The following is a 72,089-nucleotide window of genomic DNA, read 5'->3' as shown; positions in this document are numbered from 1 at the left end:
GTTTTTGTTTTTGTTTTTGTTTTTGTTTTTGTTTTTGGTGGCTCTGCCCGTCAAGGGAGATCCCTGTGGGAGTAGAAAGTATAACGTCATGTTCGTATCCACACACTTCTGTTTACTTCTCAGGAGGCTGCTATGTATGCATTGCTTTCAATTTTGAACACAGTTTCTCATTAAATAGTTTCTGTTTTAATCAGCCAGCCAGGAGGCCATAATAGTTAATATTATAAAAGAGTTAAGTCTTCTTTTGATTCACATTTATTTGAATTTCACAGTTCAAATAAGAGAAAAACATATCCAACTTTTCTCAGGCTGGAGGCACTGATGGGATATGAGATGTTACATAGTCATGAGACAGTTGGTCTGAATAATAAGTGGAAACCAAAAAGCCAACAACATTTCGGCTTGAATTATAGATCATTAGGTTCTTATAAAAGAGAATTTTGAGGATGAAGTTGGGCAGGACTCCTGACAATATGTTTATGGGACATAATCCCCCTGAAAGTGAGAACGCAAAGCTTCCTTTCCTCATACATGTAATCTGAAGAACCGTAGTCTGCTTTGACTTAGACCTAAAATTACAAGAGTAAGCCATGCGTGATGTTGGGAAAGGCAATGTTTCCACTAATGCAGGAAAACCACTCGGCTTGACAGTTTTGCAAACGTGCATTTGGAAGCGGAGGTTATTAGTCTTCTTGATACTAGGATGACAGCATAACTGCTCAGACTAGTGTCCACTGCAGTATATGTGTGTGTGTGTGTGTGTGTGTAAGTCCCCAAACTTCTGAGTGTCCTGCTTGTTGGGTGACAGTGCTGCGCTCTGTGGTGTCAAGGAGCAGTGGTGCCTGTCACAGAGAACAGTGGGCGGCCACGCAGTGGCTGAATGGCCACTTTAACTTTTCACAGCTGTTTGAGTTAGCAGTTGAACTGCAGCACGAAAGGAACACCAGGCTTATGCTCATTAATTTAACAGATCTGAAGGGTATATTGAGGTGAATTACTAGCCCTGTGAAAAATGGCCTAATGGCTTCTGGAATTACCTTTCAAAGGGTAGGAGTTCAGTGGCCTGAGGGAGTGAGTGGAAACCACGTTGGTTTTGGTGGTGAGAGATACTTGCCAAGAGAGCAAGGAGAGTGGAGAAGGATTCATGTTGATGCCTCATCTCGGCCTCAGAGTTCTTATCACTCAGGTGGCAATCGCAGGGGGAGGAAAGAGAACATTTAGATTTTCTGTGGAGGTAACGTAAGGTAAATGGTACTTTAACAAGGGCCATTTGGAATTGGATGAGATTATATAAACCTATGAGAATTTTTGTTGGTTTTACTTTACTTTTGGACAGCTGTCCAATTCCTATTTTAAATGCTTAAGAAATATGTCCTATGCCTCAAAATATCATGGTTTTAATTAATAGCTCAGCACACATTAGAAATAAGGACACTATTTTTTTTGCCTGTTAATTAGTGACTTTTTATTAGGAAATAGGGATTCCATATTATCTTTAATACATATTTAGGTTGGCTAGAATATGTTAGGGAATAAATTAACATCTGAGCCCTGATTACCTGTGAAACAATGTTATACGCTTTAATATATGCACTCATTAAATAACAGGTTTTGTTAATTTAAGTTTTTATTTGATAAAAATACCAATAGAGTTTCCTTAATTTGTAGTCTGCTTCAAACTTCCCTGAACTTTTTCTGTTTTTTTTTTATTTTTTAACATAATGGGCCACTGGTATTTCCTAATTCAGAAGCAGTCAATTTTTTCAATATGGTCTTGAATGCTGTGTCTCCTTCAATTTCTCTTGAGGGTGGAAAGCACTTTTTCTTTTCCTTTGCAAAATGTTTAGAGGTCTGACAATATCTCTGAATCTTGTATCAAAATGCATGATGTCCCATAGGTGGCAGAAAGAAAATTATCTTAGGATTTATGAGTTTATTTCTTTTCTCTGCCAAGTACCTACTCTTTCTTTGAAAATCGCTTGATTGTCACCTGCAAAGTGGGCTATAGTCCCTTCCTGCTGCAATGTTTTTACCATCTGAGTAGAGAGTGTAACAACAGATCAGGAACCAAGAGACTGAATTCTTCCTTAAGTTTTCATCAAAAATCTATGTGGCAGTACTTTGGAAGTTAGTCAGTGTTGCAACAGAAATGGAAGATACTGTTTTATACCCCAAAACACAATTCAAGGCTGGCATTTAATTAAGTGCTGTTAGTGATTCAGACTATAGACACTATGGGACCTCAGAGAACAGAAAGACTGAGAATATACAAGACCAGAATCATTTCCTTGAAATTAGTAGCCATCGTAATTATTTACAACTTTTCCAAATTCCAAATTCCAAACGGAGGTGACGAGATGAAAAGCCCAAATAAGCACCTGGTGTTCACGTGGAAACAGGAGACCAAGTGGTAGGGTTGCTCTGACCCAGCTGTGATACTGAAGATGCCGCTTTTACTTGTTCTGTATTATTGCCTCTGAATTCTTTTATAAGCAAAACCCAAAGGTCACCTGACACACCATCAGGCGATTACTACTTCTCTCTGTGTACAAGTCGGTGGCTGATGAAGTACACATCATTGCAGTTCAGCAATGTGCTATTCTTTTTCCTCTTATACCCAGGGTGCTTCCTTGGTGATATGCAAGGTTTGGCAGAGGTAGAGAAATAACGTTAGTAGGAGTAATCACACAGTTGCCTACTGTGAAGAAGAGTGAGCTTTATTTACAGCACAGCATCTGATGTGGCTTTAAGAGAATTACATCAACTAAAAATTACACATAAGAGGCTTGGCAAAAACATAAGCTGGTCAGGCCTGATTATATTAGATAAGTAATGTTGCTGAAGTATCACTTGCTTAGACTCATAACAGGTGTCCACAGGGCAGTAATCCTCACAGAGCCTCAACTGCTTCTTAAATGCTAAGACTTTGAGCTACAGATACACTCTGGTTCCATGACAAAAGGTGTTATGTTAACTAAGATCTAGCTAAGTCTCCTGATCTAAGATAAGGCGAGCCTAACTGGAAGTCCCGTAGTGAATTGATCCTCTCACTTAAATATTTTCACAGTAAATTTTGGAGGAATATTTAGACTGTAGATATAGGTCAAGCCAGAGAAAAATTGAAAAATGGTATCTTAAGCCAGAAAATCAGACATAAGAAAAAAACTCATTGATAATAAAGAATTAGTGTATAACTTAATTGGTATTATTTGGGTTAAATTGGCCATTGTTTTTCCAAAATAATGTGTTTACAGCTTAATGTAATTGCTTTTAAAGAACTGGTTTGTGTGTGTGGATATGTACATGAGCCTTAGTTCTAGCAGATAAAGTCTAAGAAGAAATCACTTGTTTGCTTGTCTTTTTCTCTGTATATACAAGTTTTACAAAGGCAGGGAATGTCACCTATTCCTATTTCTACTACAAGTACCTAGCATAATTTCTGGCCCATAATATATGCTCAGGAAATGTTGAGTGATGGTGCTAAACAAAAATATTTTCAATTATGGGATTTCTCAACAACAACATTCAGAAAAACAAAACAAAACAAAACAAAAATTAGTGGAGACTAGAAGTTTTTAAGGCATTTGGTTGTCTACATAAAATAAGGCCAGCTAGCCCCATTTTTACTTAAACAAGAAATGAAAGATAAAATAGCCATGTCATAGGGTTAATACGTAATTCTTTTGTTTTCATTATGCAGTAGTAAGCAGTTTTTGAAAACCCATTCAAGTACAATCTAGGCTTCATTTTGGATTAATTATTTGAGCAACTTCTGCCACCTTTACATTTATTTAGACTCTATATTTAGACTCTATAAATATATATGTATTTTTATATATATACTCCAGGAAATCGTTTTGCAATGTGTCAAAACTTTCTAAACTTGAGAGGTCAGGAATAATAAAAATAAATTTGCAACTATTGAGGAGAATTCTCTTATAAGAAAAAATATGGAAGTTGATGTTATTATGTATGAGGAGTGTTCAACATAATTATTGAAATGGATGAAGGGTTTATTAAATTTTTGCTGAATGTTTTGTTTGAAGAGCTCAGTGATATTTTAGTATTATCAGGAAAATGTTCTAACCTATTAGACCACAATTGAACTCAATGACAAAAGTACATATGGATCTCCAAATTGGGACAGTGAATTTTCATTTTCAGATTCCAATAAGCAGTATATATAAACTTCCCAGATATAATATGGAACATCTAAAATGTATTTTGGGGGAGTGGGAATATATCATTTCTACTTAAAAATTCTGTTGTTTAATGAAAGACTTGAATCTTTTAAAGGTATTTGTATACCCACGAAGGCAGCCTTGCCTGTTATGTAGGTGTATTATAAACATTTTAGACGAGAAACATGTAGAAAGAATATATTGCACAAGTTCACACAAGTAGTAAATGACAAGACAAGATTTGAGCCATGGCATCTGGCTTAGAGCCAGAATACATTTTCCTTATTAAAATAGATAAAACATTAATTAAATTAAAAAAATTTAAAAGCCCTCTTACGTTCAGTTTGATGACAAATACCCCAAACCTAGTCTACCTCTCCTGAATTCTCCTCAAAGGTAACAGCTTCTCAATTTGGTATATATTCTCCCAGATCTTTTGCTGCACATTTGCATATATACATATGTACTCTTAGGGAATACAGAGTATCGTGTATTTTATAGTTTTAATATGTAAGTGATGTAACACTGTTTTGTCATTTTAGAACAATTTTTAACTCAACCATATGTCTTAGAGACACTTCCATGTTAACATATTTAGTTCTACCTCTTCCTTCTAAAATGCTACATAGCACCCTGCAGTATGACCATATATCTTTCTTTATTTTAGTTATTTCTTAATGCACAGTAAGATTATTTTCATTTGGGGAAGGAAGGATGCTTATGTAATGACTTGATTTCTATTCTATTTCTCTACAATATTAGAGAGCCACCACAAAAATTTGAGTCACATCTATATTTGAGCTGGAAAGCTGTTCTTGTGGAAAAAACTCTGGGAAAGCCATTAGAACTGGGTTTTTTTGTTGTGAAGTACTATATTTATAACTCTCTGCCTCTCAATATTCTTATCTGTCACTGGGCACTGTTGTCATCACCTGCTCTGCTATATGTCTATATCTACAGTTTTGTTTTCAGAAGTGTGAAATATTTTATAAATAACAGGTGATATTCTTATTACATTAATTCAACTCATCATGCATTTATTGAATATTTGCTATGAGAGAGATCCTGATGTAGTTTGCATAGAAAGTAAAATAAATATTTCATTTAAGAGAATGTGATATAGTACAAATAAAAGGCACAAATACAAAAATTCTGAAAAAAGGAGGGTATGATCTGAGTTGTAGAAAAGATACAAAGTTCAACTGGATGATAGGAGAGGAAGAGGACACCAACTAAAGGGGCTGTCAAATGCTTCTTGAGAGAGATAAAGTACGTAGTAAAAATTTGAGAGACATATCAGTTAGAGTACAAGAGGAAGAGAGGGACAGATTGTTCCAAATTCCCTCTTGTGTAAATGGAACTTGAATGCTTTGTTCAGGCTGGTGTTCTAGAGCTAGTGAGTCTTTCAGGGATGAGACTCTTTCAAGAGCATGATTAAGGTATCTAAAAGCCCTTGTTTAGTGTCAGAATTGTATTGGAAATTCAAACATACAGTCATAAAAAATGTCAGTCTAAGAAATCTACAGATAAGCAAAATCCAACTCTGACGCAGAGCTCCAGCAAATGTGAGGCATGTCAGAATGTACAATACAGGAGTTCTGGAGGATGGCTGAGAGCCAGTGCCTGGGGAGACCAGATTTCAGAATCAAGTGTCTCTTTATAGGGTATTTACCTCCCAATTGAAAAAACAAGAGAAAAATCCCTGAAAAAATAAATAATGAAACAAAGATAATCATTCTACCAGGCAATGAATTTTAAAAGTTGGTAATAAAAATGTTAACTGAATTAAGAAAGAAAATCAATCTAAGCATGGATCATTTTAACAAGGAGCCAGAAATTATAAAGGAGATCCAATAAAAAAATAGACAGTTTAATTTCTGAGATAAAAAGCACTCTAGAAGCAATGAAGAGCAGGCTAGATGACAAAGAAGAATGCATATGTGATCTTGAAGATAGAATAATGAAAATCACCCAATCAGAACAGCAGAAACAAAGACAAATGAAAAAAATTAAAAACAACATATGAGATCTCTAGGATATGTTAAATGTGCCAACATTCACTTTATAGGAATTCCAGAAGGAGAAGAAAGAGAAGAGATCAAAACTGTATTTGAAGAAATTATGACAGAAAACTTCCCAAACTTGAAGAAGGAACAGGTATCTAGGTACAGGAAATACAGTCCCAAACAAGATGAACTCAAACAGACCCACACCAAGACATATCATAATTAAAATGGCAAAAGTAAAGATAAAGAGAGAATTCTAAAGGCAGCAAGAGAAAAAAATAAAAGAAAAGACTCATATACAAGGGAATTCTCATAAGGCTATCAGCTGATTTCTCTGCAGAAAGTTTGCAGGCTAGAAGGAAGTGGCATGATATAGTCAAAGTCCTTAAAGGGAAAAACATGTAGACTAGGATAGTAGGATAGTCTTCCCATAAAGATGATCATTTAGAATAGAAGAGATAATTTCTCAGACAAGCAAAGGCTAAAAAAATTCAAGAATACTAAACCTACCCTAAAAGATATGTTGAAGGGTCTTCTCTAAATGCAAAAGAAGTAAGAATTTATAGGAATGGGAAAACCCTAATAGGAAAGGCAAATATATAAATATTGAAGATCATTTAAATAAGCCAGAATGTAGATTAAAAAATAAAAATTATAAAAGCATCTATAACTACAATAAACAATAAAGGGATAAGTTTGAAGATGCAAAATATGACATCAAAAACACAAAATGTGGGGAGTAGAGTAAAAAGTATAGATCTTTCAGAATGTGTTTGAACTTAAATTATCATTATATCTATAATGATATAAAAACAAGTAGATATAATTATGGATCAACATATATGAGCCTTATGGTAACTACAAGTCAAAAATCTATAATAGACACATGAAAACTGAAAAGAAAGGAACTCAAGCATACTGCAAAAGAAAAGCATCAAGCTGCAATGGGAGAAATAAAAAGAAGGAAAGATGAACAAAGAAGAGCTATAAAAACAACTGGAAAACATGGGATAAAATGGCAATAAGTACATACTTATCAATAATTACTTTAAATGTCAATGGACTGAAGACTCTGATCAAAAATATAAGGTGGCTGACTGAATAAAAAAAATAAGACCTTTCAATATGCTGCCTACAAGAGACTCACTTCAGGGTGAAAAGACACACACAAACTGAAAGAGGATGGAAAAAGATATTTCATGCAAACAGAAACAGCAAGAAAGGGAGGGTAGCAATACTTATACTGGATAAAATAAACTTTATTTTAATTTTAGTTTTTTGAGTAAAGGTAGATTTACTTAGAGAGATGCCTACTGCATAGAGTGTAGGCCACGAGGTGTGAGGGTTGGGTGCTCAGGTTAAAGTAAAAATAGGTACACACCCCATAGACAAGAGTGCGAGCCATCTCCAAAGAGGAGGGAGCGAGAGGGGCCACCATAAGGCACGGTGTTGCCAGTTTGTGTGGGCTTGGTAGCATCATATGCTAACAAATGGGAGGACCATTGCAACTACCCTGGGGAAGGGGCTGGGATTCCCAGGAAATGGGCCACCATTCTGACCATTTGTGATTAGCCTTGGACTGTCATGGTGCCTGTGGGCATGTTATTTATCATGCTAATATGTTACAATGAGCATACAGGACAAAATAGACTTTAAAATAAAGGATATAATGACAGACCAAAAAAAGCATTATATAATGATAAAGGGATCGATATATGAAAAGAATATTATACCATTAACATATACACACCCAAAACAGGAGCACCTAAATACATAAAGCAAATAGCAACAAACATAAAGGGAGACATTGATAATAATACAATAATAGTAGGAGACTTTAACACCCACTGACATCAACGGACAGATGATCCAGACAGAACATCAGTAAGACAACAGAGGTCCTAAGTGATGCAGTGGACCAGTTGGTCTTAATTGATATCTACAGGACGTTACATTCAAGAAAAGCAGAATACACATTCTTTTCAAGTGCACATGGAATGTTCTCCAAGATAGATCACATAGTAGATCACAAAAGAAGCTTCAACAAATTTAAGACAATAGAAATTATATCAAGCATCTCTTTGACCACAGCAGTACAAAACTAGAAATCAACCACAGAAAGGAAAACAGGAAAAGAACAAACACTTGGAAACTAAACAACATGCTACTAAAATGATGAAATCAATGGTGAAATCAAAGAGGAAACCAGAAAATAACTTGAGACAAATGAAAATGAAAACACCACTTTCCAAATCTATGGGATGCAGCAAAAGCAGTTCTAAGAAAGAAGTCAATAGTGATAAAGGGTTTCTTCAAGAAACAAGAAAAATCTCTAATAAACAACCTAACCTACCACCTAAAAGAATTCAAAAAAGAAGAACATGGCCCAAAGTCAGCAGAAAGAAGGAAATAACAATCATAGTTCAACTACTATTTAGTTAGCTATGTGCAAAGCAAAGCACTGAGCCTACACACACACACGTATATTTATAATCTATTCCTCACAAAAAATTATTATATCCATTTTACACATAAGGAAGAAGGAAACTGAGACTCAAAGGAATCATGATCAAAATCCTTGGTCCATGTTCTTAACCATGGTTTAATTTAGACCTTCTGATGCCGTGAGTGATTGTTGAACATCTATCCAGGAAGGCAGTAAACTTTTGTGAAATGTTTTCATGTTTAATTATTTAAATGTATATATTTATTTCAAGACTTTGATATTATAGCTTATTCATGTATGTGCATGCAATATACATGAATGAAACTTATATATCTATGCATATTCTTACATGTCAATGTGTTTTCCAAGTACTATAACCATTGTTTCAGGAATATGATAAAATATAAGTCTCACAATCAATGAAGTACTAAAAGGAGGCTGACTGACAATCTTTCCAATTTATTGTTTCCTTGATGCGTGAAACACTGTGTCAGCTTTTTCAAAGAAAGGAAAAACAAGCCAACACAATAATGTAGTTTCTTAAATTCCCTTCAGTCTTTGAAAATGAAAGTCCAGTTCCAGATAATGAAGTTGAGCGTGGTGAGATTTAAATTCTATCCAAATAAGTTACATTAGCTCACAGTTATTTATTCTAACAAGGGAGAGGAATCCTTGGATAATTGAAATCCATAGATGTTTGAAAAACTGCATTTAGCGTATTTCTCAACCTCAACCCTACCAAATTTTTTATTGGCATTATAATCAAGTTAAAAAACTTTCTCACTTAAATTTCACTTTCTTTCTCTTTTCTTCTCACTTCAGTGGGAAGGTAAATGCCTTAGTTAACAAAGAGCAGAAGGCAAAATTTACCTGTGTTTTATCTAGGGGCAGGCTAGAGACTGGATACCTGAAACATTTCTAGCATGTAAAACAATGATTAAATCAAAAGCTCTTAAATATAATTAGTGGGGTAGTTTTGAGCACTTTATAAAAAAAGAGACATTGACATTTGGCTGATTATGTATTATTATTAGAAGCTAAGCTTTATAATACTTCAAAATGGAAAAATAATTTTTACACAAGTCTTATATATATTTTTAACCAGGCAAAATGGTCCTGTAAATAGAAAAGCATAACCTGCCACTGATTATTCAGTAAGTTTCTTAACATACCAACATCTCAATGTGGGCATTAGAAGGTAATGAAACCTTTGGCAAATTTGGCAAATAGGCAAATGCTTTGTTCAGCTGTTTTAGAGACACAAGGTATGTTATAATACTGAGTTTGTTTGGCATTGTGCTTTAATAACTTCAAGATTTAATTTAATCATACAATAAACATTTATTTAAGAACCTACTCTGATCCCAGGAGTAGAATGATGAACGAGATAGCTCTTGCCCATCCCTTCCCAACCTGAGGTGTGGGTGGTCCTATGTTATGGACAAGCAAAGGGTGCTAAGACTTGAGGTCAAAGGGGACTTCCTGAGGAGATGATCTATAAAGTCAATTAGGAAAAACTTTGTTTAAAATTAATTGGCATTGAGATAAATATGATTATTCAGAATTGCTTATACATGTTTGTTTGCCACAGAGAGTTTCTTTAAACAAAAACTTGGGTAGCTTAACAGTCCAAGATCAGATAGTAGTGATCTCCTTTTATTGAAACATAGTGGGTGGAGAGGGGATCCTGGATCCTTTTTTTTCAGCCTGTCTTGCTTCTTTCTGTACATTTCTCCTTACAGAGAGGTGTGGGTTTAGGGTGGAATGGTCCTAAAGTAACCACCTGCTTGATCATCAGAGGTAGACCCAGATAAGATTCGCCTCAAATTTTCTATTATTTACATCCTGTTTGTTTTGTTACCCATGTCCCTCCCCTAGTGCATGGTGAAATTACATAGATCCATGAATGCTTGGTGTTCTACACTCTGGTGATACCACCATCTGGGAAAGGAACTGATCTCTGCATCCAGTGGGATTTTACATTAATTTATTGACTCATTCATCTAATCATCTTTATTGAACATGTTATGTCCTAGGGATTATGCAAAACATAGGGACTATAGGGACAAATAAGATAATCATATTTTAACAACTCTATTAAAGTGTAATTTTAATACTATATATTAACTCATTTTATGTGTACAATTCAAAGATTTTTAGTAAATTTACAGAGTACTGCAACATCACAAAAATTTAATTTTAGAATATTTTTTTATCAGCTCCAAAAGATCTCTTACACCTATTTGCAATCGCCTTTCCCTCCCCAAACTTGAGGCAACCATCAATCTTCTCTCTGTCTCTAAAGGTTTGCCTTCTCTGAACATTTCATATAAATAGAATCATATAGTATGTAGAATTTTGCACTGACTTCTTTCACTTAGCATAATGTTTTTGAAGTTCAGTCACGTTGAAGCATGAATCAGTAGTTTGTTCCTTTTTATTGCTGAATAGTATTTTATCATATGAAAATGATACATTTTGTTTATCCATTAGAACAATCATATTTTATAGTACAAAATAAGGTAAAGAGTTTAACATGTTGTTTACAGTAAGAATTTTCACATGTTTTCATGTTTTAAGAGATTAGAAAGTTGCTAAAAGTCATGATTTCTGTTTAAGTCAGGTTTTAGAAAGGTTGAGATCCTTGTTCTCCTGGGAAAAGTTTGAGAGAAAAGAGCCCTGAAGCTGTGGACACCAGCACTGAACACTTACAAGACCCTATGACTGACTTGGTTTAAAAAAGCATGAGATTAGAGGATCTTGTTACTCCTGATGATAGCTTAGCACAGTGGGCTCGAAAACTAATGATACGAATAGGCTTCCACTCTAGGAACGGAAGCAGGAGGAGCTCCATGGACTTGCTCCCCAGTGAAAAAAGCATGAGGTAGAAAGATAGATAATAGATGAGCAGATAGATACATAGATAGTTACCTCGATAGACAGACAGACAGAATGACATATCTATATCTGTGAACACATACACATAAGTATTTAAAGTCTCTGGAAGTTTTCTAAAGAGTGTACAGCAAGTAAATGAAGAAACATTTATTCAATAAAATCTACTAAAACTTTTTCAGTACACCAAGTCTGTGGGAGGTGAGCCACATCTCACATGTCCCTCTCCTGCCCTCCTTCACTCCCTCCCCACCACCAGCTCAGCTTGACAGAAGCTCCACTCGGGGTAGATGTGACCTAGAAGACAGCACTTCGACTCTTCTAAGCTCCCAATCAAGGGACCCTGCAAATCCGAGGCAGAGTGGGCCACCAGCATTTCTAATTCCCTCCAGCTCTGAGTTGCAAAGGCTAAATTGTTGATGAGTGCAATGAGACTATTCATGTGGTAGATGCTCTACCGAGGCATGGCAAGCCGAGGGTGGTAGGGCTCCAATCACCCTCACCCTAGCTCGTTCATAGGGCAGGTGTTCAATGCCAGGAGAAGAACGGGTTACTGCCCTTACCCAGTGTCCAGAGCAGTCGCTCGAGGACAGTCTACAAAGACAGAGAACGCCAAAGCTCTCACCAAAGGAATTAACTTCACTTAATACAAACTGTGAGTAATTTCAATAGTCTCAAATAATAATGTCAACAGCCAGCTCAGAAACAATGGAGATTTAGGTGACAAAAAATTCAGAGGAGACTGTTAGCTCTGTGAGATCACCAAGCAAACGATAGGCCAGCTAGTTTACACAGAGACAAGCAGGGAAATAGACAGCTAAGAAAAAAGCAAAACAAAACAAAACAAAAACCCTCTTAGAGTCAGAACAAACCTCCAAGACTGGCCTTAAAACGATCCCTGCCCATAGTTAATTGGATCAGCCTGTGGAATAGTTTAATATTATCAAAAGCAAGAGAGGAATCAGTCTATCATTAGCAGTCTAAGAGCTGGATGTGATAGCAATAGGGGCAGACAGCTTAGCAGAGAGATCAGGGAGAGGGACAAACAAGGAAAGCCCTGTTTAAACAGCTGTGACCTAACAGTGATTGCACATCCCCAGGGCCGGAACTTAGGAGGAGAAATTAGAGGTTTCACACAATGATATTAACACGTTTCACTGCAATATTCTAGCATAGTCACTAAACAAATAAACAAATAATAATGAAAACTAGCCCTGGAGAGAGTTGGAAATCAATAGCCAGACTTGCTACAACGTATTACCTGAAATGTCCAGTTTCCAACAAAAATTGATGACACGTGCAAAGAAAAAATAGACATGACTCATACTTAGGAAAAGAGAGCAAACAGCAGAAATTCCATGCGAGAGGGCTCAGATAGCACATTTAGACAAACAGGAGTCCTTCTGGAAAGAATCAGCTTTAGTCTGGCTGGGATGGAAAGGCTTCCCAAGGCTTCCCAGAAGTTTAGGGCTTCGGGTTCCTGTCCAAAGGCCGCTGGAAAGGACTAGAGTCAGAGTAACGGGAAGACCTGTGGCTGTGGGTGGTGAGAAACTACAGCATGTTCTGCAGACAGTTAATATTTTAAAAACCTATTTTTTAAATTTTTGTCTTTTAGATGTTAACATGTATACATTTATAATATGAAAGTATAAAAAAACCCAATAAAGCATATTTGTGTATGAAAAGTCCATTTCGGCCAATCCTCAAAATAGGCCTACATTTTTCTAAATGTTGCATAAAATACTAAGTAGAAACATTGTGGATTGGATTAAATTTAATGATTCAAGAAAATATATTACTTTAAATGCTTATGTTTTATTATTCTGTGCTGAATCCCAGATAATCTTCTCCAATTATATTCAACAATATAAAACACATTTTGTAAGGTAATTTCTAACTTAAAACTGATTTTTCTGCCTTCCTGTCAAGAGGTTGTTTTAATCAGTTTTTCCCAGAACACCACCTTACATATTTACAGAGATGCCGCAATCATCTTGCACATTTGATAGATTTGTTGTAATTTGTTAATTGAGGGAAGAAATTGTATTTAATAAAAGAAAAATATGATGCCATATATAGTGTCCATTGCTTCACAAAAGCCTCTAGCACCTGGGCTGCCTCTATGTTTGACAGTTTGGGATGGAAATACCAGATGTCAACTAATAAATTGATACAGAAGTTCCAAGAATACAAAAGATAGCATTTAATTGTCCCACAAGTGACCAAATTAAAAATTAAATAGAACTAGGAAGGCCATTCATTTAGTAATGGAATCAGTGAATTCTAAAATGATCCCATTTGTTACTGCAGAAGGGAGTCATATAAGAGACTCTTAATGCTGCTTACACATGTGTAAAATTCCTCCTCTAGGTGCCCAGGTTTGATAAAATAGAACTGTAGAAAATCTGATAAACACGTTTGGAAGTTCTGTAGCAAAATTATAACATGTATAAAATATTGTGTTTTAATTCACAGGATCATGTAGATTCCCTCTGAATTCACATAGGAAAAAAATTCAAGCAAGATACGATTGTGCTTTAACTATCTTTTTATTTTGTTTTGTTTTTTAATCATGGAAATCTATACCACAAAGGTTAAAGATTTTAAATATTTAGCAAAATGTACCTTTTAACCTTCTCTGTCTCTGAAGGCAATCCAAATTCTCAATTCATTAAATTAATCCTTGGTGACCACCGCAGAATAAAAATTTCATTTCTTTAGCATGCAAATGATGCAATTAATGTATGGAAATATACAGCACAAAAGTCATTTACTTGTCCAAGTGAATTTTGTTCTGAAACCTGCAATGCATTTCATATACAAGCAATAAAGATTAAAAGCAATGTACAATTTAATCTCACAGAAAATGCAAAACATTAGTTTTGACTTTATGGATAAAAATGCATTTCAAAATTTGTTTTGGAAATGTTTTGGGGTTGGTCTTTTTGGCACAAAATTGGCTTAGACTGTAGTTTGAGCATCTTGCAAGTTTAATGGGCTTGAAACCTGAGGATAAGACCTTTCAATGATATTTGGGGTGTGACAGTGTTAGGTATTTCAGATCATAAGCATACACTTCGCTCTGGAGAGTGGATGGTTTTTAAACATAGCCTTTAAATTTTAGGGCAGTTCTAGGCTTGCAGAATTATTGCGAAGAGACTTGGGAGGGTTCTTGTACATCCCGCACACAGTGTCTCCTACTACTAACAGCTTGGATTAGTGGGTACACTTGTCACAATTCATGAACTGATATTGGCATATCATTATTTTTATTATTATTACTAGAAATTCATGTACATATTTTATAATTTTTGTAGCTCAAATTTTCCCAGCTTTAACCATCGGGAGCTCTTTTAGTTGGCTCTGGGGTCCCTTTTATATAGTCCTATCATTTCCTTCTCTTTTGAGTAATTATTTTCTGGCACTACAAGATGCTCTGGCTCTTCTTGTATATTTCCTGCCCCATTCCTAAAATCAACCCTTTCTATGGAGCGTTGGTTCTTTTTATTGGAGAACGGCATAAGAAATCAAGATCTGTGCACTAGGTGTGCTTATTACATCTGGGTTCCTGTTTCCAGGCCCTCTAAACTGACTGAGTAATTGTGTGTGTGTATACTAACCCATTACATATGCACATCTACAAATACTTCTCTATATGTACCCACCTGTGTCTACATTAAATTAAACATGGATTCATTAGAGTCCCTAACTCTAATCTACTTGGGGAACCCTGGTTCCCATCATCTGCTATCCATTTACTTTAGTTGTTCAGTTCCAGTGTCCATACCTAGGGCTTTCAGAATAGCTAACCCAGGGCCAGTGGGAGTCAGCGTCACCAAAAAGAGGACAGTGTTACGCACAGTCACTTTCACATTTCGTCTTACAGATGCCATTCACTTCCAAAGTTGCTCAGCTAGCATCTTTGTCTGCAGCCCCCACTGAGGTTGTTTCATACAGTTATAATGCATTTAGATTCTTTTTCCACCTTCTACATTCCATCCTTGGATCCTTCAACTTGAGACAATTTTTAAATTTGCATACATTAATATTCACTCTTTCTGCTGTGAAGTTACAGGGGTTTAACCAAATGCAAAATGTCGTGTATTCCCCATGACAGTATCACAACCATTCACTGCCTGAAAAAGTCCTGTACTTCACTCATTCAACTCTTTCCCACCCCAAAATCCTAGGAGCCATGTATCTTTTTCTTATTTATTTGTTTTTGTCTTCCAAGTGTCATATAACTGTAATCACATACTATGTAACATTTTCAGACTTTCTTCTTTCACTTAACAATATGAATTTCAGGTTCATCCAGGCCTACTTGTGACTTGATGGCTCATTTCCTTTTATCACAGTGTAATAGTCCATGATACGGATTTGTCTCAGCTTGTTTACTCATTCACCTGTTGAAGGACATCTTGGTTTTTTTGGGGTTTTTTTGGTTTTTTTTTTTTTTTTTTTTTTTTTTTTTTTTTTTTTTTTTTTTTTTTTTTTTTTTTTTTTTTCAGATTTTTCTCAACTATGGATAAAATTCCTAAACATTTGTGTGCAGGTTTTGTGTGAATACCATTTTTCAAATCAGTTGAATAAATAAGAAGGAGCATATGTGACAATGAATATATATATGTTCATGTATAACTGAAAAATTGTGCTCTACATTGGAATTTGACACAACATTGTAAAATGATTATAAATAAATAAAAAAAAATTTAAAAAATAAGTAGGAGCATAATTGTTTGCTTGTAGGCTAAGGCAGTATTTAGCTTTATTAGCAATTTCCAAACTGTCTTTCAGTCATGCATTTTCACCAGTAATGAGAGATTTTGAACTTTAGTCATTCTAGTAAGTGTGTAATAATATCTTATTGTTGATTTAATTTGCATTTCCTAATGACAGATGATGTTGACCATCTTTTCATATCCTTATTTGTAATATATCTGTTCTTTGATGAGGTGTTTGTTGAGAACTTTTGCTCATTTTTTTCATTGAGTATTTTGTTTTTTACACTTAAGTTTTAAGATCTGTAAATTCTGGATACAGTTCTTTATCACATATGTAATTTGCAAATATTTTCTCCATTTGTCTTTCACAGAACAATTGTTTTTTAGTAAAAAACCCAATTTCTCAGTTTTTTCCCTTTATGGATCATGTTTTGAATGCTATATCTAAAAACTCATCACCAAACCTAAGGTAATTCAAATTTTCTCCTATGTTTTCTTCTACAAACTTTCAAATCATTGATTCATTTTCAGCCAGTTTTTGTATAAGTGATGAGGTCATGTCTAGGTTCATTTTTTGGGCGGGGGATGGGGAGAAATGTGGATACCCGGTTGTTCCAGCATCATTTGTTGAAAAGGTTCTCCTTTCCTTATTGAATTGCCGTTGCACCTTTGTCAAAATCAGTTGATTATAAATTGAGTCTTCCAATTCCGTTCTTTTTTAGTGTTGTCTTGAATATTCTATGCTTTTTGTCTTTCCATATACACTTTAAAATAAGTACAATCTTCCAATGAAATCTCACTCTTTCAGTTGGCCCATGTTTTGACTGTGACCTTTATGTATGTTTCTTCTTAAGTAGCTTCCTCCTCTCACTCCCCCACCTCAGCTCCTGAGTTCTCTGTGGAATTCTCCCAGGGCCTAGGGTGGTTTTGGAACTGGAACAGAGCATCGTCCAGGCTCCTCTTTCTAGAAAGGAAGAGGTTGGGCTCTGAATCATTTTCTTCTCAGATGGGTTTTCATGCCTTGTCCTAATGTGCTTACACTATACCCAGAAAGATAAATTCTATATATCAAGAAATCTGGGGTGAAGTAATCTCTGTTAAAAACAAAAACAAATAAAACCTGTTAAAAGTTTTCTCCAAAGCAGTGGACACTCACTGTCTTGTATCTGTTATGCAAAAGGCCACATGAACTAGTCTTCCCAAAGCCAAAATGGTAATACCAAGGAGACGTATGTCTCTGTGTTAGATCTAGAGGGTTTAGTAGCTTTAAATGCCAGGCTTTTGCTAATAACACTAACAAACTAATTAATATACTACCATACCAGACGCTCTTTAACATATACATTAACTTCATCGATGAGAAAGGAAAGACAGAATAGATATGTGTGCAAAGATAGATTAATCATTATTGTGTTTGCTGTCAAATTAATCAATTCAAAAAAACTTCCACTCTAATAATTTGTTTCATTTAGCTTTTTCATTATTTAATACATTTTCAGTTTAATTTTCACCCAATGTTTGCTATAAACTTTATATATATATTCTTTTTTTCTTTCCTTAAGCAGAATGTGGGAGAGACAAAGTAAATGATGGTAAGTTTGCAGCTGAAATAAAATGTTAGAACTTTGGCTATAATGATGGATAGGAAGTGAAGTCAGAGTTTAAATAAAGTATTTTCCTTTGAAATACACAGATTGGTTGTCTGCATTTGATAAATATATTTTTATAATTGCTCAAATCATATTTCAAGCTGCCTCTATGAATATGTCCTCCCTGGAATATTTTAAATCTTTCAATGTGTTTATTAGGTGCATATATTATAAAGTGTGAAATGATTATTTAATGAACTTTCTCTTCTGCTTCAGCTCCTAGTATGACGCACCCACCCACAAAACTATATTGAAATGAGAGCAATGTGTCATAAATAGAACATTCCTAAAGACTATGATAGAGTATAATTTAAAAACTTTAAATTGCTAACAGGTGATGAATGAGGGTCTAGATCTAAAAAAAAACCTTCAGTGCTGTTTTGTTGGATGTCCATGTGTAGACTGTCTGCTAGGGAACGCAGCGCCTCAAAAGTCCAGAGCTGCTGCACACAGCAGAGTGTGTGAGACGGAAAGTGTCAGGAGGCGCATGACTTCTGCCTGGGTGGGGGTGGCTTTTTTCCTTAATGTACAAAACGGAAGCTCCTGATAAAAGGACAGGAACTATAAAATCTTCCAGCCACTGAAATGAAACTCAGAAATTGCTGTTTGAAATATGTTAAAACCGGAGACCCACTGAGGAAAGGCAGAAAACTATACCACCCTGCAAAAAGAGAGAGAGGCCATTTACTAACAGTGATTAGTAGCTGGAGCTTTGTAGAATGTACTGGAGGAAGAAAAATCTCCTCAATAATGCAGCCAAAGTTTGCTGATTATTCATTTTTTCCCTAAATTCTCCCCCTTTTTTTTTTTAAATTGAAGTATAGCTGGTTTATAATATTGTATTAATTTCTGTTGTACAGCATAGTGATCCAGTTATATATATATATATATATATATATATATATATATATATATATATATATATATTCCTTTCCATATTCTTTTCATTATAGGCTATTATAAGATATTGAATATAATTCCTTGTGCTATACAGTAGGACCTTGTTTATCTATTTTATATATAGTAGTGTGTATCTGAAAATCCTGAATTCCAAATTTATCCCTCTACTCTCCACCTTCCCCCGCTGGTAACCATAAGTTTGTTTTCTATGTCTGTGAGAGAGGAAAAAAAAAACCCACCATACATTATCACTTATATGTGGAATCTAAAAAAATGACACAAATGAACTTATTTATAAAACAGAAACAGACTTGCAGGCTGATCATTGTCTATACAGCTGCCTTGTGATTTTTTGCAAAAGTGGGGATTTCAAGGAATAAAAAGAAATAGATAGAGGTAACTCTGAATTAACCACGAGAGTGTGCCTGATGGCCACATTAAGGTGTTTTAATGGACTATCAGTATAAAGGGAGGAAAATGGCAAGAAGTATCTTCTCTGTGATGCTCTGAGAGATTTATTGCTCATGACAGGGCTGATACTTTTCTTTAAAAAGGCCCCTCTCTCTGTTTTCTATTGCTTTCATAGGACAATTCATCATCACCATAGAATTAGGGGTAGGCTTGAGGGTGGAAAAGGCATGTGGAAAGGATAATCCACTTAATTCTGTTCAATCTCTGGAACTCTACATGTTTTTTCCCCAAGTGAAACAAAACCAAACACTTCAGGATAAAGAAGATGTGGGATATAAATACAATGGAATACTACTCAGCCATAAAAAAGAACAAAATTTTGCCATTTGCAGCAACATGGTTGGACTTAGAGGGCATTATGCTCAGTGAAATAAGTCAGAGAAAGACAAATACTGTATGACACCATATGTATGTGAAATCTAAAAAATACAACAAACTAGTGAATATAACGAAAAGGAGACAGACTCATAGATATAATTAGCAAATTACTGGTTACCAGTGGGGAGGGAGGGAAGAAGGGGCAATATAGGTCTGGGGGAGTAAGAGGTATAAACTATTGGGTGTAAGGTGGGCTACAAAGATGTACTGTAGAACACAGGGGGTTTGCCAATAGTTTGTAATAACTAAATGGAGTGTAACCTTAAAAAATTTTTGTGTGTATATATTATATATATAGAGAGAGAGAGAGAGAGAAAAGACAAATTTTTTTAAAAAGACAAATACTTCAGGTTTACATGAGTGTCCAAAGCCAAACAATGAACAAGACCCATTTTTAGTTCAGAATAATTAATAATTTTTCATTAAAGCTACTATTGGCTTCATCTTTAAAAAAACATACACATTTTTAAACATTAAGGATATAAAACTAAAATGTTAGTTCAACTGGAATGATCCTCACTAATAAAAGAGGCACTTTTATGCAATTATATTGCATCCTTGCTGACCTTCTACCTGGCCAGTTGGAAAATTAGAAATAGGATAGGAAGAAAGTTGCTATTAAAATAAAGCTGCAAATTTCTTTTTTATTACATTATGAAGTATAAAGTTACTATGCTACAGAATTGTCTTTTAATGTCAACAAACAAATATTAGACATTTATTATCTGTCAAGCACTCTGCTAGTTGCTCAGGGTAAAAATGTGCATATGACACTCTTTCCTGCCCTCATCCTGTGTACAATACAGCTGTGAAGTGAAACACCCGTACAGCAGTTCAATAAACAGTGTCTAGTGTCCCTGTCACACTGGTAACAAACACTGTGACTAACCTGTCTGCAAAGATGGAGCCAAAGAAACCCATAATTTTTTTTTTCAATCCATGGCTCTTGAAAATGATGAATATATAGTCTGGGAAGGAAACGAAGCTGTCAATCATTAGCTCAAAGATCAGGCAGAAATAGATGACGAGTTAAGACTCCCTCCTTCCTGAGACTTCCAACTAAATCAGGTTTTTACAATGTGGTTTCGTTATTTGAATGGGAATAAATTCCAAGTTTGATGGAAATACCTATACAGTAAAGCTCTTGAATGGGAATAAATTCCAAGTTTGATGGAAATACCTATACAGTAAAGCTAGACTATACCCCCCTCAACAAAAATCATAAACAGTTTTTGTATTATCTGATATTTCATGCTATTCATGCATAGTCTCCTCTCCATTGAAATTAAGACTGCGTGTTGAATGCCGGTGGACTTGCTTTCCATTTCCCCTCTGTCAGTGTGACTAAAAGGTGAACACATATTATTTAGCCCCAGGCAACTTCTTGCACAGGATTTCTGGCATTCAGTAGGGAATTATTTTGCAGTTAATAAGCTACTGAAAATATTTCTAGCCAAGCAAAATATTTTATCAAGTTCATTTTCTTTTTTAAAAATATATGTTCATTACTTTTGGCACATGAGGAAAAATGCCAATTTTAAAAAAGCCATTTAAAGTTAAAAATGGTTTCTAATCAAACATAGTTGGAGGGTGGAGGCCAGGTAAAGAGCAAAGCATGAAAACAATACTGTCCCAGACAGAATCATGAGCACGTACTCCTCACGGCTGAAGTCTCTCCTGAGAGCCTGAATAAGCAGATGGCTTCGAATTTTGCTTAGAAAGTATGAGCATGTGTTTTTAAAAAAAATAGAACACAGATAATACTCATTGGAGGGAGTAATCAGAAAGAAAATAACTTGCTTTTTTCCAAATGTGAATATGTATGCTGTTTTCCATTGTATAATTACTTCATGCTAATTGCAAAATTCCAAATGAGTATGAAGAGAAAAGGGTCTCCATGAATTCCGCTGTGAACGGTCGGGTACCATTTACTCTCCTGTGGCCTCCTGCTCCTCCCAGATCACGCCACAGACTTCCCAACCTCGGGCTTTCGCATTTGCAACTCCTCCCACTTGGGATTCTATCCCCTGGAGTTTTGGGGTGCTGGCTCTCTGCTCCCTCACTTCTTACAGTTTTCCACTTGAGACCTCAGCGAGGCCTCCCATAACCACTCTAACTGGTACACCCTTCCCCACCCCATCACTTGCTATTCTCCTTACTACATTGCATTTTTCTTCACAGCATCCTTTTTCTCTGTGGGAGCATGCAGGATTTGCCCAAGTCCACTTGGCAGGGTAGCGGTAGACCTGGGGTTCACTTAGGCTCTCTGGCTGCAGAGTGAGTGCTTGTAACCACTGTACCGTGCTGCCCTTCTGTACCAGATGCTCAGTAAATGTTTCTGGAGTGAATTTACTGTATTTCTGGACAACTTTATATATATATATAAAATTTTTTTCATAAATGGAAGCACACGAAATATCCTGTATTCTCACCTCTTAAAATACATAAAAAATTAAGAAATCCCTATGCCTATATGTGGGTATCTTGCTATGTATCTAAATCTGTATCTGTCTATACCTCATAATTATTTTAACCAGTCCATTTATTGTTTGACACTTAAGTGGTGTTCACAGTTTCACGACTGGAGTCACTGATAACACTGTTTTGTATACTTACCTGATTATTTTCTTGGAGTTAAATTTCTACATATGAAATCACTGAATTAAAGGATAGGCACATTTTTAAAGGCATTTAAATTGTTTTAAAGATTTCTGTCCAGAAATTCCGAACTGACTTAAACATCCGTCCTACTGGGCCTGTGGGGACTTGTTGTGTCCTGCCCCTTGTCCCTGTCCTGCCTCTTGTCTCTGTCCTGCCCCTACGTTCAGCATTGTCAGTCACAAGTGGGCAGCAGGCTGGTCAGGCTACGAGCCCTTCACTGATGCTGCCTGAGTAAAATTCCAATCTCATCATTGCTTTCTTAACTATAAATTTTGGGCAAGCTATTTAATTCCCTTTCTTGTACTTTGTACTTTTAAATATTATATATATGTGTGTGTGTGTATATATATACATATATATATATTATATATATAAATACTATTACTTTATTATTCATGTTACATGCTTTTGTCCCTTCAGTTTCTTCTTGTCTTTTATCTTAGTTTATGGTATTTGTTTTCCATACACTTTACTTTTTCTTTTCTCTTTTTTTTTTTTTAATTGAGAGGAGCTGTTTTTGTAGTTTTGTTTTAGCTTTTCTATAATCAGATTTATCAAATGTCATGATTTCTGCCTAAATATGAAACATAACTCATAAAGCTACAGGCTTTTTATTATTATATTTTCCCAGCATTTTTGGACTACCCTTGTGCTTGGATATTGAGTCTTTATTCATGAATACATCCTAGTACACCTTTTTAAAAATAACTAGAAGAGGGCTTGCTCTTTGTGAAAAAAAATCAAAGATTAAACCAATGTATAAAAATAAAGAGTGGCAGTTCTCATCTCCCTTTACCAATTCTAAGATTAATTGCTATTAACAGTTTTTTGTGTATACCTCTCCATATACAAATTTTATCCATTGTTCTGCAACTTCCTCCTCACTTAACAATGTGTGGTAGAATCTTCCATACAGCATATTGACATACAGCTTCTCCTTTTACTTGCTTATATAGATTTCCATAATATGAAAATATTAAAAGGTATTTATTCTCAGACGATAAACCTCTAGACTGACTCTAGTTTTTGCTACTATACATGGTGCCACAATTTTTTTTACACATGTCCTTGTACATTTGTGGCAGTATTTATGGAAGATGGATACCAGGATAATCAACTGATCACTCAAAGGATATTCATATATAACAGTTTTATAAAAAAAAAAAAAAACCTGTCAAATTGCCTGCTATTTATACTTTATCTATAGTTAAAAGTTTGTCTACTTTTCACTCTCAAGCGAATTTGGGCATTTGCAATCTGATACTCAGTCTAATACAGGATGCTCTTCTTATCCTGAACATGACAGGAATTTCTCTTTACCCTTTGACACCCCAGATTACATGAAGTTCTGTCCTAGGTATGTGTCTCTAAGGGAAATTTTCTGTGTTAAGTATTTGATGTTTTCTCTTCTACCATTATTTCTGTTTTTCGTAGAATACTTACACTGCTTATGAAATTTCTATTATACAGATATTGGATCTTTCAGATCTACCCTGTGTATCTTTAAATTTTCTTTAAAGTTTCCCATTATTTTTTTTTAATTTGTACTACACTGTGGAAAAAATAAGTATGTCTTCTAGATGACTAATTCCATTTAAGTATTATTTATTCTTCAATTCATTCTTTATGTAGAGACTTGAAATTATTTTAGTGATCAAGTTTTTCACTTATAAGAATTAAATTTGCATCTTTCTGTGTATCAGTTACTGCTAGTTTTCTACCATGTCATCCTTCTTTGACAGCAAGAAAAGGAATAGCAATATGCTCAGCTTAAAAAAATAATAAAAAGATAAATCTTTATTTTCCAGCCAGCCTCCCTTGCAGCTATGTGGTACTTTGGTAAATGTTTAACAACCAGCTCTCTGAAAGTACAAAGAGCTTGTTTTGTAGTGCTTGCTGATTCCATGGTAAAATTATCCAAGGAACTCACTTAATTCTCTCTTTGGCTCAAAGTTTATTCTTGAACTATCAAGAAACATGTTCTTCATTATTTCAAGAGTTAATTTCACAGCATTCGCTGAGAACAAATATCACAGTCAAGGATATGGAAGACTGGGCTTCACTTGAATGAAATCCAATGAATCCTACTGACTACCTGGCTTACTCTCATTCTGTCCTGTAGTGATGAATCTAGACCTTGGGTCCAAGTTTTCTAGAGGCAATTTTGTTTTATTCAGAAGTTATTGTATTTGCTTGATGGAATTTTAATTCTTTTTTTCTTTTTCTTTTTCTATTTTTTTTTTTTTTTTTTGGTGCTCTAAGATTCATCATTAATCCAATGCAATCTCATTTACATTTTCACATTATTCCTCAGTGTTGCTCAGTAAATGGTCCCTTCATGGTTTTCCACTGAAACTGTGGATTATTTTACATTTATATATATTTTTTCTGTTATTAAGATTATCTTTGGAGAGAGAAGAGGGACCCATTTTGCTATATTGAACTAGAATCAGGTGAATTTTGGAATCAGACAGAGACATTTTTAAAAATTCAGGTGTTGAATAGAATTTCATGAATGCAGTATATGAAGAAAAGGACATTAAAGTTATAAGTTTATTGTGGCACCACTTTGTAAGTGTCTTAGTACTTGTAAACACAAGATTATATACTTGGTGAACATTTTCCATGTCATTAATATTTGAGAATACCCTTTACTTCATAATATTTTAATACATGCCTATTTTGTAACTTTATGCTTCTTATTTTCCTGTTGGTGGTTGTTGCTGTTTTACTTTTTAAACAATATTATGATGAGTATCATTTTAACTAAACCTTTATTTACATTTATGAATAACTTTAGTATAATTTTGTAGACATGAAATCAGGCCAAGAAATTCTGTTTATCAAGTAATATTTCTTTACTAACTAAATTAATTGGATAGAGGTATTTCAGAAAGAGATGCTAAATGAAAAGATAATTGAACTTAGGAATTGAACAGATGTGGTTTTAGTTTTTGCTCCACTCTTTTCTAGTTGTATGGATTGGGGATACTATCTAAACTGTGTGTACCTCCACTTCTGTATATGTAAAATGGAGACTGATAATGTCGTGTTCATAGGATCATTGCTAACTAAAATGTTGTATGCCAATCACTGCTTGGTAAATAGTGATTCATCATTCACATTCAGGTATACAAGTTATACACTACAGTTGTACAGTGCACACCTGTGTGGTCATATGTGTAACTCTAGCCAAAAATAAATGCTTCCTCATTTTACTGATATGTTATTATTGTAGACACTAAAGGTTTTAAACTATGTTTTCATTGGTGTTCTGAACGAAAGCATCTAGTCTATTACCTCAGTTCTCTTCAAGCTATAGTTTTTTGGGTCTAATTTATAATTTGATTGCATTTTATCTTTAATTTTTCTAAGATTAAGCCCTGCTTTATGCTAACTGACTTTATGCATATTTGCTCAGCATTTTTTATGGAGTTTTTGTATCTTCAGAAAAATTATTGTAATTGTTTTCCCCAGCCCTCCAGGCTTCAGGCTTCTCCAGACTGAAAGAGTGGGATTAACTTTGTGGATAAATACAGTTTATGAATAATTATGTGAGAAAAGTGTTCTCATTCTGGAACTTTTTTTTTGGAAAAAAGAAATGATAACACACGGTAAACACTTGAGATAAAACGTGTACACCAACAAGAATTCATGTTACCGCAGTTAGCAGACAAGTAAGGATGCTCTCACCTAGTTCTGAGGCAGATGTTGAGTACCTACCATGTAACTATTTTTTTTCGAGGGGCTGGTAAACAAAACATATTTGGTCCCTAATCCCCTGGATCTTATATTACAAAAGTGCCTGAAAAACTTTACAGAGTCAAATGGCTCCATTTCTCATTGAAGCCATACATGAAAATTGAATTCTTCTACTAATCAATTAGAAGGCACTCAAATTAATGCCATATCTAAACACACTCACACAAAGGAAAACCTGATAGTAAATAGCTATTCTTTCCCATTATCTACCTATGAGAAAGAAACCACAAGCTTCTCCTTCAACTTTATATGCGTATTCCAGCCTTTAAAGGAATAAGCTTGTCGGCACAGCACTGCCACTGTCGCTGCATTCTGCTGAAGCCTTTAGCATTTCCCAGTCTGCAAAATGACATGAACTCTTTCTTCTCCCTGAAGATTATCTACACCCGAGGGCAGAATCTCTCTTTCTTGGCAATATTTGAAATGTTTTATATTTATATATAAATAAAATTTATATTATACTGTTATAACACATATATTAAGCATAATGAATATATTATATTAATGCATAAAAATAAATTTCTATATTTTCATGCTCTGTTTGCATGCTACAGATTCCATTAAAATCTCTTTACCGATCTTACATTTTAGGTTTCAAGTCTCTATGAAAACTTTCGTTGTATCATTTAACTATTAAAGATTATCTCACTGACAGAGACCATGTATGCCAAATCATTTAATTCTGGTGTGATCTTACCATAAAGGTGAATGGGAATATCCTTTGATCGGAATTGGTAGTTTCTGAGCACAGCCTAATACTGAATTGACCTTTCAAGCAAGTTAATTTCACTATTGTCCCATATTGAACTTGCGGGAAGCTAAAGCCTTTCAGGGTTTCTGCACGTGCATGGCCGTCAAATCAGGTCTCTGTAATGATCTGCCTGGCTCCTGTCCCCATCACAGGCCAGTCCTGAGGAATTAGATCCAATAGTAAACTTTAAAATTCCTATGTTTGAGGCTTGGCAATTTAGCATTTGTTAACCCATGATTTTGTCATCTGATTTTGTAGCTAGTTTTGTTTGTTTGTTTGTTTGTTTGTTTGTTTGTTTGTTTACTTTGCTCTTTAGATTGAAGTTTTTCCCAGAGGGATCAGTATTAACAGCTGGCATCGTCTTCTGTCTCTCTAAGTCCTAAAACCTCTGTCTTCATTCCTTGTCTCAGGTCTTGCTCTTAAACCCCAATTTGTGTCTAATCAATGAAGTCCTGTCTCTCCCCATTGTCCCCACTGCCTCCTCAGCCATCTGATTTTCTTGATGGAGATATCACTCTTGACATGCAAGCAGGCATCTTGGGCTCACATTGTTAACACTTTCTGGCTTGCTTTAATCTCCTTGCCTTAGCTGCCCCTAAGTATGTACTTTACATTAGTCCTACTTCTAGTCCTCCTGTTTTTTTAAAAATCAAGCTTTCTGAGGTACAATTTGTGCAGTGGACAGATTATAAAGTGGCCCCCAATGATACTCCCTGATATTCATGTCTTTGTGTGATCTCTTCCTGCCATGTGTAGGTGGGATGTGGCAACTTGCTTCTAATGAATAGAATAAGGCAACGATAATAGGATGTCACTTCCAAGGTTGGGTTGAAAAAAAACACTGTGGCTTCTGCTTGAGCCTGACCTCTTGATCTCTTGTTCACTCATTTTGTGGGAAGCCAGCTCTCGTGCTGTGAGCTACCCTATGGAGAAATCTACCTTGCAAGGAATTGAGGAAGGCCCCTAGTCAATAAGTGGTTAGGAACTGAGTACTGCCAGCAGCAGCCTGGGAGGGCTTGGAAGCGGCTCCTACCTTCACTGAACCTTGAGATGACTGTACCAGCCCAGGATGCAGTCTTGTGAGAAAGACTCTGAGCCAGAGGGACCCAGCCAAGCAGAGCCTGCATTTCTTACCCTCAGAAATCATGAGCTAATAAATGCTTATTGTCGTAAGCCACCGAGTTTTAGGATATTTTGTTAGACAGCAATAGATAACTAGTACAATTTTCATACAGTATAATTCACTTTTTTAGATATACAATTCTTTGCGTTTTGGCAAATGCATACAGCTGTGTGCCCATCACCACAGTCAAGATATAGAACATTTCCATCAACCTCACCCCCAAAAGTTCTCTCTTGATACTTTCTAATCAATTTCTCCCTGCCTTTCCATGGCCCTTGGCAAATGCTGATCTGTTTTTTGTCCCTCTGATTTTGCTTTTTTCAGAATGTCATGTAAATGGAATCATATAGTACATAACCTTTTGTATCTGTTTCCTTCCACTTAGTATAATGCATTTGAGATTCACCCACGTTGTGTGCAGCCATAGTTCCTTTTATTACTGAGCAGTGTTCTGTTCTATGTATGTACCACTTACTTATCTATTATCAGATGATGAGCATTTGGGATATTTTCAGCTTGGGGTGATTATAATAAAGAAACTATAAATGTTTAGAAAAATTTTTATGGGCATGTATTTTTCTCTTTTTGGTTAAATACCAAAGGGTAGGGTTTATATGGCTTTATGGTAAGTGTAGGTTTAACTGTATGAGAAACTACTAAACTGCTTTGAAAGGCGGCAGCACCTTACGTTCCCACCTTCAGTGTGGTGAGAGTTCCAGCTGCTCTGCAGCCTCGCCAAGACTTGGTGTTGTTTTTTATTTTATTTAATGTATATGTTGTGGTATTTCTTTGTGATTTTAATTTACATTCTCCTAATGACTTACGATCTTTTCTTGGGGTTATATTTCTCCCATATATCGTCTTCGGTGGTGTGTTTGTATGAGTGTTTTGCCCAGTTTTTATACATTGAAGAGGAGAGATCAGAGAAGAAATCCTTGACCTGCTCCCGGCCTTAGGGAGAAATACTTTACTTTGCTGTTAATTGTGAAGTTAGATGTAGGTTTCTTTTGTAAATGCCATTTATCAGGTTAAGGAAATCCCATTCAGTTCTTAAGATTGCCGAGATCTTTTCCATATCATTAATGAGTGCTGAATTTCATTAAGTGCTTTTTCTGCATCCATCAAAATGATCATATGATTTTTCTTCCTTAGGCTGTTAATATGGTGAATTGAATGATTTTTCAAATGCTGATCTAAACTTCCATTCTTGAGATAAACCGCACGTGGTCATGGTGGATTTGATGGATTCAATTTACTAATTATTTCAGGGGTACTTTTGAATAATCTACGTTTATGAAGGATATTGATCTGCAGTTTTCTTTTCTTGTAATACCTTTGTCCAGTTCTCGTATCAGTATAAACCAATGGGCTGGAAACACAAAATGAATTGGGAAGTGTTCTTTCCTCTTCTGTGTCTAGAAGAGTTTGTTTAGAATTGGCATTGTTCTTATGAGTGTAGATACTGTCAGATACATCAAAACTTTTTCTAATATTCTGCTTTCAGTCAAATGAGTTTTCTAGAAGTTTTTTTTTCCCCCCATAAATTCTCAATTTCTTCCTCTTTGTTCCTTTTCTAGTATAGATTAGGAAAATATAGTTTCTCTCTGGTTTTTCTTGAAGGGATCCTCGGTGTGCTATACTAACCCTCCTCCCACCAGAAGGATTTATCCTTAGATTTGTGATACACACACACACACACACACACAAAGAGACTCCTTGTTAAGCACTGCCATTTCCCTTTCTATATAAGGTATTTACTTGAGGTCTGTCTTTCTGTGGACATGTTAGTTGTCAGTTCCACAGCACCCAAGTATGCTTTTATGTAAAAAACTATGTTTGCGTACGTGTGCTAAAAATTTAAGCCTCCCTATTTTTACTCACTTTTTGTGCAATGACATACACACAGTTTAGGCCCTAGGTGGGGTTCATTTATTGATTCAGAACTGTGTACTTACTGAGTTCCAGGCATTGTGCGAGATAATGAGGCTAGGACAGTAAAGACAGACACGTTTCTACCCTTATGGACCCATAGGCAAGTGGGAAAAAGAGCTAAGTTAAGTTAGTCCAGTTTTGCTTCAGATCATCACTGCATTTTTTTTTTTTTATCCTAAGAATTCTGGAAACATTCTTTATTGTGATTTTCTGTCTCATCAGTTTTCTTCCTTAGTACTTAATTTGCTTATAGGTGAAAAAAATGGATGATTTTCTTCCTTTTCTTCAAATTTCAATTAAATTTTTTGATTGGTCATTGAAAATTCATTTGTTCCTTGATAAAAGGCAAGATTTGAATCATATATTTTTTTCACCATTGTTTCCAGGCTTTGAATATTCTGATAGAGTCTGACACTGTAGTAGCTATCTTGAAGCCATGAGCTGACAAAGAAGCACCTACCCCCAGATTGAAAAAAAAACAAATTTATTTGTTCAAAAAACATTTGGCCTATGGAAAAGGGGAGAATTGAATTACCACTCATTGTGATAGGAATTCTGCAGTTGAACATCTTTTCAGTGGTAGGTGAAGAGTTTAGTTTTAGACATTTTAAGTTTGTGACATCTATTAGACAGTCATCCAGAGATGTCTAGTGAAGCAGTTGGAAATATTAGATTTGAGTTCAGGAGAGAAAGAGACAGTGAAAGAGATGTTCACTTGAGAAGAGTGTAAAAAGTGTGAAAAGTTTATTTAGGAATATGGGAATTTGAATAGACTAGGGAAATTTGGGATATTTGAAAACACTAAGAGCCATGTTACCTTGGGGGTCATGAATTTACATAAGTGTGATTATAATGAATGACCATGGGACTTAAGTTTGATGAAGTTGGAAGTCAGGAAGAACTCAGGGACAGTGAAAAGGTAAGTTCAATGCATTAGAGTCTCGTGGAAGTGAGACACTAAGATGGACTAAAAGGAGATTGTCTTCAATGAGTAAATGCCTGAAACTGCATTTACAAATGGGATGTAATTATTATTAATGTGTAAGTCTAAGGAATAACCCATGGAATCAGGTGGCTGAAGTAGGGTAGAAGGTAAACCTTTTGGAGGATAGGCAGTCAAGGAACTGAGAGGCCGGAGATTGGAAGAATCATATGAGCAGATAATTAAATTACCAAGAATTATGACAGAATGACACTGGAGAGGGTGATTGTGATTCAGGAACTAAAGTCTTTAAAAAATTACAGTGAAGGCCCATGGATGACTGCAACATGGAGGGCAAGCTAGTGGTGTAATTTAATGGCATAGAATTCAAAGCTGGGAGATTTAAAGGAGAAGGGAGGAAAATGGTCATGAAGCACAAATGTGCGTCAGGGGAGGACACCTGACACTCTCAGGCTCAAGGCATGAGGAACAAAGGAGAAATACAGTCAGTACTAAAGGGTGACTCTGCAAAGGAAGTGACGGCTTCCAAGGAGAACAGGTAACCATTTCAACAACGAAGGGAGGGAGACATTTTGAGAAGTTTGAGTAACCAGGGGATTTTGATGACTTTGAGTTGCAGACAATAGAGTCCTGGGAGAAGGAGAGAAAGGGAGGAACTAGTGTCATATTAATCTGAGAATGGAGGAGTAGATTCATGGGTTCAGAGCAGCCGAGTCCTTCCTTACACTGTTGAGTCCCTGAACCACAGACCTCCAGTCCCCTGTCAAAGGATGTTATTTGTTTAAGCCTCAGACATTTGGGTTTGTCGTTACTTGTAACCAAATTGAATGTAGCAGACATTGGTTGGTTTTTAGCCAGAGTCTGATTTAATCTAATATACTCTGTGAAAAGAACATTCTGGCTGCTCTGTGGAGAATGGGATATACGAAGGCAAAGATAGAGGCAAAATCACAAGTGGCCAATAATTCATAAAAAGATGCTCAAACGGACTTTTAATATTCCTTGACCATTTATGTTTGTTTTTTATTTCATTCGCTTGGTGTGTACTTTCCTGTGGCTGCTGTAACAGATTACCAAAACTGGGTAGCGGAAAACAACAGAAATGTATTCTCTCCCAGTCCTGGAGGCCAGAAGTCTGAAATCAAGTGTTGGCAGAGCCAGGCTCCCTCTGAAGCCTCTCGGGCAGGGTCCTTTCCTGCCTCTTCCAGCTTCTGGTATCTCTAGCTTTCCTTAGTTTGTGGCAGCATTAACTTCAACCTCTGTCTACTTCTTTAATGGCCATCTAATCTGTGTGTCTGTGAGTCCAAGGGTTCCTTGTCCTACAGAAACGCTAGCTATTGGATTAGGGCCCTGTTCAAGCCATAACACATCATCATATCCTTTGTTGGTTATTTTTACTGGACTATTTATCTTTCTTACTATTGTTTTATAATTTTTTTTTAATTTACATGTGCTGCAAACACTTTTTAAGTTAGTCTTTATACTTATTTGAGAAAAAACAGCCACTGGAAACCTTTAATTTTTAATAAGCAGTAGTCTTTCATTTTAAAATTTATAGCAGCTTGTTACTTATAAAAATGTTTATCCTGAGATTATCTTTCAATGTACCCATTGTAATCAATTATATTTTTAATATTTAAAGAATTGATTTGTTATTATTTTGGGATTTGATTGGGATGTTATTTACACCGTCTTTCTTCATGCCCTTTAACCTCTTCCATTAGCAAAGAGATCAGCCTATGTTTATTGCCCACATAATCAATTCCTGCTTCAGGCCAGAAAGATGCATGTGCAGGCCCTTCCATCACCTGGACTGGTCCCTAATGTTCTTTCTTTCTGGTTATCAGGATGAACTAAGTTATTTATGATATATTCCCAGGAGCTTCTGGGTAAGTAGACTTGGAAATTTCCAGCCTATTCCTTCTGGCCTGAATCAGTTTCCTCCTGGGAAATTCAGCTCTTGCAAATTAACTTTTCCAAGTGTGTATGTAGACAGTCACTAAATGGGGTACTCTTGAGGGATTTAGGGGAGGAAACAGCCTCGAGTGGAGGGGCAGAGCATGGAGCATAGAGTAGAGGAATCTCCAAGTCTCAGTGTGCAGGAGAAAAGTGCTGGTGAACAGAGAAGTTCTTGAACTAACGTGGCTCAACGAGTTGTTACTGTTTGCACATCTTTTTTTTTTTTTTTTTTTTAAGGAAATAAAGATTTTCAGTCTTATGGTGAGCAGTCAAGCTTCCTTTAGCGGCCATAAATCTCTCCCAAATGCTAAGAACCTGCTCAAATTTAGCAAGCCAGCTGAGTAAAAAGGTCATCTTCTTGCCTAACAGCAGATTCCCTAGCTTTTACCACACAATTCCCTTTATGGTTATAATTGTCCCTTGCAAAAATATAGTGTTACAGCTGAACTCATAAAACTGCTGCCTCTGGAATAAACAGGAAAGGGCACATTCTCGTTTCAAAACAGCAAATGCACCAACAGAGTTTAGCTTCCATTTAAACGGGAAAATAGTGATTCTACTAACAATGCAATAGCTTTGATAGACTGCTCTTTTGACCTTTCAGTGCATGGATGAATATGTTTGCACTCGTTTAGATTGGTGTATCTGTTAGATCGTACACACAGATACGACTTTCACGTCTATTTACACTTCCTACAGGGCAGCAATGTTGTGTCTTTGCTTAGTCCGGGACTCAGCACAATTTTAAGTGCAAGGAAGAGCTTAATAATACATGTGTTTTAGGCATTTTCAGTCCTGAAAAGAAGCAAAAAGAAAAAGAGAGAAAGAAACAGCTCATGGTGAAGAATGGGTGTAGCCTCAACCTGAAAGAGAATTTAAATTGACCTCCACACTTTTAAGTTAGCAAGAACATGGTTTGTGGAAGAAAGAAAGGAGGAGCAGTAAAAATCCACAAATGCAAAACTATTCCTAAATCTGGCAGGATTTTAGTGGGTTATTTCACAGGAACAATGGCCAAAGTCCTCTTTTCTTTGATGAGAAAAATGGTAACTTTTACATTTTGCGACTTGCAAAAGGAAATTTAAAAACTTGAGGGACAAAGGAACTGGGTAAATAGCCTTCCTTCCCAAGGAAGCTGACCTTTTGGGGAAAGAACACCCTGTAGGTTTGTAGCTACAGGGAAGGAGGCCGTTAGACCACACGGAAAACGTAAGATGCTGTCTGGCTTTTGAGGTTTAAACCCTGTGGCGCAGTTGTGCTCTGTTTTTGATGGATTGTGTTGTGAGGATGTTGAGGGCTCTGGAGTTGGATCCAAACCTATATCCTCAAATCTGTTTGTTACTGATTTGTTCCTTAGTTTGCTTTGTCTGTGGAATGAAACTAATTATAGTACTGTGAGCAAAAAATATTGCAAACTGTATCAGTAAACAAAGAATGCTGAAGCCATTAAGTCAGCAGTGGCTGCCACCACCCCCCAGCAGAGAAGACAAGCCTGCAGCCCGGCCTCTGCAGCCACTCACTATGGCGCACCCGGAGGGGACTCAGAATAAGAAAGGACAGGACACTGGCCCTAGATGGCTAGGTGCTTGTCAAAGGAATGAATTCAATGAGCCCAAATGTTTGCTCCCTCCCATGCATAGAAAAGCACTACATTCTTTAACTTGAGATGCCTGGTTTTCCTTAGATAACAAGTAATCTGTTATTGTTCCAACTACCTGGTCTTTGTTGTAAAGCTCCTGTATATCCTAGCTCCTCCCCTACCTCTTCGGAGCAGTCCCTCAGAGCGACCTGAGAGGCTGTCATCCCGGCTCAGGTCCTCCCGCCAAATAACACATAACTCTCAACTTTTAGGCTGTGCGTTTGTTTCAGTCCACAGTACTTACCTTATGGGGTTTGGGTTGGAATTAAACGGGTTAATAAATGTAGTGCCCTGAGATCAGTGCCTGGTACTATGTAAGAATAGAGATGTCAGTATTGGAAGTAGCTGTGGAAACAGTAATAGAAGTTGTGTTACTTTGCTTGGGCTGTCACAACAGTGTACCACAGACTAGGTGGCTTAAATAACAGAAATTTATCTTCACAACTTGGAGGCCTGAACTCCAAAATCAAGGTGCCAGCAGCCATGCTCCTTCCTTCCCTCTTCCGGCTTCTGGTGGTTCTGGGTGTTCCTTGGCATGTGCCAGCGCAACTTCATGTCTGCCTCTGTCTTTTCCTGGCCTCCTTCCCTGCATCTCAGTGTCTCAAATCTCCCTCTCCTTTCTCTCGTAAGGACAACAGTCACTAGATAGGTGTTTTCACACCTGGATTATTTAAAGTATTCCACCTTTTAATCTCAGTGATAGGTTTAGATGGGTTGGTAATTCTGTTTTGGTCAATCAAGTCTTTCCTGCAGTTTTGAGACTTTTCTGCTATAGTGATTTATTACTAGTCTCATGTACCAGGAGTTGGTTGAGGCCATTATACCCAATCACATTGAAGAAGCTATTTGCATTACAATGCAATGAAGGCAGCTTACAAAAAGAAGCACAGCTTTGGCAATGGGAAGGCTGGGAGGGAGAGGGGAAGGGGAGGATGAAGGGAGGGAGGGAAAGAAATAGAAATGCTTTCTCTTTGTGGTTTAAACAGAGTTTATCTGTTCCTCACTTACAGTAAGTATTTGTCACCTTGTACTGTTGTATCATGGGCACTGCCTGCGTGTATTCTCTCTTTGATTGAAAGAAAGATTGAAGATTCACTGAAGGTATGGTCTGTATGGGATTGATCTTTGTAACCTCTCACAGTTTCCGTCCCATTTCTTTAGGAACTCAATAGACGTTTGTTGAACGAATGGTGTGAATGAAAAATATTGCAGCCATATCAGTAAACAAAGGATGCTGTGTTCATCAAGTCATCGGCCGTTATCACCACCCCGGACAGTGCGTAGAGGGAACTCAGGATTCAGATAAGCAGCCACCCCGAGTGGTGCACCTCAAGGGAACGCAGGCTGGGAAAGAACAGAGAACAAGGAGGAACATTTTGGTCAGGATTCATAAGAAATGGCCTAATGATAGAGGAGGAGTGCTTGAATTTGATCTCTGAGGAATGGGATATAATTTCTATATCTAGAAAAGTATCAGGAAGATGCTTAAAATGCATAAATCAGCTTATGCAAATTCCCAGTTCAAAACTCTACAGTAGCTTCTCCTTATGCTTGGAATAAAGATCCAAACTTCTGACTCTTTCTTAAAAAGCCCGTCTTGACCTGACGTTTGCCTCCTGGTCTGGGCTTTTCTCAGGCCTCATCATCAGCTTTTCCAGAGCCTCCTTTCGATCCCTACACCCTCTCAACTCCCATCTGGCTACTCACTCTGGTTTCTCTGATACACTCTCCTGACCTTCTCCTGACTGCCTCCTTTCTCTCATTCAGATTTCAGAGAGGCCACACATCAAAAGCAGCTTCCTCTTCACTTCCACCTAGAAAGCTATTTTAATTTTAAATGTTAACACTTGGCACTATTTGACATTTTCTTGTTAGTTTGTTTGCTTGAATGTGTTTGTCTTTTACTTTCCCCGCTTGATGTCAGTGGAATGTCAAATATCCCAAAAGCTAGAGTAAAGGCTGTCTTCTTGTTGGCTGCATCGCTCCCCCCTCCCCAGATCTCTGGCAATCACAAGCCCTCAGTAGATAACTTCTGAATGAATGAGCGAGAGGATAGGAGCTTGAAGTGATTGTGGACTGGCGGGGCCCACAATAATTGAACTTAAGCTGGGACGTAACAGAATAAATATTTGAATTGAAAGTAGTTGGCTAGAGCACAAAGTGCACTACGGACAGCAGGATGTAAAACAGGCCATTCTGATACGGTCATTTTGATGCTCTTAGGTTTTTGTTTTTGTTTTTGTTTTTGTTTTTGTTTTTGTTTTTGTTTTTGTTTTTGTTTTTGTTTGGATGTGTTTGCATCAAAATGGTTCCGGCAAAATAAATGAAACAGTGACAAAAATATCACAGGGCAAGTGTGTTCAGAGGCTTTTCTTCTCTTATGACTGCCAAGGGTGTGCCTTCTCCATCTTGTTGTGCTGACCAGATGCTGGGGGTTACCTCCCATTAGAGAGACATCGCCAGCATCTCTATTGCCAATAGAGAAGAACTGGAGGAAACAAAAGGTGTGACTGATGTACACACGAAACAAGAAAATTTATCTGCAGGGCAAGGAGTCAGGGAAGGGGAGCTGATGTTCAGAGAGAGGAATGAGGTTTAAGGAGTAGCCACTGTCCTGCAAAGAGGATTTTTGAGGCGTTAGATGGGTAAACAGCACTGATGAGGGCTTTGGAGGGCTTTGTGCCATGTTCCCCACCTACTTCACCACCTTTTCAAAGTACTGCAGGAGAGAATTGTAGGATTTTTTTTCAAGGCTGCTGGAGTTGAATATGTTTCTTCTATGTGTGACAAGGCCAAGATGAGCCTCTAGAGTGGGGGTTTTAAAACGCAGATTCATTGGGGCTACATGTGTTTGTTTGTTTTTATTAGTAAGTCAAGCTGCAAAACATCTCTGATCCTGACTTACTTCCTAACCCCCATTCTTGACACTCAGTGAACGTTGCTTTCTTTACAACAAGAAAACAACCAACACCAGATTAGCAGTTAAAGAGTTTAACACCAGATGCATTTTCATTATTATAAGAATATTTAACAAAATAAAATACAATGTGTGTATTCCGTTGGTTATTAAAAGAAATAAGAGAAATATCATTGAGAATTTTCTGTGCAATTTGATAGAGAGATAAGGAATCATATTATGACCCAACTTTCTGTCCTATTTCCCCATAAATCCACCTTTTTAAATAAGTATTATCAATTAAGTCGCATTGCCAAATCAGAAAGCTTACCAAAAACAATTTCATAATTTTGTGTAAATTTCATATATAGTTTCATATATAGTGTCATTATTAGGCTATTTGGTCTAACTATTTCCATTGTGAAAATGCTGTTTTTAGACAAGAAATCAAAGGCAGGAGGTATATGTTAATATGTAGAGAATAAGCAAACCCTTAGCTTATGTTGATTAATGGTTTTTCCTGAGAAAAACAAATACAGTGACATGACTTCTGATGTGTTTTGTTGACTACATGTTCCTCACAAGCCATTTCATTCTTCAGTTCACTTCTTGCCTTACACATCCCTGGCCTTTGTGTTATTCTATTCTCCACCTTAGGTTGATCATAAAGTGGTGGCAGTTATAGATGGAGTGAGACTGAAGGAGAAGTTAAAAATATGTATCTTCCAGAATTGAAATAGTTGAAAGTTTTGAGTTTTTTACTTGTTTATTTCAAAATAACTCATGTCAAAAACAGTTAAAATGGTCTTCTTGTCGGGTTATCTTTGGTGTCAATAAACAGCTGGATCAAAGTAGCCTCTGAAAATGCCATGCTCCCAGGGGGAAGAGGGGAGAAAGTTCATAAGGGATCAGGATTAGATTTTAAAGATACATTTGTGTTAGATTCTGGAGGTTGAGTGAAAAATTTGTGCACTTGGCCTTGATTTTGCAAGACATAGGAAAGTAGAAAATTTTCCTATCAATCCAAGAGTGATAGGAATGAAGTTGCATTTTTATTGCTGTATTTGGTGGACTGATTCTCAAAGTTAGTTTCTTGGATATTAAAAACCTTACTTCAAAAAAAATAAAAGTAAATAAATAAGAAAGCACTTCCTCAGTCACATCAATTTGGGAAATACTGGGTTAAAGCTAAGCGTGTATCGAAGCTCAGGACCTCCAGAGCCTTCAGGGACTGCTGCTGTCCCACATAAATGCCCCAAGGGGGAGAGTAGACAGTGTTTCCTCAGCTCGAGGGACTAGTGGTCTGAGAACACGCTGGACTACAGAATGCAAATGTTTCTGAAGGTAAACAGACTGCAAGCAGAGGGAATGGTAAAAGGGTGATCTAAATAGTAGAGGGAGGGTAATAATATCCTGCCTCAAATGTGGCAGAAGGACAGACTGGGAAAGAAATCCTCAATCCTGTGGTATGTAAGAAATGTTCCAAAAGTTTGGAATAAAATAGACATCCTTGAGATTTTAACTATCCCTTATAAAAGCCTATACGTCTACGTTCTTAATTTTGTATTAACCTACATTTCTGCCAATTGAAAATTTCTGTCTTTAATTAAATGTGGCAAATACGGGGCTCATTGCAGCTTGCTCTACCTACTCTCTTCCTGTAGAATTTATTCATCTCATGCCTCAGTCTCTCAGGCTCTAATACATCCGCTTCATCTTTGAGTCCACTTCCTCGTCACCTGAAAATTCACCAAGGACCTGTCCCTTTTACCTTCTCATTGCTGCTCATCTCTGTCCACCTCTTCATCTCTTCTGACTTTTCTTCAAATTCTATTTCCAAAATTATTTTCTTAGAAGCAAGTCTTGTGGCATCACCTCTACTCTGTGCTTGAAATGCTGTACTTCCCTGTCGCCTAAAGGATGGGGCCGCCCGCTGGGTGGGGGTTCCCTGGTCTGGACCAGGCTCCACTCGTGCTGTCCTTTCTCACCCGAGCTGAGGCTGCTCCCTGACACGACACAAGCGTTAAATCTCTGCGTCCCTGCTGCGCTCAGTCTCCACCGGAACTGTCCTTCTCTCTCTTCTCTACTTGGCAAAAGCTTGCTCATTCTTTAAAATTGTTTGCTCCCTCTTTGAAATCAGTTATGAAGATATTATGTGTATCTGTCCTGTCACCATCCCTCCCATACTTCAATGTCACCATTTATATAGATAAAGAAAAACAATTCAGTCCTACTGTTGTTTCCTGTGTTGAAGTCAATTTTCTCTTCATGAGTAAGCATTTTCTCTAATCTTCTGCTGAATTTGTTGGTCTGGAACCTTCCCAAGACTTTCTAAAGGTTAAAATAAATCATTCTCATTGGCCCCTTATTCTTCAAAATATAAATACCACTTAGCTACATTTAATTCAATTTTTTGGCCTGTCTTCCTTTCTATAAACAACCAAAAACTGCTTATCTCATTACTAGTATTTACCATATCATTTACTAATTTTCAACTCTGTAGCAGCAAACAATTCCAAGGTCACTTTCTAAGTTTTTTTTGTTTTTTTAAATGAGATGGCAATGTGCCAATGGTTTGGTGCAGTGTCCAATTCTAATGAAAGATTAAACATTTTAGCCAGCAATCCCAGTGTCCTCTGACTGCTTTAAAAACATTTGGTTGGATGCCATCTGTTCTTGGTGATTTATTTATGCCTTGTTCATCAATTTTTTTTTTCTGAAGTATCCTCTCAACTTACTTATTTTTTGATCAATTCCTTTGGCATGCACTATGAAAGTCAGTATGATTGTATTAAACAGCTAACCTGTGCCCAGCGTAGTACTGGGTGATATGAGAAATACAAAACATCTGAGATGTGCATCTGTTCTCTAAGAGCTTGATTTTAGTTGGGGTGAAAAGCAAAAACAAAATATGGAGAACATGTAACTCAAATGACCCAGGTGCTATTAGCTGCAGGCACAAAATGCATTAAGCTCCAGATTTTAATGTCTCTTTGGTTCCTTCCAGCAGCCTTTCCACTTCCCTGCCAAGCCCTTCTATTGCTCTGGAATTTCTAAGAGTTTTTTTCAAGAAAAATCTAGTCATATTCTTTTGTGTTAGCATTCTCTTGGGTGTTTATTGCCCAAAAGTGTTTTGAGAGAGAAATTTCACCAAAGCCACTCCTGTCAGTGATCTTAAGATTTTTGCCTCTTTGCCAGGCATCTCTGGCACTACTGATAACTTCTTGTCTGTTCTGCAGCCTGGCTTGATGCTGCCATTTTGGTAGGAAGATTGGAAGAATTTTATTCTTCCTAACTCTCTGTTCCCGGAGCCCTGAAATGTGACTGACTGCACATTTAATCTCTCATTTTCCTTTGTCAAAATGATCTCTCGTCTTCTGCCTTGCATCTCTGTTTCAGAACTTGAAGTGGCTGGACGATAGATTTCATTTTCTGTTTTCTCAATTTGATTTCCTCCGCCTCTGGTCACCATGATCCATCCTCTTTCTTCCTCTTGCAACCAAAAGTAAATTTTCTCAATCATATAGATTTGTGCAAAGAAATGCTGGGAGCTGTTGCTGGTCCTACACATCCAGTCTTCATTTGCTGCCTACCAGTAAACCCCACAATGCATCTTAATTAATCCTCACAGCAACCCTATAGGATAAATACCATCATTTATGTTTTACAGTGGAGTGTACTTAAGTTTAAAGAAAACTAGCTTAAGGGTACATAACTTGAAAGCTTGCATGGCTAGAAAATGTTGGCAGCCTATTCCATAAGTGGGAAACTGGATTCGCATTCCATACACACACACGTATATATATGTGTGTGTATATATGTATTATATATATATAATATTTTGATTACAGAGAAACCAAAAAAAGTGAACTTAAGACATGATAAAACTTCAGTTAAATTCACCGTGGCTGATTGGTCCCTCCCTTGAGATCTCTTCTTCTTCTTCTTTTTTTTTTTTTTTAACTCTAATGTAACCCTCTAAGCCAAATTTGAAATCAATAAACAATAAAGCCACTGCTCAAATCAGGCATTATCTGCTTCAGAACTTGTCATGTCTCAGTTTCTGACTGGCAAGTGAATCACAGCCAAGTACTTATTAGACAGTTAGGCTCCCTTCCAGTACAGTCTTCAATTATCTTTGTTATAGTACAGCACCGAACACTTGCTTGATGAAGTAGGGCTGATTTGCTTATTGTATGTCTCTGCATTCCCGTTAATCTCTCCAATCCTGCAATTTGTATTGGTTTTCTAGTTATTAGTGTGAATTCATGAGCGCATGCTTTATTATTAGTGCTGTCTCCTGGCAGCACCTAACCCTTTGGAACATGCGGAAAACGTGACAAATCTCCCAGTCCTGAAGCCGTTGCAGGCTGAGTGTGAATGGCTACATGACTGCAAATAGACAGGCACGAGTGCTGATGCTTTAACTGGTGGAGCTGAAAAGTGAATAGGAATCTATTAACATTCTTAGTCATTGAAACAGTCATCTCTTCCCTCTCGTCTCTGCGGCTTAAGTGTAGTTTAAAAATGTATTTTTATGTGCTCGTGGACTGTCACCCCTTCATTTCAGTCCTCTGGCCTGTCGGCAGTACATCTGTTCCATGGTGATGCCAGACTGGGGCTCATTTTACTGTAGGACTTTCATTGGAGGGCCGCTGAGCCTTCTAACAAAGAATTCCCTGCTAGGTGACGCACATGAACTCTCCAGCTTATAATTAAATACTGATTAAGAAATGTTCTTATTATGTCTCTTCAGAAGATCCAAATATCAAAATGTTGTCTTCCTGGACTTTGGGGATAACCTGTCTTTTCCATTCATTGGACTTTTCTAAGCCTCTTCACATGGTACCCAACTAAGGGCACATCTAGGTAGGGATCTTGACCTCAATTGACTACTATTTCAAAGAAAAAGGAAACATCAAGAAATTTCAGAGGTTTTCGAATCAATTACTCTTCTTCTCAGCAGTGTACTATTTCCACAGGACAGTAGAATTTTCACTTGAAGGCTTGAAAAATGTAAATTTAACACAGGATACAGGGATTCACACACAGCATATGAAGTTGTAATATGTAAGCAATATTCAAATGGCAAGATTATTGGAAATAATTTTTTGGGCAGAATTGAAAAGTTTTGCTAAAGTGTGGATTTTGAGAAGGGGGAAAATGGAGAAAATGAAATGTTCTTCAGAGGGAGATGGTATTGATCAAAGTATTTGTGTTTTTTGCACATGGAAAGTGCCTTTGTGTTTAGTGTCTGAAACAGCCCAATTCTTTCTAGGTAAACATCCTGAAGTAAGGGAAACATATACTCTTCAATTTATCTCTCTTGTACTTTGTTAACTGATCATTTATGATCTTGCATAGTTTTGGTGTTGACTATAAGACCTTTCAGATGCCAGTGAAAAGTGACCATTTCTCCATTTCTGATCAAGATTTATCCTGTTCAGTATTGTGCAAAGATGCCCTGGGAGGTAAAGTAAATGAATAATGATGTTTTATGACTGCAATTATTCCTTGGCTGATTATTCATTACTCACAGTGTGAACTCTGAGTGAAATTTACATCCTCTTCCTATAGTTAAATGTTATTATCAATTTAGTATTATAAATTTCTGCCGGATGTAAAGTAACCATGCCTCATTTCCAATATTGAATTGTCTTTGAGTGAGTGATCGTATGTCTTTACTAAGCCTTTTCTATTAATTACTACTGTTTTCAATCTTGTGGAGTACCATAAATCTTACTCATTAAGTGAAAAATCATGGCTCATTCTGAATCATTAAATGAAAACTAACGACTAAATCTAATTCAATTCATGATACTATCTTTCTAAATTCCATGTTTGCCCCAGTCTCCATGAAACCAGTTGTATTTATATGCTTGGTTCAGATTTGTGTTTTAGCCTTTATCCTAGTTTATTCTTTACCAAATAGTTCTACGTGTGTACCTTGAAGTCTTCCAAAAGATTTTAAAGCAGCTTTCTCTATAGGGTTCACTATGGCTTGATCTTTCTCAGAATACTTTTCAAATCTTTATTCTTAGGAAAATCTCAATAGCTTGATTTTTTACTTTCTTTTCAAACATTTTGAATGGATTTTTCATTTATTTGTTTTAAATACCAAAACATCTTCATGTTTGGCCAAAGACAATGCTTATGTAAGACATTCATTGCAAACACAAGGGATCATTTTAGTTACATTTACCGTTTTCTTCATTTATTTCTATTATAAGTAAATGATGTTCTGACATATTTTTTGTGCTTATTTCTACTTATTTCTTTGGGATAAATGTTTTGAAGTTGTATCATCAGGAAAATGTTCTCATTTAGGCAAATTTTTATCTTTGCCTAAATTTGATATTTGAATAATAAGTATATGGAATTAAGTTTTTGCATATATTTATTGACCACTGATATTTCTTCAGTTATGAATTGCCTGTTTACTGATACTTTGTCCACGTATTTATTGACATTTTTATCTTATTGGTAAGAGAGGATAATAAATTTATGATATTAACCCCTTAAAATATTCTTCTTGTATACACATTTGCTCAACTCTATTAATCTTTTCTTTATAATTCCTTTCTTTTAAACCAATAACGTTTATTACTGTCAAATTAATATTTACCTGTAATTTTTATGTTTTTTTGACTTTCCCCTTCTTACCACTTTGATAAATGTGTGATTTGTTTTGTTTCTCACAAAACTGATCTATTGCACCACACTCTTGCTTTCACCATTGGCCTCATGTTTAGTATGCAGTTAGAGTTGTCTTTCAGAATGTTTGATTAATTTATCCTTTTCCTTGTAATTCTCATTTTCTTCTTCTGTCACTAGCAGCTTTGCTGCTCGGACACCAACTGGTCCCCAGAAGAAATCAGAGTTGCCTTGGGGTGATAGGCAGAACAATGGCTCACAAAAGATGCCCATGCCTTCCACTCAGGAACATGAGAATAGGTTACACTACATGGCAACAAGAACTTGGGAGATGGAATTAAGGTCTCGGACCTAAGACAGGGAGACTACCTTGAGTTACCTGTGTGAGCCCAGTGTAATCAGATGGGAGCCATGAGACAAAGAATTATGGGTCTTTATAAGTTGGAAACAGTCCTCCCCGACAGCAAGCAAGGAAATGGAGACTTTAGTCTGACAACCGCCAGGAACCGAGTTCTGCCAACAACAGAGTGAGCAAGGAAATGGGGTCTCCTCTAGTGACAGGAAGGAATGCAGCCTTGCCATACTTTAACTTCAGCCCAGGGAGACCCATACCAGACCTCTAACCTACAGTTCCATAAACAAATAAGTTTGTGGTGACTTGTTACCGGAGCAATAAGAAATTAATCCACAAGGCCTTATGGGCTCTGATACTAGCCATAACTCTTGACTCAATCCCTTAACAGTCGATGTACTGCATGTACCACCTCCCTCATGGGACTGTTGTGAGTCAGAAAGTAGGTCCCATAATGATAGTAGTAACAATAATGACAACAATAATGGTAATAATATTTTAACAACATAATAATATGGGTGCCTACGCATATTTTAAAAATAATGATGAGGCAACACTTATTGAATGTCTGTCATGTGCTAGATAATTTTCTAAGCACCTAAAAGGTATTACTTCTTTTAATCTTTATAATACATCTCTGTTAGATAGTGTTGTTATAACCCAAGATGCCTTTTTTTTTCTTACAGGTGAATGGCAGTTACTTAAAATAAAGAGACAGAGGAACAGAGAGGGTGAGTAACTTACCTAAACTCGTACACACAGTCACAGAGTGCTGGAGTCAGTACGTTCAAGCTGCATATTGTGACCTGGAGCCTGCATGCCCAGTTCCCTTGCTGCAGCCGGTCTGTTATTGTTGCTGTTGTAATAGTAACCGTTACACAACAGCTGCTCAACTATCACTTTTTTTGTTATTACTACTATATTATTACTATCATTCCCAATGCCAGTAAAACGTCCGCAGATGATACAAAGGTAGTAGTGGGAAGATTTATGTATGGAGTTTTGACTTGGAACAAAGATTATCTTTGAGCCTGCTGTGTGGTTTGATCAAGGGGCCAGTTCAGCTAAACAGAGCCTTTAGACTGGGGCTAGGAGCTGGCAATTCATCCTGGAGTCAGGTGACCTGCCTTTAAGTACCAGCGATTATTAAACTGATCTGTGAATTTTGAATAGTCTATTTAATTTCCATGTTCTGGTCGCATGACTGATCTCCCTTACTGCCTTTTAACACATGAATTAAATTAGATCAATAGTCATCATAACTTTAAAAATATGAGCTAGATTATTCAAATACAAGGTTTTATATCAGTATAACTTTTTTTTTAGATTTAACTTGGAAAAGGATGGAAAAATGAATTGCTGGATTTTTCACTTATGTCCAGAGGGTCTATATGTTTTGTTCATCAGCGTAGTTGCTTTTGCAACACATTTCCTTTGTTTTTCACAGTGTTTAGCCATGGGACTGTGGCTGACAAAGCAGAAGTGTGTGTGAGAAGTGAGACAGTGAGAAACAGTGACCAGCTGTTCAATCTTATGATACCACTAAAATGAATAAATCTATCTTCCTGTGGGAGACAAAAAGTACCTTGCCGTACAGCAGCAGTGTGTGCAGGGAGGATGCACTCGGAGACAGGGCTGAAAGCCACAAATGAATTCTCAGTCAGAGGAGCCCCTGCCCCCTACGAAGTAAATGCTGTACCAGGTTGGCCTTTAGCATCCCACAGATGGGGCCTGCATTCCACTTCCTGAAAGGGAGCAATCACACTTTTCCCCCAGTCAGAACAAAAAAGGTAATTGGGAGCCCTGGGTGGAGGGAGGAGGGTTGGGAGGGGGGGAATTGTTCCAGGCAGTCCTGGAAGTTCCACAAATCTAGGCCAAAGGGAGCAACTTTCATCACCCCCATGCCCTCCTCACCTTGCTCCGTGATCTTCTGGCTTTTCAATGAGCATTTCATTTCTTTGGTAAACAATTCACTCTGCCTCTGATTTATATTTATAGCACGCACTTATGTTCAGTCACAGGCCGTGGTAACTCAGCAAAAGTTCTAGCTTGGTCTCCTGGCTTCACTTTACCAACTCATTCTTCACCCAGACACCAGTGGGATGTCTCAAGACCAAGTCTGATGGTGACCTTCTTGCTTGCCCTCAAGCCAAAACCAAACTCAAAATCAAAGCCTCTGAATATCAGTTACTTTACTGTGGGGAGAAATTCCACGTCCCTCAATACATCCTCAGAAGTCTTTATTCCCAGAGTACCTCTCCCTTAACTTCTCCAGGCTCACACTTTGTGGAGAACTCTGCTCCTCCAGCCACCATGGACGAGGCTCGGTCTTCAGCGCTGTTTCCTGCTGACTCTTGTTTCCAGCTTGCCCTTGTTTCCATGTGTTTGCCTTAGGCCTTTCTGCCTGCAACATTCTCCTACCACCAAATATTGGCCTTAACCTGAAATTGCCTCGTCATCCCTCCAGTCCTCAGTTTACGGGTTTCCTAGACACTCGGAGGGATTTAAGATTCTGTTCCAGTAATGCCCTGTGTCTCCCTCGGTTAGCTCTTAGCAGCAGTGAATAGCATCTGGCTACTTTGTGAATCTCCCAGTGGGCTGCCAGTTCCCTGGGAACATGGTCCGTCCCTTGTGCACTGGCCTGTCTTCATTGCCCATCACAGCGCCTGTCTGCACACTGGATGATGAGCGTCTCTTGGTGTTAAACCTTTCTGCTAACCTGGTGCACTCTCACCACCCAGTGTGTGGGGAAGCATTTGGGCTGGTTAGTTAAATCTAAATCCACAAGATAAAAAAAAAACAAAAAAAACAAAAAAAAACCCCTAAACGTATGCTTTACGAGGCTTCAAATTGCCTTGGTACTATATGTCAAATAATTAAAATCATAAATGAATTATTCTTTTCTGCAGTTCCTTTTCCAGTTTATTATCTATATATCCACATGGGCTGGAGCCTCAAAACTTTGCACTCTGGTAGAAGCTGTTGCCCTCATGTTACATAATTGCTTTTTTCATAAGCTAAAAATGTATTTTCTTTTCCTTAATAAGCAGAATGATAATCCTTTTATGTGTGTATTCATCTGTCTGTCTTTGAATGTTCGTGGTAATTTCATATGCATTATGTTATTTATTCCTCATCATATCATCTTAAGGCAAATCATATGATTTTTATCTCTATTTTATAAATGACACAACTGGACTCAGTGTGCTTGCTATTTAGCCTGAGTCACCAGACGGTGAGTGACAGACCAGATGTGTCTCGTTCAAGATGTACAGTCTAGTTTATTTTCAATTCTGGATTATTTTGAGACTCCTCTGTTCGAAAACCGAAATAATTCAAACCATAAACCCCATGAGAACAAAGCCCATGTATGTTTCCCTCACACTGTGTTGTCCTTTACTGGGCTTGGCAAAGAGTAGGGACTTCTTAATAATTATTTGTTACATGAATGAATGAATGAACCTATTCTGGGAATTCTTTCCATTGCCTTTCAAGCCTTTTATATTTGCAAATGGCATGCAGAGAAGAGATGGGACCTTCTAAGGTGCCTAACGTGAAGAGGGAGGCAGGACACCGAAGGGAAAAGACGGACTCGGAGATGAATCTTTGTTCCGCTGTTTATTAGTTGTGTGATTTTGGACCATTATTTGAATTCTAAATCTCAATCCTATCATCTGGAATTTCCATCGTCTGGTTGGAATGTAAAGACAATTTTACTTGCTTCATAGGGTTTTTGTGGGAGTTAAATGAGATAATGTATAACAAGCATGTACCTCAGGGTGTAGCATTTAGTGGATGCTGGATAAATACTAGTAGTTATTTTCCTGCTGTGAGAGGGAAGTGCTCATTCATAGCCATTTAGGTCAGCAAAGAGAGTCAATCATTACAATTTTTTTCCTAAATAGTCATTACGTATTTATAATTCCAGGCTGCTTGATTTATGTGCACCTCTGTTAGCTGCTTCTAAGCAGTTTCCAGCTTTTGCATACCCCAGGAGTTTATCTTATTCTGCTCTATCGGTTGAAAATCAATTTTGAAAATCATACCAATGTAACTCAACAGTTTTTCAGGCTGGTGGATTTTGTTGTGAGTTTTAGCTAGGAAAAATAACAACCATAGTAAAATGTTTTGTAAATCCGTACCTGATTGGAGAGAGGATATTAGAAGTTAAGCTCTTGATTTTAATATATCTAGGCGTTAAGCTACCTTTTGTATTTTGCTTTGTATGTTAATCCACACAGAAAGCATTACAGAAATTTTTATTTCATGAAGCCCTCTCTAAATGATTCTTTTAACCATGTGAGTGCTGAAATGTGCAGTCTTGCCTTCCATTCTAACTACTTAAGGATTCAGAAAACAGCATTAGTTTTGCTTTTAAAACATTATTCCAGGTATGAGTTGTGTTTAGGGGATTAAGAAAACGATAGTGTTTTTCGACTCCTTTGTGCTGATATGTTTATTAAGTCAGCTCAATTTGCTCCTTTCCTTCAAATGCCTTCAAAGAAAATAAGTTAAGAAAATGTGTTCTTATCCATTTCTACAACTGATTATTGCTGCTTGTTAAGTTTTGGCAACTCCTGTCCCTGTGAAAACGTGTGGATTTCTGAAGCAGTGCACAATCTACATCAACTGTTTCTGTCGTCTCTGCAGTCAGACTGACCTTGGTTTGAATAGTGGCTCTGATTTCTTAGCGAAGTCATTTTAACTGATATAAATGATTTAACTGAGACTCAACTTCCCCACTGGTCAAAAGCAGTGGTTAACATCCATCTAACCAGTTTGTTGCGTGGATGAAATAACATATGTAGATCTCTAAAAACATGACTCCGTTCTCCACTTCCGCCTGTTAAGTATTCTTTAACCATTTACATGCTGCTGATGGTTTTATGTCTAGGGATAATACCGCATTGCATAGATGTATCACTGTTTTTATTTTGCCGGCACTCTCCTGTGCCATCTTTTTATCTTCATAACAAACTTGAGAGGTGGGTACTCCATTCTGTTTGGAAGATGAAAAAACATTATGAAATTATACACTTCTTGGATGGAAAGAACTATGCCTTTTGCTCTTTTCTTTGTTCTTCCAGCAGAGCTTAGCACAGAACTTGGCATCCATTCGGGGCTATATAAATATTTGTTGTACAGAACTGATTGATGGGAAGGACAATAACGTGTCCAAGGTCCCACACAAGGTCTTGATGGCAAGATGAGGACAGGGTTCCTCTGACTTTCAGATTTTTCCATTAGACAAGTGGTGAGCAATATTTTAATTTTTTTTTCTAGCAGGGTCAATTCAAGGAAAATAAAAATGTTTATGTGCCACAATTTCCTAATTAAAATGAAAATAGCTTTACTGGGTCTTGAGGCAAAATATATTCCTTCTACTTAGATTACTTTCTTCTGCAGTAGAGAAGTGCCAGTGAGAAACATTAGCGCTCCTTTTTCACCACTAAAATGTTAATATCGGGGCATATTTGGGAAGGAGCCACCCAGAGGCAGCTTTTCAATCTTTCATCCCTTGTATTTGCAGAGCACTTTAGAGTTCGCAGAGTGCTTTCACAGGCATTATCTAATTACATTTTTGAAACAATCCCAGGAAGAGATATTATTACCAACCACACTTTACAAGGGGTCCACTAAAGTTGAGGGGAGGGGAAGTGACTGGTTTAAGGTCACAGAGCAAGTGCAGAAAGAACAAGGCGTTGCCTCCCACGTCATGTATACTGAGCACTTGTTCTCTTTGCCTTTTCTACGAACTGAGATGGGTAGAAGATAGATTCCCCGATCCAAAACAAAACAAAATAATCTGGGCCCTTTCTCTCTTTTTCTCTCTCTTTTTCTCTCTCTCTCTGCTCATGTGGCTTTTTTTTTTTTTTTTTAATCCATCTGAGTACAGCAGCCTAAGGATGACCAATCAAAAAAAAAATTACTGTTTTACACTGGAGGCTTTCTGTTCCAAAGCCTCTGCTTTGTGTGGGTAGGAAGGCTACAGTGAGAATTACACTGTGAGCCACAAAGCAGAGCTGCATGGTCTTTAAGCTGCTCTGCATGCCCTAGTCGGGTGATTGATGCCACCAAGTCAGAGGTTTGTTCTGGTTTATGGAATGCCAGGGATTTGGTACAGTTTTGACTTGAAAAACCTAGAAATGATCAATTTTGATATAGTCTGCACAGATGATAAGACTTTAGAATTGTTTTGCTGGATATACAGGTAGTGATCTTTGCTTCCCACATTTCTACATTTTATTTTATTTTTTCCCCACATACTCCTCATTTGACTTTACTTGCAATTGGAGATGGCAATAAAACAGGGTTATTTAACCAGGTTGCCCACTGCAGGCAAGTGAACAGAAGTCCCCCCCCCCACCCCCACCCCGCCACTTCTCTTTGGGGAGTTCTCCAAGCTTCTTTGCAGAGGGGGGATGTTGTGGAAATATGTGAGGCTGGTGCATATTTGCAGAAAGTGTCAAACCTGGGACGTATGGGGAAAGCATGAGAGTGACATGGGAGGCTCGGAGGGCATGGCTTTCTGTGCTGCAGCCGTCTCTCTACATACAGTCTCACCCCACTGCTCTCCTTCCTATCTCCCTTCTACTGGCTTCTCCTTTGTCACAGCTACATGAGGTAAGAATTAATTTGGAGTTTCTCTAAAATATAGTTTTTTCTTCTTTGCATTCCACATCTGCTTCCTCCTTCATTTATATTTCACAGTTTAATGTTGTAAGTGACATCATTTTCCAAGTTCCTTTAAAGACGACAGCGTTGTCTACAGCTGTGACACCAATAATACCTTTTGCAGGGAGAAGGGACACTTGGGGACAGTGATGTTGGCCTCAGACAACTCGCTGCTCTTGGATTTCTTAATCCAGGGCAGCTTTATGTTTGATTTGCTGCCTTCTGACCCAATAGAAATAATCATGTGCTTGTTTTAGCCTTGGTTGTGTTTGCTAGCTGATTGATGAAGTCCGCATTTAGTGGACTTGCTAGGTTTTTCTGATTGTTTTTTGAAAAAAGCTGCTGAAAGTGAAATTAGACCTCCTATAGCAGGTGCTGTTTCCGTGGGTAAGTGGACAGATTGAATCCATGGTTGGGAGGTCACTTTATTTTATTTATTTATTTTTTCTTCCCACCCTCCACCCCCCTGGTAACCACAAGTCTGTATTCTCTGTCTGTGAGTCTATTTCTGTCCTTTATTTACGCTTTGTTTTTGTTTGTTTGTTTGTTTTTGTTTTTGTTTTTTAGATTCCATATATGAGCGATCTCATATGGTATTTTTCTTTTTCTTTCTGGCTTACTTCACTTAGAATGACATTCTCCAGGAGCATCCATGTTGCTGCACATGGCATTATGTTGTTGGTTTTTATGGCTGAGTAGTATTCCATTGTATAAATATACCACCTCTTCTTTATCCAGTCACCTGTTGATGGACATTTAGGCTGTTTCCATGTTTTGGCTATTGTAAATAGTGCTGCTATGAACATTGGGGTGCAGGTGTCATCCTGAAGTAGATTTCCTTCTGGATACAAGCCCAGGAGTGGGATTCCTGGGTCATATGGTAAGTCTATTCCTAGTCTTTTGAGGAATCTCCACACTGTTTTCCATAGTGGCTGCACCAAACTGCATTCCCACCAGCAGTGTAGGAGGGTTCCCCTTTCTCCACAGCCTCTCCAGCATTTGTCACTTGTGGATTTTTGAATGACGGCCATTCTGACTGGTGTGAGGTGATACCTCATTGTAGTTTTGATTTGCATTTCTCTGATCATTAGTGATATTGAGCATTTTTTCATGTGCTTTTTGATCATTTGTATGTCTTCCTTGGAGAATTGCTTGTTTAGGTCTTCCGCCCATTTTTGGATTGGGTTGTTTATTTTTTTCTTATTGAGTCGTATGAGCTGCTTATATATTCTGGAAATCAAGCCTTTGTCGGTTTCACTTGCAAAAATTTTCTCCCATTCCGTAGGTTTTCTTCTTGTTTTACTTCTGGTTTCCTTTGCTGTGCAGAAGCTTGTAAGTTTCATTAGGTCCCATTTGTTTATTCTTGCTTTTATTTCTTCTAGGAGAAAATTTTTGAGATGTATGTCAGAAAATGTTTTGCCTATGTTTTCCTCTAGGAGGTTTATTTTATCTTGTCTTATGTTTAAGTCTTTAATCCATTTTGAGTTGATTTTTGTATATGGTGTAAGGGAGTGTTCTAGCTTCATTGTTTTACATGCTGCTGTCCAGTTTTCCCAACACCATTTGCTGAAGAGACTGTCTTTGTTCCATTGTATATTCTTGCCTCCTTTGTCAAAGATGAGTTGACCAAAAGTTTGTGGGTTCATTTCTGGGCTGTCTATTCTGTTCCATTGGTCTATATGTCTGTTTTGGTACCAATACCATGCTGTCTTGATGACTGTAGCTCTATAGTATTGTCTGAAGTCTGGGAGAGTTATTCCTCCAGCCTCTTTCTTTCTCTTCAGTAATGCTTTGGCAATTCTAGGTCTTTGATGGTTCCATATGAATTTTATTATGATTTTTTCTAGTTCTATGAAATATGTCCTGGGTAATTGGATAGGGATTGCATTAAATCTGTAGATTGCCTTGGGCAGTGTGACCATTTTAACAATATTGATTCTTCCAATCCAGGAGCATGGAATATCTTTCCATTTTTTAAAGTCTTCTTTAATTTCCTTCATCAATGGTTTATAGTTTTCTGTGTATAATTCTTTCACCTCCTTGGTTAGATTTATTCCCAGATATTTTATTACTTTGGGTGCTATTTTAAAGGGGATTGTTTCTTTACTTTCTTCTTCTGTTGATTTATCATTAATGTAAAGAAATGCAACTGATTTTTGAACGTTAATTTTGTAACCTGCTACCTTGCTGAATTCTTCAATCAGCTCTAGTAGCTTTTGTGTGGACCTTTTAGGGTTTTCTATATATAGTAACATGTCGTCAGCATATAATGACACTTTTGCCTCTTCTTTTCCAATTTGGATCCCTTTTCTTTCTTTCTTTTGCCTGACTGCTGTGGCTAGGACTTCCAGGACCGGACGGCTTCACTGGGGAATTCTACCAAACATACAAAGAAGAACTCATACCAGTCCTTCTCAAACTCTTCCAGATGATTGAAAAGGAGGGAATACTCTCAAACTCATTCTATGAAGCCACCATCACTCTGATACCAAAACCAGGCAAAGACACTACAAAAAAAAAGAATTATAGGCCAATATCACTGATGAACATAGACGCCAAAATCTTCACCAAAATTTTAGCAAATAGAATCCAACAACACATAAAAAAGATTATACATCATGACCAAGTGGGGTTCATCCCAGGGACACAAGGCTGGTTCAACATACGCAAATCAATCAGTGTAATACATCACATCAACAAGAGAAAGGACGAAAACCACACAATCATCTCAATCGATGCAGAAAAAGCATTTGATAAAATTCAACACCCATTTATGATAAAAACTCTCGCCATAGTGGGTATAGAGGGAACATATCTCAACATAATAAAAGCTATATATGACAAACCTACAGCCAGCATAGTACTCAACGGTGAAAAACTCAAAAGCTTCCCACTAAAATCTGGGACAAGACAAGGATGCCCACTATCACCACTCCTATTCAACATAGTCCTGGGAGGTCACTTTAGAGTTCAGTACCTGTAGCATTTTTCTTCTTCTCATGTTTTCTTACATCTGCATTTCTGAAATATTGCTATACATTTTTTTAAAAAGCAAAACAAGAATAAGTGCAAAAATAAATCAGTAAGTTCATTGAACTGGAAATCTTCACAACATGTAATTTGCAACTGTTTTGTCACTTTGCTGATGTTTGCCAGTTCCCATATTTCCAACACTCTAAAGACTATTTAAACAAAATTTTGCTTAATGTATTTTTGCTTAATAAGAATCCAAATCCCCCATACCCATGCTCATGTCCAGAATTTTCCCAAAAGATATTTAGTATGAATGATGAGAAAAGTTTGTGCTTTCTTTCCCCCATGTGGTAAGTCAGTTTATTGTCAAAGATAACATTCAGTCCAATGTTGTTCACATTTAGCAAATATTCAGTAATCACCTAACTGCCCAAGGCACAATGCTCAACCCTCAAATACTGGATGCGACCCTGGACTGTTGCAGTAGTTTCTTAACTGACTTCCTTTCACTGTCCCTCTGTGCACCCAATCGATCCTCTGCACTGACAATTCCTTTATGAAGCCGTCTCTGATTCCTCATCAGAACTATTTCAGCCTCTCCTCATTTGTTTACAGCAGAACGCTTATTCTTGTTTTATGGCACATGACACACGCTGTCATTAGACACCATAAAAATTACAGATAATGCAGGTGACTGGTTGCAGATGTGTGGCAGGTACAGATGCAGTGTGACTACCCCTGGATCCCACGCACTTTTAAGATAAACTGTTGAGTATAACATGCGTACAAAGGAGCGCACAAATCTTACATGTGTTTCTCAGTGATTTTCACAGAGTGAGCATATTCATATACTCTCTTTCCAGAGCAATACACAGAACATTATCAATCCCCAAGTGGTGGCCTGTGCTCCCTTCCAGTCACAGCTCTGCTCACCGCAGGTAACACCACCGCACTTCTTATCACCACGGACGAGTGTTAGTTTTGTGTGTCTGGGTTCTTTTGCTTAATATTATGTGTGTGAGCACAGGCATTGTTAGTAGCTTATTCGTCAGTTACTACTGTGTGATGTCCCACTTTTTGGATTTACTACAGTGTGTCTATTCATTCTACTGTTGTTGAAAATTTGCTTCTGTCTCGCTTGTTTTGTTTATTAGGTTGGGGCTACTGGAAGAGTACTGCTATGTATACTCTAACATATAGGTTGCAGTGAACATTTATATGCGTGCATTTCTGTTCATTCACTTATCCTCCCCTTTGAATTGCCAACATGAAATCAAGAATTGCACTTTATTTCTTTTTAATACAGGAATACATTCTGAAAACATTGGGTTTTAAAGGCAGGTAAAGGGAACTTATTTAAGCTGGTCCATTTTCCAATTCTGAACATTGGGGCTTTTAAGTCTGTTTCAGATTCTGTTTCCCAGAAGTAAGCAAGCAAATTAGTAGAGAGTATTAATTAAAAAGAAATCAGTTTAAAACAAGGAATGAACAAAACATTCTGTGATATCTAAGAAAAAGGAAAAATCGCAAAAATTTTAAAGGCAAATGTGAATTCCGAAAGAGGGACTGTCACGTGAATTCCTAGGAAGTCTTATCAACACAACTCATACGAATGGTTAGTAAACTGAAACTGGGTCTTAACCATGAACACAGAAAGGCTGAAATCATTTCTGAGGTATAAAAAATAAAATCAGCACTGAAAACACTTAATATAGTATAGTAGAACTGTCCTTGAAAAAAATCAGATAAGTGAAATAGAAGACAGATTAGAGCATTTTATTCCAAGAGAAGGAGAATGAAGACATACTATGTAAATAATAGGAGTCCCCAAAGAAGAACACAGAACACAGAGGGGAAAGCTACATACGCATGGACAAAATAAAATTTTTTAAAATATAGAACTAAAGTAAATAAATTCCTAGGATTGGGAACAGAGAGAAATTTAAAAAGCCCAATATGTCCCAAGTAAAATGCACAAATATAAACTACTACTAAAAGGCATTAACAATTCTAACTTTAATTTTCAATGCCAAACCACAATAAGATAACACATCCAATAAATACTGAGTAAATAATTATCCAAATATCTTTTCCTGAATAAAGCATTGGCAGATGTAATCTAGCGTCTAATGTGGAATTCCACACTTTGAGCTCAACAACCGTGTCTTTTTTCATTTTGCATTTTCTAGCCCTTCGTTCATTTAGTACCTGTTCCTATTGTATCCAAATTGATCATCCTTCAGTCTTATGTAAGTGCATATTGTGCAGGTTATGTCTTCATATGTCACAAGACATTCAAAAAGACTCGTAGGGTCAATGATGAGCATGAAGAGTTAAATCATACTGAATTCTCAAAGTAACGGTACAGCCTTGTACCAATAATGCAACATCCAGTAAGTGTGGCTGTTGTTTTTGAAAAGAAACTATTAGATTTAATTAAACAACACCATTACGATAGGGCAAAGACTCATAAAAATAAATTAGAAGACAGAACACCAAAATTAAAGGAGCACTAGAACTGAAAAATCTTAACTGGTGTAACTGCTGGAGCAAAGTAGGAAACAAAAGAAAAAAAAAATGTGACAAATAATGGACTCAATCTGCCGGATAAAATAAAGATATGTGGGAAGTGTCAAAAGGTAAGAGACAAGCTATAAAAGTGTTGGACCCTTCTTTTTGCGAAGACAGGGTGGAAAAGGATTAATCTAGTATTTCAAAACTTGCAACACATTACAAAACGAGTAATTATGCAATTAAGGAGGAAACAGTAAAGTAAGAGCGTGAAATAGGTTTACAGAAGATGACATCTAAATAACAGAACAATAAATTTGAATGGTTTAAAAATCTCTATAAAACTCTGAAGGACTTTAAATTGAATTGATAAAATATATTAAAGGATAAAAAATACATTTTTTAGACCTCTACATACCTATGGGGAGTGATCCAAGCCCCATACACTGAGGTCCCCGGTTAGCACTTCTCTGAGATGCCTTCATCGCAAGTCGGGGGTCCCAAGCACGGGCTTAGGCAGAGCCTCATTTGCTTCCCAGTACCCTTTCCTTCCAGGGCCAGACTGACCCCCTTCACTGAGGTGCCAGCCTAAGCAGGACCACACTCGGACTATTTGTAAGGGATCATTTTCGGAAGGATCTTTACTAGAAGAGGTAGGACAAGATGTAACCTGTAGCATTGGTAACTCACAGATCAGCAACACAGAATTTGTGCAAGTAATTGAGATCTGTCACCATCAGCTTTCTTCAAAACTTTTTTAGTTTTCATAACTAGGCAAGCAAAGCTAGTGAAGACAGTTTGCATGGGATTTTTAAGGGTCAGAGAAAGAAAGTTATTGGTGGATACAAGTTCTGGCAAAACATGCAGAGAAAACATGCAGAGGGAAAGTTATCCACAAACAGCAGCTCATCAGCACTCACCCTGAGTCCAGCCTCCTTTTCCTTCTCTTCAGTTTCATCTCCACAGCCAACAATTCCACTCATGCTTTAGAACAGGTTCTCTTTAGACTAAATCAAAGATATAATCAAAGGAAATCCTTTGCTACTCCCAATCTAGACAAGATTAACCAGCATGAGTACACAGTGCCCTCAGTGCCAGATACTCAGAGCTATGCCAATTATTGAAGAACATCCTACTGACTTTTTTTAAAAAAACAAGGATGGAGTAATGAAAGACATCAAGGTTATTTACAGGTTTCTAAAGCACTCACACACACACTGTGTGCAGATGTGGAAAAGAGTGAGCGAGTTGTTGAATTTTGTCAGGTAGACATGAACAAATTAAGAAGACAAATCACTCACATGAAAACCAAAAAAGGAACAAGAAAGAAGATTGCAGCAGGTGATGCTAAGCAGACAGATGCCGTCTGAAAATTTGGAACCAACATTTGGTCCTCAGATGCCCTGAATTTGTAGCTGAACATAGAAGGTCACTGGGAGATGCAGAGGCTTCTGATCCTCCTCCCTGTTTTTCTGATTTTCACCCACACAGTCAAGAAACTGCTTTGAGCCTTTCTCTCATGGAAAGTAGAGTCTTTATGCCTCAATCTCAAGCCATGGGCTCTTCCAGTGATGCTCCCACCAGTGCCAGACTGAAGCATCCTGGAAGTGGAGCAGAACTTCTTCTTCCCCAGAGCATAGCTAGAGACAGAGTTGAAGAATTAGACAACAGTGGTTATGAAAATTTGATTGACCCTACAGAATACGCCCTATAGGGAACACTCACTTTGGAGGAATTTGCGATCCTTGACACATACCCGGGGGGGGGGGGGGGTTCAGAAACACTCAGACCTTCCAGACCTTCCAGAAACTCTCCACTTAGCACCATTTTTCTTAATTACTTATTGAGAGAATATTTGAAAGCCTATTCTGGAGAGCCAACTTCTTTCTCAGACCCCCGGACTCCTAAGGGGAGAGTCCTTGTGCAGAGAACCTGGAGGAGCCTCACGTCCATGGGCCCTCCCCTTCCATCACAGTGTGCAGGTTGCAAGACCATTCAGATAATCAGATTGTCCTGATTCTGGTGTGATTCATGGGTGTACAAAGTTCAGTTTAAATTTAGGCAAAGTAAAATTATACATGTGGTTTTTGTTCTTTAAAATAAATTTGAAATTAGTGACTAAACACAAATCATCTACAAAGGTTCTATAATTAATCTATAAATGAAAAACTTACCCCTTGCACTGTCATGCCTTGAAATTTACTTTTACCAAAAGAAAATGAGTTTAGCAGCAGCCTTCAAAGAACCTTCTTTCTGTGATAAGCCAAGCTCATCTTTGCCAGAAAAATTTTTGAATAATTCCAAGAAGTCTGATTGGAACAAATCAGATTTGACTTCTCTTATCTTACTGCGTATGACTTTGTGAGAGCAAAAGAGAGGGCTGTTTCACCTTTTTTCTGCTAGCCTAATAGATATTGGCACTTAAAATGATTACCTTTCAAATAATGTAGAAATGCTAATTACCAGTAAGTAATTATCCAGATAAATGTGTTATCAAATAAATTATTTTCCTTTTGGAGGATTGCAGTGACTGCTATGTTACATTAGCCAATTATGGTCTCTGTTCTGGAGTCTTCAAGGAAGGATGTACAGCAGTGGATGACAGAAAGGAGTTATGTACCAGACTCAAGTTTTATGATGAACAGATGTCAAACACAGTGGACTTTGTTCAGTTCTTATGTAATGAATTTAATTCATTCAGATTTTGACAAATCCTAGTGTTAGTTTTATTTGTGGAGAAAAGATATTTAATAAATTATTTGAGAATCTGAATGAATAAAGATTCATTTAAATCTGGGTAAACAATTAATTCCTGTGCTACAGGTAAAGAAAGTACTCAAGATTTGTATTTTATCTATAATCTTTTTTCCCCCAAATATAGAGATCCTATCAACATTGCACAGATTGGAGGAAATAAAATAACTTTTTTGATCTGCTTATAGTTCAATTCTAAATTCAGAGAATATTAAACTAAATACAACTTTCTAACTTGAGTTTATAAAATTAAAAGGAAAAGGAATAAGAAATTTAAAAAGAACCCTAAACATTCTAATTAAAATCATAGAAAAGTAAATATAAAAAGAAGCAAATTGTCAACAGCTATTTTCAGGATGATAATCAAAGTGGACAAATTTGCCTGTAAATGCTGATCAACGTACCTGGCTAATTGCCTTTACTTGTAAAGTACAGATGTGATAATATTGGATGTTGGTGATGTTAATTCTTATTTAGACTTCCAGAGTATATGTTGGGGTTGTAAGTCAGGGGATTTTGGTGCCACAGTGGGCGTTTAAACATATGACATGTGTCAGAGGTACTGACTGTGATACAATGCGTGACTTACTTAAACGTTAATATAGTAGATAACGGCCTCATAGAAGACTGATGGTGTTCATAGTTGCTATGAATGAAAGTTGTCAGTATAAGATGTATACTAACAAGATTCTGTACATTTCATATTATTATATTTATCTTATAATTTTATTTTGAACGTAAGAAATCCAACAAAATAAAGCAGACTCTTTTGAGAGCTGTTTTCCTTGGTTTATGGCAATTGCAGAAATTCTAGGAGTATTCATGAAAAGGAATATAATAATGCAGAAATGCAGTAGAAGAAATCCATTTTATGCATCAAGTTCTTGAATACTTTTTTGAATGTTTGTCATGCTGAGTTTCATCAAGCTCAGTGTGTAATTTAAGTATTGAAGGCATCATTTCAAAGCATTTGGCTTTAACTTCTACCCTGAGTATTTCCCAGGTAACAAAGGTATTTGACACTATCACAGATGAAATTTTTTGTTTGCTTACATATTAACGTGCCGTTTCTCCAGTGCTTTGTTTTAATGTGTTCAGATTGGTAGCTTTATATACAATTCGTGTCACTCTACCCAAGCCATGCTGAAATATAATCTAAAAATACAAGCTATACAATTTGATAAAATATTTTTCAAGTGATGATATGCATTTAGTCATCACCTAGGAAGTAAGTTTGACAGGCCATTTGTCATAGAAAGCTTGAAACCCTAGATACTCAAATTCTTTGTGCTCCATTTATGTTTTATTCTGTTTTTTATAGTCAGAATAAATCAGATTAATCAGGTTTTTTATGTGTTTTCTTACATCTGTTACTTAATATTTTTCACTCTGTCTCCGCTAATTTGCATGTACTTAGGGTCACTGTTAGCTTCTTCCAAAATGTTTAAAAATACATTTCATTCACTATTTGATCTAGGCTAGATTAAACCTTGATGCCTTTATTTTCACATTTTTTTCATTAAAATAGACTAAAATGTACTTGTAGGAGTAAACTGTTTTTTAAGATGATAAATACAATTCATGTAAATGTAGTAGGATATGATGAATTCACAGAAAAAAAAAGTAGAAAAAAAATGCTACCTTTGGAGAATTAAACCAGTAAGATACATATATGAAGAGTGTGGTCAGAGATTTATTGCTGATGTTAAGACAGGGAATACTTGAATATTCACATAACAAAGGGAATAATTTGGATATTTGGGGAGGCAGATGTCACAGTGAGTAACTGATAGCCAAGACCTCCTGGGAAAGGAGCCAAATACCTTTATTTTTAACAAACTCCCCATGTAATTCTTTTGTAGACTGTGGAGGTTTGTATGGAATTTGAGTCTGATACTTATATTTTGCTCATTTTTGAAGTGAGTTATTTTTGAAGTGAAGTTATTTTTTCTAAGCTTTTAGAAAAGGTCTTGGATTAGGTAGCTTGTCTTCACAGAGCTAACTAATTTCACAGAGCTTTTTCTTTGGTGTGTATTTATGTTTAGTGTTAAAAAAATTTATCTAAATGGCAGCGTGCTTTCTAGGATGTTATAGTGCTATCAGTTTTCCCCTGGATTTCCCCCTTACTTTGCTTCTCTTTCATGTGGACTCTTATTCTAGAAGGGAAGTCTAGTGGGTGAGTTTGAGAGCTCATAGGGGACAAACTGCTTCTGTCCCTCAGACGATCTTGCTGTGCACCCCTTGAGTTCAGTCACCTGCTACTGTGGGGGAAAACCCCTCAGTTTTAGCTGTTGTTCTCGAGTTGGCCTGCCACATGTTCCAAGGGCTATCTTTTGGCCATTTGGTGTTCTCTCCTCTTCAGATCTGTCAGACATCACTTTGCTTCCATCAGACCTCATGCCAGTAATATACAAGCTCCTGTGGTTCTTGGTCATTTGTCCCTACCTGTGGATAGAGCAGGGTTTGTACAGATATCATTTTGTTGTAAATGCTCTCTGTGTGGTTTTGATTTTGCAGCTTACTTTGTCTGCTTTTATGTGGGAATTCAAGATACAAAATGATACCACGATATTTGAAATTTGTATTTGTTAACAATTCTGCAGGTGATTCTTGTACGCCACTCCATCACATCATAGTATTTTAGTGCTAGTGCCTGCCATCAACTCACGTGTCTGTGTTTCTCTTAGTTTCACTATGTGGGAGAGGAAACCTGAGTAATTATTACCCAGCAAAGGTCGGCTTGTCCTCAGGTCCAATCATGGTCTAATCAGCAGTGGGTGGTGACAGGAACTAATGCATATTTTTGTATAAGACTGAACATTACAGATCAGTAGAGGAAAAGTGACTTCTTTCTTAACATTGATTATAACCTTTATTCGTGGTTATCTCTGACATATTAAAACATGTGACTAAAAATGTAAAGTTTTTAAAATTCTCATGCAATTTTCTTTGCCTGAACTCAGCCCCCCTGTCATTTGGCTGACTGATTCCAACATTTTTTCACTTGTCGGTCCTGATCCTCCTAGAATACTTCCTTGATATATCCTTCTCCCTCAATCTGAGTTAAATGTTTCCTCATTCACCCACTGCATTTCAGTTTTTTTGTCTGTCTGTCTTCATATAAGACACTAAATTCCTTAGCATGGGAATTGTACTTTTTCTCTTTGTATCTCTACCACCTCGAAAATACTTCCCATGTGGAAGGAACTGAGAATGATGAATGAATAGCTTATGAATGAATGAATGAACATAAATCACAAATAACTTTATCACTTAGCTTTTATCATTGTGATTTATGGTAGGCTACATAAAGGCCCTCCAAAATACCTATTTTCTAATCTCTAGAATCTGTGAATATGTTACTTTATATGGCAAAAGTGTCTTTGGAGATATGATTAAGGATCCTGAGATGGGAAGATTATCGTGGATTGTCTGGGTGGGTCCTAAATATAATCCCAATGGTCTTCATAAGAAGGAGACAGTGGGAACCAGGGGATGTGATGACAGAAGGAAGAAGCTGGAGTAATGCAGGGCATTGGAGGTATGTGAGGAAGGGGCCACAGGCCTAGAAATGCAGGGAGCCTCTAGAAACTAAAGTAGGCAAAGAGACAGATTTCTCTCTGAAGACTCCAGAGAGGACACAGCCCAGATGAGACACGGATTTTAGACTGTGGATCACAAGAACTGTCATAGAGTAAATTTCTATTGTTTCATGCCACTCAGTCGGTGGTAGCTTGTTTCAGAAGCCATGGGAGACCGATCCACTGTTGTCATTTTCTTGTTGTTTCTGATCAATAACATATACTTCTAGATTATTGAATTAACTTACAATTGTTTCATGTCATGTGGAGAACATATTCTCAGTAAAGATGTGAAGACATTCTTCATTTTAATAACTGCATTTTGTCTACACATTTTCACAAGGTACTTAGGATGGATTCAAGTCCCTTAAATAGGATAGTCACTACCAGATTTTTTTCTTTTTTTCTGATGAAATGTTTTTGCCACAGGCAAGCTTTTATCTTCTTCCTCGCTGTTACTTTGTATTTTCAGCATCTGACCTTCAGAGGTTGAGACATCTCCCAACATACATTAGACCACATAAGGGCACTTAATCATGTAAACAGTGAACTCAGTCTCACTGCTAATCTTTTATCTAATGGCAAATTTCTCAGCTGTGTGTACTTTGATGGTGATGAAAGGAAATACTTTTTATTATATTATTCCACAAGGCACACTCCAACTTGAGAACCCCAACCTACACTTGTTGTAATTATAATAATAAAAAAAAAAAAAAAACTTGTCTCTATTTTTTTTTTCTTGATTGCAAATACATTAGCATTACTTTGGAATACAATGCCACTCCAATTTCACTCTTCTTTTTGGAATGTGTAATGTAGAAAAAAAAAAGATGATGCACCTAGTAATATTTTATCCATGAAAGGACATTAGCGTTTCCTTTATGCTTTTGTTATGTTATGAGCTATGTTGGCGATAATGTATTACGGTGAAGCTGTCTTCACTGTGATTCATCAATCTTGGGGTGGGGTGGGGGCCACATTCTCTCTGCTATTAGTGATTGGTTTCTAAATAGCATGGCCTTTTGTGCCATGAAAAAAGAAGTTTTTAAGGCTTGAGAATTACATTTAGCAAGAAGACAGAAAATGTACTTATTGTCAGTGAGTAAATTCAGATGAACAAAAAAAGGATGTGGCATTGTTTAGGTTTCATCTCTTCTGGAGAGATGAGGAGTAGGATGGTTTCTCACCTCGTTGCACATCCACAGCCCTTTTACCTGTGGAATTATGAGACAACAAAAGCATCCTGCAGTTTGGAAGATTCCACATTTACAAGAGCAGCCAAAGGGAACTGTTTGATTTAAGCCGCTGATCTTAGGTCCCTGTCTCCACTTGGAAAAAAGAGGTTTAAATACAAATCTGATTTATAAATTATCCAGTTTAAATAATTGATAACTGACAAAGCAATTAAAACAGCTAGATTAGCTCTGATTTTAATATGTTAATGCCCCCAAACTTAAAGTGCTTTGATCATCACACATGATAGCCTCAGTCAGATGCTAATGCTATTAATCGCTGTTATTTTAGCAAGCTTGTAAATTCTTCATATTATTCATTTTTTCCCATTCTATTAATGAGTCCACTTATTAGCCTCATTTTTCTTTTTACTCTTTTTGCAAAGTTTAAAATGTCAGAGGTTATAAACTACACACTTAAGACCCCAAAGTGAGTCTTTTTCTAGTGAGTCTCTTCACCTTTTAGCTCTAAGATGACATCTAATATTTGAATTCTGGAAGATTAAGTTTCACTGATCTTCTCCAAGACAACAAATTAAACCTTCCTATCACTGCAGCCCATCTTTGGACAATTTCTCACTGTTTTGTCTTCTGTTAGGTTACAGTCCTGTTCTTAAAGCAGTGCCAACAATTATATGCCTCCTGCTTACTATTTCGTTGAAGGGCTAGTAAAGGGAGAAATTAAACATCTGGAAAGGGGAAGGATTGGACTATAATCACTGAAGGCTGCCTACCCACCCATATCTCTTTTGGTATCTGACCTCATTTTCGTAATCCCTTTGGGTTTCAACAAAATTTCTTGATTATTAATTGAAATACTGGGATGATTATTATGTTAATTAGTCATTATTTTTAAAGAAACAAGTCTGTTCCCCTTAGGACTTCTAATGTATTCTTTTGAATAGATAATGTATGATTATGCAGTTTGTCTGATGAGAGAAGTATACGAGATAGAAACCGTGGCCATCCTGATGAGGATTCCTACAGTTCTACCAAGCTGACCTTTTATGAGCCTTGTTAATTTTATTTAAGAAAGTACACATTCAAATCATCATTTACTCTTTGGGATGTTTCATTATACCTGAAAATTGGACCAGCAGCAAATGAATTTAATAGATTCAACAATTTTCTAACTGCATTTTGCATTTATACAGATTGAATCAAAGCAACCCAAATCCTTTCATGAAAAAGTAAAAATTAAGTAAGCATTACTTCCTCCACACTCCTCAAAAAGGGTATTTAAAATTCCTCTTAAGATTATAAGAGAAATAGTTCTTTTTTCTTAAATTTATTCAGAGTGGGCCACTGAAAATGAGGCATTTTACCTTTGGATATTTAATGAGCAAATTATTTTTTTCATGTATTAAAGTGATGACTCAGCCTCTTTAAGAGAGGGAAAGCTGGATGGTGGAGCGATTAAGGACTTTGGCTTTGCATCAAACTGACTGTGTCTGATCTGGGGTCCTTTGTTCCATTTGGATAAATTGTCTCATCTCTGTTTCTTTTTCTGTAAAATCAGGGTAATGAAAAGATGCACCTCCTTACACATTGTGAGGATCAAATGAGATAGTCCATATGAGGCATTTGGAATACTGTCTGGCACAAAGCGAGCACCCATTAGGTTAGATGTATTTATTATTCATGATAACACAATTCACGGTCATACGCCGCCATTCCCAATCTGGTATCAGAAAGTACAATATTCGGAACAGATATCCTAATTAGCTAACTCCTGGTTCTGTTCTATGGAGATACAAGTTTATAAAATGTAAAAGAAGGAAAAGCCACTGAATTTTTGCATTATACAAATGGATTTCCGTTGTTTTTAATATATGACTCAATTTTATGACAAAAACCCAACTTAAGAGAAAACCTTTTCTGGAGTTGAACTGTTGTGTGGAAGTGGTACACCTCTTCTGAGAACATACTGGTGTCGTTTTTTTTCGTTGTATTTGTGGTGATTGTTCTGCCAGGTTGAGGATAAACCTCCATGAAGAATTCAAGTGATTTGTTGATATTTCAAGCTCCCGTTTTGTCTGTCTTTAAAACTGAATTAATTTGTTGTTCATTCTCCCTCTAAAATGAGAAGGCTGATGGTTTGGAAGAAAATTAATGGAGAAGGTTTTCTGGATCCAACCATGCTGTGTTCCCTTTTGTGTGAACACTCAGATGAGTGTGTCCCTACCTGCTGGGAACCACAGCATCTCTAATTTCTTCTTGTCATTCCTTGTGCCTAGAATTGTGTTTTCATACAATCATTAAAATAAAAATTTCTCACTGATTAAGCCATATTTTCCTAAAGATAACTGTGACATTTTTATGAGTTCTTCCTTTTGAAAATGTTAATAATATCCAGGTAGGAGGGTCTGAAAATTACACAGTTTCAAGAAGTTTATTTTGTGTAGTTTATAAACTGAAAGAACACAGAAAGAAACATGTATAAAATTCTTTTGGAGCTAAATTTTTCAAGAAACATGAATTGCTTTGTGAATGACTATGATTGTCATAATTTGATGAAGCAAATGATTTGTACTTTTGCACCATCTGCTTTCAGTAGGACTTGAAACTTGATATTTTTGACTCTGATTTAAGGCTCTTCCAAGTCATCCATAAAACACACACTGAGAAATCTTCAGAGCTCATGAGTTTAAACTTATATATATAAATTCCATCTCCTTCTGCCATTTTCTATGTTCTTGATGTCTTTACTACCATTTCCACTATTACTTATTTAGCGGCTATATTGTAATAAATGTTTTAAGTATTTTCCTCATTTACTCCTCTTGGTAAAACTTTGTGCTGGACATCATTCTCATCTAGAAGATGCAGCTGGCTAAATAATTTGCCTGAGGTTGTATAGCTGCTAAGTGATGGAGCCAGGCTTCCCACCAAGACTTTCTGGTTACAGTGCAACATGACTATGGTTCTGCGTGTTGAGAATACTATTTGTCACGGAAGACAGAGACAGGGCATACAGAACTACTACCCTCTCCACCTAAAGTATGATGTTGGTGATATAACGGGGTGACCTCAGAGGGTTTTCATGGAGGCAATCAAAACATCCTAACCCAGGAGATGGCAATTGGGGTGAGTTTTGACAAATGAATGTTTACTGGTAAATTGATGGTTTCAGAAAAATTGTGCAAGTCATGGGAATGGGCAAAAGATACTGTTAGCTGTCCTTTAAGGGGAATGCTGGGTGATATTTAGTGTTCGGGACTCTGCATCTTTAGTTAACTTCATATTGATTGTTTTCAAATCTGAAGGAATATGTGTTAACTTTTAGAAAACTGAGAGTCACACAAGTGATTCATATTCATAGGAATGAAAATATTTTTTCTAGTAAATATAGAATTGATTTATATCCAGTAATGAAATATTCAAAACAATGATAATCCTAAACATTGTGTTTCATTGACCTATGTGACATGGGATGCTAACTGGTTTGAATATAGGCAAACTTATTTCAGCATTCCTAAGTAAATGTGTGTGTGTGTGTGTGTGTGGGCCCAGTGCCCATTTGTATATATATATGGATATATGGATATGCATAAATATAGATATTTCTCTCTCTGTAGATATATATATATCCATATCTCTGCAGAGATATTTATTTATATATTTCTAGATAGATATCTATATATCTGTATATCTTTTCTTCTTATTTCCTTTTAGATGGTATTGACATTTTACTAGTTCTCTCATTAATTAATAAGTTTAATAAAATCTTTTCACAGGTTTTTATTTTATATTTACATAAGAGTCTTATTTTTAACTTTTTGAAAATTATAGTTTAGTAACTGGTATGGAAACTTTCATTAGAACAACCTCCTGGAACACAGAACAGCCTCATAAAATATTTGCCTGGAATCTAGGAGCTGTACATACAAGTAGAACACAGGAGGTAAGAATAGGAAATGCACGAAGCAGGGAGGCAAGCAAAGCCCCGTTCTTACAGGCCTTGAGCGCTATGCTGAGTTACTGTATTCATCATGTGGCTGTAACTGACAGGCTGAACTAAAGAGGCACAAAGGTTAAAATCAGGAAACAGCCAGGTCCTTGTCTTTAATTAATGCCTTTTCAAGTCCACTTTGTTGGCTCCCCTCAACCCGTGGGGTGCAATATAAGAAAAATCACAACCCATTTTTCTGGATACTCTTAAGTAGTAAATTTTGGTAAAGAGTATCAATTTAGTAATTAATATCCTGAGTCCCAGGTAAGAATCAAAACTTCCAGTTTCCTCCAAGGCTTTCCCATACTGCAGCTTAGCCTTGTTGCACAGTTGGGAAAGGTTGGGGCAAGGAAAATGGGGCCATGGTCATTTTCTCCTTATTTCCCCCACCCTAGATTCTGTGCTTCCGTCCCTCCTCTCCTACTTATCAGGTAGTATGTAGTGCCACATGAATCTAGTTTGGGTGGTTCCATCCAGATGATCAAGGGTTGGTATTCTCTTCCCTTGCTAAGTGGTTAAATCTACTCTTTCCCTTTGGAAGGCAATTTGGAGAAACCTCCATCACTAGATTCTGTGTTACCTGCAGGTCCTTTAATACAGTAAGTCCGGTATGCTTTGAATGGGTACCACCATGAATTTAAAAGGTATGTGAAGTTCACAAAGCACATAAACATGCCTAGTAAATGTTTATTGTTATAATTTTTCAAGTTTTGAAATACCTGTAACATGTGACTGCAGCCACAGAAGAGAAAAAGATATCTGTTTGCAAAGCTCAATTTTCTGTTTCATACAGCCTTACCCGTCTTAACAGTGATTCTGAACATAATTTAAAAACAATAACAAGATACATATATGAATACTGTTTTGAAAGATTCTAAGCATTTATATAAAAATTCTTTGCCAGATGACAACTACTTTCTGGCAAAGTCATCTTGAGTTATTACATATTTTTGATTTTTTTTATTACCAAACTGGTTGGAATTAATTTTGTTTGCTCTTTTTTTTTCAGTTCCCAGGCATCAACCTAATTGATACTGTGTTTCTGCTTCAGTTGATTAGTTTTTCTGTTTATATGCAATTTGGGGTTTGAAGGGAAACAATGATAAGCAGATTGAGTGTCAGGAAGTTTATCAGCATATGGCTTTCCTGTCTAAATTGGATGCAGAACGTAAAAATTCATTAAAACTCACCTTTGAAACCTACAAATAAACAGTTCAGAAAAATGTCTAATGAGACGGCAATAGAAGTTCTCCAAATACAAGTTTAGCCATCACAGTCTTTATTAGAATAAACAAACCAATCGATGCATTTTTTCTTTCTGGTAGAGGTATTACCTGAAAAATCCTGATTGCAAGAAGTAGGCAGAATTCTTGCTTCTTTGTAAGGTGTTTTGTTTTATTTTGTTATCTTTCCTCACTCTTAATTCTTTGTTCCACAACCTTCCCCAGTCTTTGTTTCTGTTTCAACTCTCATCCCCACAACACTGGAAGCACATAGTGTGCACGTATATTCATCTTCTATGTGGTTATTTTCGATGCCTTCAGAAATCCATAACGATGACTTTTCTAATGTCTTGGCCTCTCAGTTACTTTATCTCCTAAATTCCAATGACGCTGTTCAGCATTGCACTTCTGCAACCCACGAATGTCTTTCAGCTCGTTACCCAGCAAACAAATCACACAGCAAAGCAAAGGAAACCCAACCACACCTTACCACTTTTCAAAACTTGAACCCTGAATTTTCTTTCTAAGGAATTCAAAGAAATTTTATTACTTGCCCTTAACATTCCCTATTTCCCTATAATTGTAAAATATTATCCAGTCATAGCTGTTGAGTGATGCTGCAAAAAGCTTATTTAAACATGGTAAAAGACTCCACCATGGGCAAAGGGAATAATGGAAATCTCTGCATCCGCTCAGTTTTGCTGTGAATCTGAAACGGCCCTAAAAAAATTAAAAATCTATTAAAAAGAAAAGACTCCTTTATGTGGTCTAACCTCATATGAGCTCTTTAAAAACGGCTCAGCGGTCTCTGTGCACATACACCTGTGGGCCTTCTGAGGCTGCTACAGATCTTTCACATTGTCTCAAGGCTCTAAGCTACTTCATCGACCGATGGCCTTGATAGAAAACATGATGTATTGTGTCACTGAAAACCTTAAGACCAGCTGGCAATGGTTCCTTAACCTCACACTTCCCCATCTTTTCATGTTTCTCCTCTTACTTTATTTTTTTTCTTCCAATGTCGAGATGAAGACATAGCATTTCCCTACTGCAGGCCTTCTCTGTTCGTATGTTTATTCCATCGCTGCCTACATCCTCCTTAACCTACCTGGTTTGACTGTTCTAACTATTTTGGAATTTTCTTTCCTTCTATCTTTTTTCTTTCCTTCATACCTATCAATACACTTACTTATTCCATCTTAAATTGAAGAAAAAAACCAAAATACTTCTGTAGATGTTTCTACTCAGTGAACTCATTTGAAGGGTTATGTTATCTCTCTGTCTCCCAGCAGGAACATGCTGCTGTGTTGTAACTTTCATACTCACATTCAATATTATTTCAGAATAAAGCATATGTTAGTATTATGACTCAGTATAGCTCAAAGCAATGGGACAAAGTATCTTTTTATCAACTCCTGACTTTACCTGCTCTCAAGTTTGGAGTGAGGTGTGTAGGGCTTTGTAAATCATTCGTTTTTAAAATGGATTCACCGGAATCTTCAATTTAGGAAAATAGTTTCCAAATCTTTGTCCTGATATTTTGTATAATTTAGCATTATTTTTATAAGACCGGTTGAACATTCTCTTGAAACTTTCTCCTATCTTTCTAGATCTTTGGACATTTTATCTGCTCTGCATCTTCAGCCCCTTTGCCTCTTCTTTCCTTCTCTAAATTATCATATTTAGGTTCTGCCTAAATCCAGGCTTCTTCTATCTCCCTCCCCTTTCCTTTGGTGATCATAAGAATTCTCACAATTTTAATCTCCCTCAGAGCAAAATGATCAACATATTTATACTTTAAACTATCTTGTCTTCTAGGATTTCTGAGATGCAGAGTGAGCTCAGTTGGATGGATCACCTCAAACTTAACATGTTCAAAGTGCCCCCATCCCCATCCTCCCCAGCACTGCCCCTCCTCCTGCCCTGTTTACCTCAGTTGATGGAAAAACCTTAGTATGCTGCCAAGGCGAGGATCTTCCAGGTTATCTTTGACTTTCAACATGCTCCAAGTGCTACGTCCAACATCTTGCCAAGATGCTGTGAGTTTTACCTGAGAAAAACAACATGGCTTTCCTCAAAAAGCTTTTAAGCTTTTAAAATTTCTGGTCAAATAGTTATATAGGTATTCTAGAACAGGATCTAGAAAGTAATCTTAAAATAACTTTATTTCCAGGACTTTATTAAGGTGTTAAAACATTTCAAGGAAACCACAGCAAAGAATTGTGTCCATCTTGGTAGACGGCTCAGGAGTGACAGGCAGAACAATGAGATGTAACAGTTTTCAGCATCCTCCATAGAAAACAGCCCCAGTTCTGAACCCTGAATATTCAAGACTTACATCTCTATAGTGGGGATGGATAAATTATGCTCTAAGGGCTCAATTACACCAGTAATCAATTTCACTTTACTAACTCTGCTTTGATTCCATTTTCACCCAGCCACTTTCTGATTATTTTTTGGTTTCCTGTGTAGTTTTACCTGCAGATTCAGTTAAGGCATCTTTTTTTTTCAGTCTAAATAATACTTTCAGATTTCACTATAAATGAAAACATTGGCCTTCTGTCTTTATATTATGAGACTGGTGAATGTTGGTACATTTCAGAGAGATTGGTCAACTTCCTTAATTTGCTTTTTATTGGAATACTAAATCTATGTATGATAGTTGTATAGGTCCATGAGTTCAGACGCTGACAGTAGCCATGTATCCGGAATCCTGATCAAGAAACAGAAATGATTAGCATCTCAAAACCCCCCTAGCCCAAGCCTTTGGAACCTCTTACCTCGGCCACTGAAACAGACTTCAAAGCAGTCTCCCTGTTTCTCTTCACTGCTACTTTCTAAATCATAATCAAGGAATCCCTCTGCT

The 72,089-nt window shown here is 36.9% G+C and overlaps 1 pseudogene; it reads left to right on the top strand.

Moving 5' to 3' along the window:
* The first annotated feature begins 30,741 nt into the window (after window positions 1-30,741).
* Window positions 30,742-58,328, top strand: LOC105068858 (BRISC complex subunit Abraxas 2-like; annotated as a pseudogene).
* The last annotated feature ends 13,761 nt before the right edge of the window (window positions 58,329-72,089 follow it).

Source organism: Camelus bactrianus, chromosome 9 (genome assembly GCF_048773025.1).
Source record: "Camelus bactrianus isolate YW-2024 breed Bactrian camel chromosome 9, ASM4877302v1, whole genome shotgun sequence".
Lineage (NCBI taxonomy): Eukaryota > Metazoa > Chordata > Mammalia > Artiodactyla > Camelidae > Camelus > Camelus bactrianus.
This window is presented reverse-complemented; position numbering and strand designations above follow the sequence as displayed.